Genomic DNA, 60,948 nt, shown 5'->3' with positions numbered 1-60,948 from the left:
ATGGGACTGAGATAAGGCACATGAAGGAACTTCTATGGGGGCATAGGAAGATTTTATTTCTTGACCTAAGGGGTAGTTAATAGGGGTGTTCAGAATAGGATAATTCATTATATTCCACATGTGTTTTATGGAGTTTTCTGTATCTGTTCTGTTACGTAATAAAACGGTTTTTAAATACAGGGAAATTGAGTATGAAATGACATGCAGTGCTGGCCACACTGTAAGGGGCCCCCCATGCGCCCCCACCTCCTGGTATTCCTCCCCTTCCCTAATCCCTCCCTGTTGAGTGGGCATGAGCAGGACCTGCGGCATATTTCTAACAGAATAAGGCAAAAGCCACAGGATGTATGTGAGTATGTTTGTGTGATTACATGATACAAGACCTAATATTCATTGGGGTGGAGATCTCCTCTTCCTCTTTGGCTCTGAGGATGTAAGCAGCCACGTTGCAGAGGCTCATGGGGTAAGGAACGAGGGTGGCCTGCGGCCAACAGCCAGCAAGAAACCGAGGCTGTCCGTCTGGCAGCCCACCGGGCACTGAACGCCACCAACAACCATGTGAGTTTGGAAGAAGAACCTTCCCCACTTGAGCTACAGATGCCACCATGGCCCCGGGTGACCCCTTGACTACAGCTGGTGAGGTTGGTCGTCAGACTGTGCCTGGGGCACAGGAACTGAGCTAACAGCCGCGCGCTGTGTGAAACCTCTGCATTCGTGGTAGTAGTATTCCACGGCAATGGGTAACCTGCCCCCATGTTGGGGGGTTGGTCCCCTAAAACCACTCCCAGGTTCAGTGATTCCCTAGAAGGACCCAGAGAGCTCAACAAAGCCATTGTAGTTTTGGCTACAGTTTATTACAGTAAAAGGATACAGATTAAAATCAGTGGGAGAAAAAGGCACATGGGACACAGGCCAAGAGACACCTACTCTCCTTCCCGGTGGAGTCACAAGGACAATGTGAATTCTCCTAGTGACAATGTACAAGGGGACTCCCAACCAGGGAAGCACCCCCCAGCCTTGGTGCCCAAGGCTTTTCCCGTGGGTCTGTCACAGGGGCAGGCTTTAGTCTCCAGCCCCTCCAGAGGTCAAACTGATACCTCCTGGCCCAAGGCCACGGGTAAACAACAACACTCTTATCAGCCAGGATACCCCAAGGGCTTAGGGGGTGCCTCCCAGGAGCCAGTCAAGGGCCCATGTTCTCTCAGGAACGTGCAGTCTGCCCATCCCAAGCCTGCAGTTAGCCCTTTGCGGCGCACCCATTAGCTCCGGAAGTGGGACTGTTGTCAACGGCCTGGTTTGAAAGGCCAGGACCACCAGGTTCTGACATCCAGGGAAACTTTACACATTTACTGGCCTTATAGTCAGAGCGTTTCCAGGATTTAAGCCATAGAGCCAAAAGGCGGGGTGCAGAGGAGAGGAGGCTGGGACCGGGCACTCATATATAAGCTTCTCCTGGTTAGCCACTGAATAGAAGGCAAGTTTCCCCTCCTCCAGGTCCAGCCAGATGCCCACCACTATAGGTCTGTCTGAGCTGAGGACAGTCTCCTCGACCATGTGCCATGCAGAGAGCTGGCCCGTCCCCTTCCACTCTATACAGCAGGAGTCGCTGGTCCTTCCCAGGATCTGGGTACGCTTCATCCCCCAGGAAGCCACCCCAACTGCCCAATGGCTACAACGCTGAGTGTCCACTTCCCAGTACTGTCACCCAGAAGAAAAGGCCTGGGAGCATAATGCCTGGCAGGTCACAAACCTCTAATGATTCCAGAGATGGGTCTGTGGGCAGTGAGACACAGTCACCGCCAGGCCATCCTTGGACACCGTTAGGCTGCAGGAGTGGCTGCGAAGGTCAAAGGTTGGACTGATGGCCCCTGAGGAAAAGAACAAGGATATGATGGGCTCACTTTAAAAGCAAAACGCGGCTTTGGGCTTCTGGGGGTTTTTTGTTTTGTTTTGTTTTTAAAGATTTTATTTATTTATTTGAGAGACAACCAGAGTAGGAGCAGGGGGAGAGGAAGGGGGAGGGGAGAGGAACAGAGGGAGGCAGACTCCACTCTGAACAGGGACCTTGATGTAGGGGGGCTCCATCCCAGAACCCTGGGATCCTGACCTGAGTTGGAAGCAGTCACTTAGCTGACTGAGCCACCCAGGCACCCCAGAAAAAGGCAGCTTTGTATCTTTGGGTGTGATAAAGTTTTACTCACACTGGCATTAAAACTGGTAGGTCCACTTGCAGTTTTCTGTACACATCCCTGGTGCTGTTCTCATCACAATACCCCTTTTCCATCTTAATATTTACTTCCCCATTAGGCCTCTTTCAAGAAGCTGTCTCACAATCCCACTCAGCATAGCCTGGAATTTGGGAGTCTTCAATCCCATTTGTCTTGGTAATCAGATCCCCTTGTGAAAGGAACAGGCCCAGCAGCAGGGAGGGGGACTGGCAGGCCCAGCCCAAGTGTCCGCAGTCCACATACTTACACTGAGCAAATCGGGAGGCCCTCTCGGGGGCTGGGTGGCTCTGGCCAGGCAGCGGGCATGAAGTGGAATGGGGAGTTTCCTGGAGTTCCACTAAGGGTTTCAGAAAACCAGGAAGGGGAAAAAGTGGCATCAAAAGAACAAATAAATAAATAAACAAACTAAAGGCAAATACAAGGATACCCTAACGTCATGGTCAGGGAACATGGCTTGTCTGCTTCATCAAATTTCCTCACACATTTTTTTAGGGGCAGACTTGGATCAGGCACAACTCCCAGCTCAGGTATGTGCAGACTCATGTTCTCACCATAAACTTTTTTTTTTTAACTGCCCGTTTTCCCCATAAGCCCTAACCTCCTTGCCGGTAGAGACCTTGTTCATATTTATGTTCTAAGCACCAAGCAGAGTGCCAGCTACAGAGGAAGTAAGTGTGAGGTACCTATCTATCAAATAAATTACACTTCCAGGGATCACAGCACCCTAACACCCAGAATACCCACGACCACCGCCCCTCCCCCTCCATCAGTGCTTTATTTAAACTGTTAACTTCCATAAGTAAATTCTGAATGGGCACTCAAGAAACTAATACAAACGGTTAACTGAGACAGGGCAACAGGAAAATGGGACAAGGGTGGGAAAGAGACCTTCACTGTATGCTTTTATATTGTTTTGATTTCTGAATTTAAATTTTCTTTTTTTTTTTTAAGATTTTATTTATTTATTAGTGAGAGAGAGAGAGAGAGAGAGAGAGACAAGAGCATGTGTACAAGCAGGTGGTGGGGCAGGCAGAGGGAGAAGCAGGCTTCCTGCTGAGCGAGGAGTCCAATGAGGGACCCGATCCCAAGACCCTGGGATCATGACCTGAGCCGAAGGCAGCTGCTTAACCAACTGAGCCACCCAGCCACCCCTGAATTTAAAATTTCAAATTTAACCCCAAAATCTAAAAATAATTTTATTTATTTATTTTAAAGATTTATTTATTTTAAAGATTTATTTATTTATTTATTCGACATACAGAGATCACAAGTAGGCAGAGAGAGAGAAGAGCAGAGAGCAGAGAGCCCAATGCAGGGCTTGATCCCAGGACCCCGGGATCATGACCTGAGCTAAAGGCAGAGGCTTTAACCCACTTGAGCCACCCAGGTGCCCCTTAAAGATTTTATTTCTTAGTACTCTCGGCACCCAATGTGGAGCTTAAACTCACAATCCTGGGATCAAGAGTGGCATTCTCTACTGACTGAGCCAGCTAGGCGCCCCTAAATATTGATTTTAAATTTGTTTAAGCAACTAAGATCACTAAGGAACCCAGTCTGAATTTAGGGGCGCACAGAAGCCAAGAGGGCATGTATTTCTCAGGTTTTGGGACAACTAATAAACCGTGCTCTAACTTGATTCCTTGAGAAACTTTTCCCAAGAGATAATGTTTCTCCACCTAAATAAAAAGTAACTTTTTAAGCAGAGCAACATCATTTAAACATAAAAATAGTTATAAGCAATATGTCTCTAAAGTATATAAAGCTGGCAGTGGCGAGAGGAGGAGGCAGAAAGGAGGGAGCCCAGAGCTTGTATCTGAGGGTCAGGTGTGAAGACGGTTATAATACAGAACCTCGGAAGTCAGGACAGAGAGGTTTTTCTCTGCATTGTTACTGTTACTATTAGCATACCCACCAGAGATGACATTTTAACAAAACTTATCAAGGACAATTTACAAAGTAACATGCTTTGTAAACAAAGACATTTAATAGTTAAACATAAAAAGCAGTCTGTTTCTGAATCTCCTCAGAGCAGCAAAATCAGGTCTAGGTTCTGGATATAGAGGTCTCAGAAAATGAGTTTCTACCTTTAAAAAGCCTAGGTGACATCATACCTCTAGCCATATCCAAAACATATATCCAGGCACAAAAACACCTCCGCCCACCCCATCCTCATTAACAATAGCATAGGGATAACACAGCTGGGCTCTGGGATCCTAGCCCCAAAATTCAAAGCCATTCTAAAAATAACAAGTCAGGAAATGACAGGTGTTGGAGAGGATGCAGAGAAAGGGGAACCCTCCTACACTGTTGGTGGGAATGCAAGCTGGTGCCGCCACTCTGGAAAACAGTATGGAGGTTCCTCAAAAAGTTGAAAATAGAGCTATCCTACGACCCAGCAGTCGCACTGCTGGGTATTTACCCTAAAGATACAAGTGTAGGGATCCGAAGGGGCTTATGCACCCAAATGTTTATAGCAGCAAAGTCCACAACAGCCAAACTATGGAAAGAACCTAGATGTCCATCAACAGAAGAATGAATAAAGAAGATGTGGTGTATATATATAATGGAATACTATGCAGCCATCAAAAACACCTGAAATCTTGCCATCTGCAATAACATGGTTGGAACTAGAGGGTATTATGCTAAGTGAAATAAGTCAACCAGAGAAAGACAATTATCGATCTCTCTGATATGAGGAATTTGAGAGGCAGGGCGGGGGGTTGTGGTGGGGAGGGAGGGAAAAAAATGAACCAAGATGGGATCAGGAGGGGGACAAACTATAAGAGACTCTTAATCTCAGGAAAAAAACTGAGGGTTGCTGGGGGGTGGGGGGCAGGGATAGGATGGCTGGGTTATGGACATTGGGGAGGGTATGTGCTATGGTGAGTGCTGTGAATTGTATAAGACTGATGATTCACAGACCTGTACCCCTGGGGCAAATAATACATTATAAGTTAATTTTAAAAAAAACCCACAAAGCCATTTGTCATTGTTTTGGTCATTTCCGCCAACTTCCATATTTAATCCTTTTTTTTTTTTTTAAGATTTTATTTTTTTATTTATTTGAGAGAATGAAAGAGAGAGGAAGAGAAGGCAGGTAGGGTCAGAGGGAGAAGCAGACTCCCTGTTGAACAGGGAGCCCGATGTGGTACTCGATCCTAGGACTCCAGGATCATGGCCTGAGCTGGAGACAGTTGCTTTACCAACTGAGCCACCCAGGCGCCCCAATCCTCTTTCACCCAGTAAAACCAACTCACCCTGCATCTGTTCTTCGAGGGGCTCTTTCCATGTGAAGTTTTCCCGTAATTTTTTCTGGATTTCTTCTAGGTGATGCAGAATGTCTCTTGTTTTTCTCTCAGGTGTATTGGAAGTCATTGGTTTTGAAGAAGCCAAGGAAAGGTCCATCTCACCAGAAGAAGACTATTGATCAATCATTAAAAACAAATCAAATAATTAAAGTCTCCTAAGTTGTTCATCAAATAATATATTCTAATTCTGCCATCTATAATTTTCTACCTCCTCACAGATTTTTAAAAACATAATTAGGCCCTCAAACTATATGCCTTGAAAGCAGTTTGGAAGAACACATCGTGCAGGAAAAATATTAAAGGGGTGGTAATTTGGGGCGCCTGGGTGGCTCAGTGGGTTAAAGCCTCTGCCTTCGGCTCAGGTCATGGTCCCAGGGTCCTGGGATCGAGCCCCGCGTCGGGCTCTCTGCTCAGCAGGGAGCCTGCTTCCTCCTCTCTCTCTCTGCCTGCCTCTCTGCCTACTTGTGATCTCTATCTGTCAAATAAATAAATAAAATCTTTAAAAAAAAAAAGGGGGTGGTAATTTCTGGGTGGTAGGGTTATGGAAGATGTTCCTTTGTTTTCTTTAAACTGTTATGCATTTTCTAGTATTTTTCTATAATGAATATAGATTTCTTAGGTAATATCCAAAAAAGTAGTAAAATTTGCAAGCCCATCCTCTAGGGGCTTTACAAAATAAATAATACAGACAGTCACTAAGATCAGCTACAGAGGCCAGAATAATCTTCCCCAGAAGGTTATCATTCTATTACCTCTCCTCTCAAGAGCCCGCATAGACATCTGGCTGGGCATCCAGGCTCTCCCAGCTCTCTGGGGCTGCCAGCACATGCTCCCTGACTTTCTTTAACCTCGGGTCCTGTTATTCCCCAACAGAGCCTCTCATCTGCTCCCACCTTGCCACCTTTGGCCCCTGACATTCCTTCCCAACTCTGCATACTCAATTTTCCACTCTTCTTACCAAGAGTAAAGTAGCAGGCACCACGGACAGAGTACTTCCCGTGGCTCACTTCTAATTTGTATAACAACCTTCCCAGGTAAGTTGGTTATCCCCCTCTTGCAAAAGAAGTTAGAGCTCACAAGAGTGAACTAAATCCCTACAGTGAATTTTATCATCCTGCATTTTCCCACCGCTTGAGCACTTATTCAGACCAGAGCTGCTTTAGTCCTCACATCAGACGAATGCAACGTCAAGTGTGAGAGTCAGACTCTCAGGCTTTCCTCCCCGCAACACCCTGCAGCCCTTGAAGACTCCTGGGTATTTGCTGAGCACTTACTATGTGGCAAGCCTCTTCCGAGGCCTGGAGATACAAGAGTGAACAAAAGAACGAAAGTCAGCAAGGTCTCTATCCTAATGAAGGTTAGAGTCCCAGGCAGGGGAAGAGGGAAAACAGACATGAATAAATGATGGAGCCCATCCTTATCGAGTTGCAAGCTGTGGTAACTGCTGCAGGTGGAATCGGAAGAGCCTCTAATAACAGGACTTGTTCGAGGAAATCAGTGAAGGTTTCTCCAAGAAAGTGATGATCCAGCTGGGGTCTGAAGGATGACCAGGGGTTATCTAGGTAACAGGGCGAAAGAAGAATATTCCTCGGAGTGCACCCTGTGGTGGGAAGAAGCAGGACACCCTAGAGGGGCTGACAGGGGCCAGAATGGCTGTGGCTCGAAGGGGGGGCAGACAGGGAGGGAGTCCTACAGGGCCCTGTAGGATTTGGGCCTTAATCCCACACAAGCGGATGTCACTGGAGATGTTGTAAATCAGATTTATGTTTGAGATGGTCACTCTGACAACCATGAGGAGAGCAGACCAGTGGGAATAGAGTGGAGTAATTAATTATTGCAGCAATCCAGGCAAGAAATGATCAGAGGCTTGGGACACCTGAGTGGCTCAGTCGTTCAAGCGGCTGCCTTCCGCTCAGGTCATGGTCTCAGGGTCCTGGGATGGAGCCCTGCCTCCTTGGGCTTCCTGCTCTGTGGGGGGCCTGCTTCTCCCTCTGCCTCTGCTCCTCCCACCCACGGTTTGTGTTCTCTCTCTTATTCACTCTCTCTCTCAAATAAATAAATAAAATCTTAAATTAAAAAAAAATGATGAGAGGCTTGGATCAGAGACATCTCCAAGGATCTCAAGAGTAGTAAATAGGTTCTGGGGATGTTTAGGCCGGTGAGGGAGGGGGTGACATGATTCCCAGTTTGTGCCCTTAGAAGGATCACAGGGCCAGTCACAGGAACTCCCAGAGGAGAAACAGTTTGGGAAGTGCCTTTGAGAAAGCAAGAGGGAAAGGTGAGAAGGAAGATAGCAGACCACAGCTCAGAGAGGGGTCCAGGCTGGAGCTGTGCTTGTGGATAATTAAAGCCATGGTGTGGGGAAAACGACTCAGCAGGAAAGAGAAAGGGATGTACCCCTCAGCCTTGAGGGATTTGGGCATTTTGTTGCTGAGGAGAGGAAAAGAGAGTGAGCCTGCAAGACAGATGGGGACGGAGCAGCCAGAGAAAGAGGGGAAGGTCAGAAGACCCCTGGTCCCAGAAGCTAAAGGAAAAGAAAGCTCCAGGAATGAGGATGTGGTCAAAGGCCAAGGAAAGGTCAGTGAAGATGGAGACTAGACTGTCTGCAGGATTTGCATAGATGTCCCTGGGGAATCTCAGAGCTGGTTAGATGCAGAGATAAGGATGAAAACCTGGCCCACTGTTAGCTCCCCTACCTCACCTCAAGCATCGCACTTCCGGTCATCCATGTGTGACAGTAAGAAAATGGTAAAAGATGAAGACTTATTGCATCCTTCAACTCCCAACATATTTCCGTGGCTCCAGCTGGAAGCTGTCCCTAGCCCCGTCCCCGGCACACGCCTTCCCGCTTTCCCCTCCGGGCTGAGCCTACCATGCTCATGCTCAGGGTCCTCCTGTCATTGTCTGGTCCAGATTCAGGGACGTCCCTTTGACTCTGAAGACTCTTGACAATGTTTACGAGCTGTTCTGTCAACTCTGCCAGCTCGCGCACAACTTCTATGATTCTCTTCTGTGCCGCGGCCTTTAAAAGAAGAAAGCAGAACCCAGAGCTGGACCTAGGACCCAGCTCTCGACAGAGGGGGCTATCAACACTGCATAAAGGGAGCAAGCAACAGAGTGACAAAAATGTCCTAAGGACAAGGAGGTAGATGTCCCAGAGCTTTTGCATGCCTGCTGACTGTCCGGTAGCTGTAATAGGGAACCAGAGCCCATCCCCAGGCTGGGGGCAGGGGGTGAAAATGAAGCCTAAAGGGACCTGTGGGCTCATTCTGAACAGAAGTCAGAGCAGAGATGCTGACCGGGGGTTACGTATCAGGAGTCCCACGGTCTTCCTCCGACTGAGCCAGCCAGGTGCCCCTACATCTTCCCCATCTAAAGGGACCCTCAGACTAGAGAGCTACACAACCCCACTTAAAGACCTTGATCTGCTCGGCTGCCTGGCTGGAAGTGGAAATTCTGCAGCCAACATTCTGGCAACAACTTCCAGACCTGGTGGCACTCATCAGAGGAAGGTGGGGACCAGACTTCAATGGTGAACACTGCATTCCCTCCAAAAGGGGTTCTATACAGAGTCACAGAAATACAATGTGTTCATCAACCAACTGTCAATAAACCAGAGTTTTTATAACTTTGTTTTGACATTTTACATTTTTAAAATCATGCTAGGACCTCAAAAACTGGAATTGACCCAGGACCTTCTGTATCTCTAAGAAGTCTGATGTTCCTCAAAGCAGCATGTGTTCTGGAAGCCATAATTGGGCTACTTTAGAGAGGGAGGTAGCCGACCACTGGTAACACCATTTGCTCTTAAATTTCCAGGCCCCACTCCTAAATATTCAGGTGGCTGGAACTAAAGAAAGGAGCCCTTATCCTGGCGCTGGGGCAAATTAAAAACTTAAAAGAATAAGTACATTGTTTTTTCTATTCATTAAAGGAATGCACACTCATTGTAGTGAGTTTAGATCAGAGACATCTCCAAGGAGCTCAAGAGTAGTAAATAGGTTCTGGGGATGTTTAGGCCGGTGCGAAGCATGAGGGGCACCTGAGTGGCTTAGTTGGTTAAGCATCTGATTTCAGCTCAGGTCATGATGTCAGGGTTCTGGGATCGAGCCCCGTGTCGGACTCCCCGCTGAGTGGTGGGGGGACCTGCTTGTCCCTCTCCCTCTGCTCCTCCCCCTGCTCGTTCTCTCTCTCTCAAATAAATAAATAAACTCTAAAAAAACTGCAGAGCATGAGAAAGAGGGAATGTTTTAAATCATCCAATATCCTGCCATCTAAAAACAATCGTTTTTACTTAACAGCCAATGGGAAGTATATTCAATCACCATAAGCAACATTAGCGAAGAGTTTTAAAGACCTGAGGGACGATGTTGTATTTATAATAAAAAAGAAGAAAACAATTTTAATCATTATCATAAAAAAATGGAAGTAACCGATATGTCCCATCAAAAGGTGAACGGATAGATTGTGGTACATTTGTGTAATGGAATATTTTTCAGAAATAAAAAGAAATGGGCTACCAAGCCACAAACCATAATTTTGTTTAGTGAAAGAACAGTACCCAGAAAGTCCAGAAATTGTATGATTCTAACTATATGACATTCTGGAAAACAAAACAAAACAAAACTAAAGAGACAGTAAAAAGATCAGCAGTTGCCAAGGGTGGGGGTGAAGGTACAAAGAGGTGGACCACAGGGGATTTTCAGGGCAGTAAAACTGTATGACACCGTAACTGTAGCTGCATGAGGTCACGTGTTTGTCAAAACCTATAGAACTGTAGAGGAGGGGCGCCTGGGTGGCTCAGTGGGTTAAGCCTCTGCCTTCTGCTCAGGTCATGATCTCAGGGTCCTGGGATCGAGCCCCGCATCGGGCTCTCTGCTTGGCAGGGAACCTGCTTCCGCCCTCTCTCTGCCTGTCTCTCTGCCTGCTTGTGATCTCTCTCTGTCAAATAAATAAATAAAATTTTTTAAAAAAAGTGATCAAAAAAAAAAAAAAAAAAAAGAACTGTACAACACAGAGTGAACCCTAATATCAACTGTGGGTTTTAGTTTCAATTGGCAATAATCACGCCTTGGACAAACCTCATTGGCTACAATACAGTCACTATGCAAAACTCAACTATGGATTTTGGTAAATAATGTATTAATATTGATTCATCAGTTGCAACAAATGTAACACACTAATGTAAGATGTTAATAATAGGGCAAACTGTGTGGGGCATATGGGGACTTGCCATGCTATCTGCTCAATCTTCTGTAAACTTAGAACTACTCTAAAGAATAAACTCAATTAATTAAAACAAAAAGAAAGAGGATATAACCTGGTTATTCAACGTGACCTCAACTCTCTTTAAGAATATTACAGGGCGGGGGGCCCTGGGTGGCTCAGTAGTTAAGCGTCTGCCTTCAGCTCAGGTCATGATCCCAGGCTGGAATTCAGCCCCATATCAGGCTCCCTGCTTAGCGGGAAGCCTGATTCTCCCTCTCCCACTCCCTCTGCTTCTGTTCCCTCTCTGGCTGTGCTTCTGTGTGTCAAATAAGTAAATAAAATCTTAAAAAAAAAAAAAAAAAGAATATTACGGGGGGAATGCCTGGGTGGCTCAGTCAGTTAAGTAGCTGTCTTCGACTCAAGTCATGATCCTAGGGTTCTGGTATTGAGCCCGCATCAGGCTCCTTGCTCAGGGGGGAGCCTGCTCCTCCCTCTGCCTCTGCCTGCTGCTCCCCCTGCTTGTGCCCTCTCTCTCTCTGATAAATAAATTAAAAACAAACAAATAAATAAGTAAATCTTTAAAAAAAAGAGGAATAATAAAGATCTCAAATCAATCACTGAAATTTATACCTTAAGGAACTAGGGGATAAAAGGGCAAACAAAACCCAAAGCTAACCGGAGGAAGGAAATAATAAAAATTATTGGACATAAATAAAATGGAGAATGTAAAAACAATAGAGAGAATCAATGAAGCAAAAGTTGGTTCTTTGAAAAAAATCAACAAACTCAATGAATCTTTAGCTTGACTGATAAAGAAAAAGAGAGGATAGGAATGCAAGCTGGTGCAGCCACTCTGGAAAACAGCATGGAGGTTCCTCAAAAAGTTGAAAATAGAGCTGCCCTACGACCCAGCAATCGCACTACCGGGTGAAGTTTACCCCAAAGATATAAATGTCCTGATCTGAAGGGGCACGCGCACCCGAATGTTTATAGCAGCAATGTCCACAATAGCCAAACTATGGAAGGAGCCTAGATGTACACTGACAGATAAATGGATAAAGATGTGGTGCGCGCGCGCGCGCGCACACACACACACACACACACACACACACACACACACACACTGGAATACTATGCAGCCATCAAAATTTGAAATCTTACCATTTGCAACAACATGGATGGAACTAGAGGGCATTACGCTAAGTGAAATGAGTTAATCAGAGAAAGACAATTATTATATGGTCTCACTGATATGAGGAATTTAAGAAACAAGGCAGAGGATCATGGGGGAAGGGAGGAAAAAATGAAACAGGACAAAACTGGAGAGGGAGACAAACTATAAGAGACTCTTAACCTTAGGAAACAAACTGAGGGTTGCTGGGGGGATAGGGTGACTGAGTGATAGACAATGGGGAGGTATATGTTGTGGTGAGTGCTGGGTGTTGTGTATGACTGATGAATCATAGACCTATACCCCTGAAACAAATAATATATTATATGTTAATTTTAAAAAGAAGAATAAATGGGGGGAGAAAGAGAGAGGGGAGACATGAATAACTAAAATCAGAAAGAAAGTAAACTGGAGACATCACACCTGACCTCACATAATAAAATTTAAAAGACTATTATGAACTTTGTATGCCAACACATTAGATAACTTACCTGAAATGGATAAATTTCTAGAAACACAAATTACCTAAACTGACTCAAAAAGAAATAGAAAATTGCAACAGAGGTATAACAAATAAAGAGATTGAATCAGTAACTAAAACCCCAACAAAGAAAAGTCCAGGACCAGATGGCTTCACTGGTGAATTCTACCAAACACTTAAAGAAGAATTAACACCAATCCTTCTCAAACTCTTCCATATTATTGAAGAGGATGGAACACTTCCTAACTCCTCAGTGAGGCCAGCATTACCCTGATGCCAAAGCTAGATAAACACATCACAAGAAAATTTACAGACACTATGGAGGGGAGATGGGTGGGGGGATGAGTGAGCCTGGTGGTGGGTACTAAGGAGGGCATGTATTGCATGGAGCATTGGGTGTGGTGCATAAACAATGAATCTTTGAACCCTGAAAAAATAAAAGAAAAATTTTTAAAAAAGGAAAATTACAGACCGATATCCCTTATGAATATTGATATAGAAATCCTTAACAAAATACTAGCAAGCTAAACCCAACAGCATATTAAAAGGATAACACAGCATGACGAAGTGGAATTTATCCCAAGAACGGAAGGTTAATTTAAGAAAAAACAACCAATCTGATAGACCATAATAACAGAATGAAGGAAACACACACACACATACACACACAATCATTTCAATTGATGCAGAAAAGGCATTTGACAAAATCTTACACCTTTCATGATAAACAACAACAACACACACACACTCAGAAAACCAGGAATAGAAAGGGACTTCCTCAACACAATGAAGGGAATTTATGAAAAACCCATAATTAACATCATACTTCATGGTGAAAGATTGAAAGCTTTCTGCCTAAGATAGGGAACAAAACAAGCATGCCTGATGTCAGTTCTGCTACCCAACATTGTACTGGAAATTCTAGCCAGATTAATTAAACAAGAAATAAAAGGCATCCCAATTGGAAAAGTAGTAGGATGATCTCTATTCACATAGGACATGACCTTATAAGTAAAATCCAAAAGAATCCACAAGAAAGCTACTAGAGCAAGTAAATGAATTCAGCAAAGTTGAAAGGCACAAGATCAGCACCCAAAAGGAAGTGTGTTTTTATACACCTGCAGTGAACTATCCAAAAAGGAAATTAAGGAAGCAATTCCATTTTTAGCAGCACCTAAACGAGTAAAATGTCTAGGAATAAATTAAACCAAGGAGATGAAAGGACTTTTATTTTTGGAACCTACAGAAACTTTTTGGAACTAAAAGAAAGTTAAAAAGACCTAAATACGTGCAAAGATATTTAACATTTTGGGGAAGAAGACTTAATATTGTTAAAGATGTCATGCCCAAGATGACCTATATATTCAATGCAATCCCTCTCAAAATTCCAACAGCCTTCTTTGCAGAATGGTAACATCATCTTCAAATTCATATGGAATTGCAGGGGCCCTGAAGAGCCAAAACAATCTTTTTTTTTTTTTTTTAAGATTTTATTTATTTGTTTGAGAGAGAGACAGTGAGAGAGAGCATGAGCGAGGAGAAGGTCAAAGGGAGAAGCAGACTCCCCGTGGAGCTGGGAGCCCGATGTGGGACTCGATCCCGAGACTCCCGGATCATGACCTGAGCCGAAGGCAGTTGTCCAACCAAATGAGCCACCGAACCAAAACAATCTTGAAAAAGAAGAACACAGTCAGATGGACTCAGAATTTCTGATTTCAAAATTTACTATGAAGCTATAGTAATCAAAACAATGTGGGACTGACCTAAGGATAAACCAAAAAACCAAAGGAATAGAATTAGGAGTCCAGAAATAAGCCTATTCATCTATGGCCAACCGACTTTTTTTTTTTTTTTTTTTAAGGCAGAGATCACAAGTAGGCAGAGAGGCAGGCAGAGAGAGAGAGAGAGGGAGAAAGCAGGCTTCCCGCTGAGCAGAGAGCCCGATGCAGGACTCGATCCCAAGACCCTGAGACCATGACCTAAGCCAAAGGCAGAGACTTAACCCACTGAGTCACCCAGGCACCCTGCCAACTGACTTTTTATAAGGATGCCGAATCCACTCACTGGAGAAGAACAGTCTCTTCGACAAACGGTGCTGGGACAGCTAGATTTCCACATGCAAAAGAGTAAAGTCGGACCCCTACCTCATGCCATATAGAAACATTAACCCAAAATAAATCACCAACCTAAATACAAGACTTATTACCATAAAACTCTTTTTTTTTTTTTTTAGATTTTATTTATTTGACAGAGATCACAAGTAGGCAGAGAGGCAGGCAGAGAGAGAGGAGGAAGCAGGCCCCCCGCTAAGCAGAGAGCCTGATCCCAGAACCCTGGGATCATGACCTGAGCTGAAGGCAGAGGCTTTAACCCACTGAGCCACCCAGGCGCCCCTACCATAAAACTCTTAAGAGAAAATATGGGGGAAAATCTTCATGATCTCAGAATTCGGCACTGGATTTAGATATGATGCCAGAAGCAAGAGAAATAAAAGAAGAAACAGATAAACGGGACATCAGCAGAACTTAAAATTCTTAGGCATCAAAGGACACCAAAGTAAAAGTTAACTCATAAGTAAAAGGCAACCCATAAGATGGGGGAATATATTTGCAAGCCATATATCTGATAAGGGTTTAGTATCCAGAATTTATAAAGAGTTCCTAAAACTCAACAAGAAAGGGCACCTGGGTGGCTCAGTCAGTTCAGTAGTGCCCTGGGCTCAGGTCCTGATCCCAGGGTCCTGGAATCCAGTCCCCACATTAGGCTCTGCAGGGAGTTTGCTTCTCCCTCTTCCCCTCCTCCCATTCATTTCCTCAATCTCTATCTCAAATAAATAAATAAAATGTTAAAAAAAAAAAAAACCTCAACAAGAAAAAGACAACCCCATTTTTAAAAATAGGCAAAGGACCTTAATAAACATTTCTCTCATGAAGATATAAAAATGAGCAATAAGCACATGAAAAGGTAGTCAGTCAACACCGTCAATCCTCAGGGAAATGCAGATCAAAACCGCAGTCGCAAAGCACTTCACTCCTAATGGGAAGGCTATCCTAAAAAACAAAGTGGTAGGGGTAAGGAATCAAAATAACATGAATAGTAAGTATTGGCAAGGATGTGGAAAATCGGCAACTCCAATTCTGCTGGTGGAAATGTAAAATGTCGTAGATGCTGTGGAAAATGGTTTAGCTGTGTTCCACAGTATGCTGAACATAGAACTCCTATACCACTCACCGAGTCCACTCCTAGGTTATTTCCCCGAAAGAACTGAAAAGAACTTGGTTACTTGCACACCAATGTTGACTGCATCGCTCGCAGTCACCAGAAAGGCGGAAACAATCCGAATGCCCACCAGTGTATGAATAAACCAATGTGGTACATCCATACAATGGGACAGTATTCAGCCACAAAAGGGAATAAAATTCAGGTGCATGCTACAACATGAATGAACCCTGAAAACATTACGGTAAGTGGAAGAAGGCAGACACAAAGGGACAAATATTATACGATTCCACTTATATGAAATATCTAGAGTAGGGAAATCAGGGAGACAGAAAACTAACTGGAGGTTACCAGGGGCTGCAGGGAGTTGGAATGAGAAGTTACTGCATAATCGGTAGAAAGTGAGAGCTGCACATCACTGAGAATATAACGAATGGCACTAAATTGTACACATAAAAACTGCTGAAATGGCTAATTTTGTGCTCTATCTTACCCCAGTGTAAGAACGTTCAAAGAGACAGCGATAAGACTGGAAAGGAGTGGGAACGTGCCAAGGAGCAGCCAGGCTGGTGGGATGTCAGGAAACTGCCCCCCCCCCCCCCGCTTCTTCATACTTAGGCCAACTCTCCCAAGAGCTGGAGTGCACAGAGTGACAGCGGTCCGGCGAGACAGCAGGCAAGCCGGGCCAGTAGGGCAGAGCAGGTACCGCGCGCACGCGCGGGCGCGGTGGGGCGCGAGGGCAGCGCATTGCACCTCCCTACCGGCAGCTGGGCGGTGCGACGCGGGGGCGCAGGCGCAGACGCGGGGCCAAGGGCGCGTCCCTGGGCGGGGCCGGGGGCGGGGCCGGGGTCAGGACCCGCCCCCAGCTCGCGCTGCGCCCGACTGTACTTGTCCACCAGCTGCTGCAGCAGCGTGTTCTTCCGCAGGTGCAGCGGAGCCGGGGTGCTCTCCCGGCAGGTGGGGCAGGAGCGCCGGGGGCTGGCGCTGCCCGCGGCCCACAGGCCCTTCAGGCAGTCGCGGCAGAAGCTGTGGCCGCAGGGCAGCGTGGCGGGCCTGGTAAGCAGCCCTTGACAGATGGTGCAGCCCAGGTCGTCCTCGGCCAGCCACACGGGGACGGCCGGGCCGGTGTCCATATCCGCAATAGTGGCCAGGCCGCGCCGCCGGACGCCGGGACGCGGAAGTCAGGGCCTCGTCGGGGACCGCCCGCCAGCCGCGACGTCTCCTCGGCTCCTCCCTCGGCCTTCCTCTCCCCGCCTCGGCCCACCCTTCCTGTCTCGTGTTCCTCTGTAAGCAGACTTTGAGTCTCCCCGCGCCTGGCGCGGGGCACCATAGGTGAGAGCGGGCCGGTGTCACGGCCTCCTGCACGGAGGATCAGCTCGCCCCCAAACGCTAGGAACCTGTTGATATCCCAAAGACCTTTTAGCTTGATGCCCTCCCTCCCGGCCCAGACACACATCCATCTCGGCCCATTAAAACGCAACCCCGGGGCGCCTGGGTGGCTCAGTGGGTTAAGCCGCTGCCTTCGGCTCAGGTCATGATCTCGGGGTCCTGGGATCGAGCCCCGCATCGGGCTCTCTGCTCAGCAGGGAGCCTGCTTCCTCCTCTCTCTCTACCTGCCTCTCTGCCTGCTTGTGATCTCTCTCTGTCAAATAAATAAATAAAAACTTAAAAAAAAAAAAAAAAAAAACGCAACCCCGGCAGCCCTTGAGAGCAGAAGAAAGAGAGGGTTCGGTTCAAGAGCTTTTTCATGAGAAGGTGCCCACTAGATGTCATCCAGCACTCCAACAAGTAGGAAAGGGTTAGAGAACACCCGGTGCACTTAGCTCTTTAAAAATACCGGCGTTGGGGGCTTCACTCCCAGAAAATCTGATTTCGTCGTCTGGGGTGGGAGCCCGGCGCCGGGATGCGTAAATACCTCCCCCCGAGGATTCTAACGCGCAGCCAACGTTGAGTGACCCCTAGACTTTTCAAACCGTTGTTACAATGCGGAACTGTGCCCCTGTCTTCTTACTGCTCTCTGCTGGCTAAAAGCACATTACCCAAGAGGCATCCGGACAAAAATACTAGAAAGTCTTGTTTTCTTGAGGTAGCGTGCCTTGGTTGGGCTCCCTCGCTTCCTCCTCTCCTCTTTCTCCAGTCCCAAGCTCATTACAGCAGGAAAACGCTGGCGCTGGAAGAGCATCACATCCTCCCCGGAGGGGACTTTCAGGTTTACACGGCAGTAATTGAGTGGCAGAGACCAGAATCCCCATCTCTCTGCTCCGCTGAAATGAACTAACGATAAATAAATAAATAAATAAATAAATAAATATTTAAAAACGTATTACTAACAGTCAATCAAAACAAATATAAATATATAAATAACTGGTAAACAAAAAGTCAAAATTTTTATTGGAATTACAGCTCTTAATGAGATTGATGTGCTGGTTTCTTTTACAAAATGCATTTATCTGTGGATGAACATTACTTTTTTCTCCAGCTTTGCTGAGCTACCTCAACTGACCTATATAACATTGTCTCTAAGTTTAAGATATACAATATGATGCTTTTTTTAATGCACATATGTTGCAAAATGATTATCAAATAAGGTTAATGAACACCTCCATCGTCTCACATAATTACTTTTGAGGCTGTTGAGAACATTTAAGATCTGCTCTTAGCAACTTTCAAATATACAGAAGGGTAAACAGTAGTCACCATGCCAAACGATAAATTCCCAGAATTTATTCATCCTGTAAGTGGAAATTTATACTTTGTCCTACATCTCCCCATTTTCCCCACCCCTTTCCAGTCCCTGGCAATCACCATTGTACTCTGTGGTTCTGATTCAGCTTTTTCAGATTCCACACGTGAGATCATACAGTATTTGTTTTTCTCTGATTTCATTTAGCATCATGCCCTCGAAGGGTGTGTGTGTGTGTGCATTTTCTTTATCCATTCATCTGTTAACCTAGACATAGGCTATATCTATGTCTTGGTAATTGTGTATTATGCTGCAATGAACATGGGGTGCAGATAGCTCTTTGAGACAGTGATTCATTTCCTTCAGATATATACACAGAAATGAGATTACTGGATTATATTATTTTTTGAGGAACCTCCAAAACTGTTCTCCATACTGGCTGCACCAATTAACATTCCCACCAGCAGTGCACAGGGGTTCCCTCTTCTCCACATCCTGGCTAATACTTGTTATCTCTTGTCTTTTTTGATAGCTATTCTTATAGCAAATGATATTTTGTTTTGCATTTCCCTGGTGATTATGATGTTGAGCACATTTTCACATACCCGCTGGTCATTTGTAAATCTTCTTTGAAAAAATAATCTATTCAGGTCTTCTGTCCATTTTCAAATTGTTTTATTTGGATTTTCGTATTGCATTATGTGAGAGATGAACATTACTTACCAACAGAATTAAGCAAGGTTCAGTAATAAATTATATTCCTATTTTTTTGTTTTTATACATGTTAGTGCTGAGGAACCTTGTCCACATATATAAATGACAACAGTGTCACATGGTTTGTTGAAGAGCAAAAAAGATCACATAGTGATCCATTATCAGAAATTCTTAGTAATCCCTCAGCTGACCAGATTGGTTAGATTTTCCTTCAATTTTAATTGAGAACAAAGAACATGAAACTAACTGTATTGCAAAAATCATTAGAAGTATTCACTTTCTTGGGGTGCCTGGCTGGCTCAGTTGGAAGGGCAAGCAACTCTTGATCTTGGGGTTGTGAGTCTGGAGCCCCATGTTGGGTGTAGAAATTAAATAAATAAAAACTTAGAGAAAAAAGCAAGTATTCACTTTCTCATTTTCTGGGAGGTATGCTAATAAGACTTCACCAAGGCTTATCAAATTATCAAATTACCACTCTTTTATGAGTCACTTTGTTAAACGTGATATACTCAAAAAGGGCTAGAAAAATTAGAATAATATTATTCATTTCAATACACCTTTGTCAATCTAATTTTTTTGGAAAGATACTTTTCTATGTTTGAAATACATTTTCTTTAAAATTTGGAGCTACAGATTTAGCTTGTCCAATTTATGCAAAATATTGCCACATAACCTAATTGGCAAGGCCAGTTCTCAAATCAAACCAGTCAGGCAAGTCAGACTCATATTCTGCCAAAGAATCTGACCTCACTGTTAAATTCAAATAGATGTGTTAAGGGGCGCCTGGGTGGCTCAGCTGGTTAAGCTCCGACTCGGATATTGTGGTCATGGGATCAAGCCCTGAGTCAAACTCTGTGCCCCATGGGGAGTCTGCTTGCAATTCTCTCCCTCCCTCTGATTCTGCCCACCACCACCTCCCAGCTCATGTGTGCTGTCTCTAAAATAAATAAAGTCTTAAACACACACACACTCACAAAATAGATGTGTTAATACACATCCCTGTGACACTGGGTTCTAATGTTAAGTCAGATGGGAAAGGACAAGATCCTGAATTTGTGCACTGGGTGAAATAAGGTACGACCCTCATTAACATCTACCAGTGCTTTGGTTTGCTCTTACTAGATTCCTTCAGGGATAAAGCATGTTTTGTTAGGGGCAGGAGAGGTCATTAAATAAACATCATCCTCAGTTCCACTCCACTTTTTATGAATTCAAAACATCCAAACATAAGCCAAAACACCCCAGTTTTAATGCCAAACTTTGTCACCAACCAAAATCTGCACAAAACAGGGAGTCATAAAACCTGACCTCCATGCCTTAAAAACACTTCACTGGTACTGTGAAGAGAATAAAAAGCTACAGATTGGGAGGAAATATTTGCACATCCTATGTCTGTCAAAGGACTGATATCAAGAATGTATAAAGAACTCTCAAAACTCAACAAAAGGGAGAGAAACCATAAAATTAAGAAATGAGGGGCACCTGGGTACTCACTCAGTTAAGTGTCTAACTTTGGCTCAGGTCAAGTTCCCAGAGTCCTGGGATTGAGCCCCATGTCAGGCTCCCTGCTCAGCGGCAAGTCTGCTTGTCCCTCTCCCTCTGCCCTGCTCGCATTCTCTCTCTCTCTCAAATGAATAAAGAAAATCTTTGTTCAAAAAGTAAATAAATTCTTAAAAAATGAGACATGGATACAATGTTACTTCTCCAAAGATACAAGGTTGGCAGATCAGCGCAGGAAAAGATGTTCAGCGTCACCAGCCGCTATAGGGAAATGCAAATGAAAACCACAGGGACACCCCTACAACTGGAACCGTTAAAATTAAGAATACTGAGAATAGCCAGTGCTGGTGAAGATGCAGGGTAACTAGAACTCTCACACATTGCCAGTGGGAATGTGAAAGGGTCCAGGCCCACTCTGGAAGACAGTTTGACAGGTTGTTATGAAGTTAAACATACGCCTACCACGTGACCCAGCAGCTCCACTCCTGGATACTGTTGCATGTACCAATAATTCATTCCTTTTTATTGTGGAGTTCTCTTCCACGGGATAAACAAACCATGGTATACCCATATGACGCACTACGGCTCGGCAGTGATAACTGTTGATACGCGCGATGACTTAGATGAATTGCAAAGCCATTATACTGAGTGAAAGAAGCCAATTTCAAAAATTACATTTCGAATTATTCCATTCATAGGACACCCTCAAAAATATAAATCTGGGCCGATGAAGAACAGAGCTGTGGTTGGCAGGTGGCAGGGCAAGGGGGCGAGAGGTAGCACTCAGGAGCATTTAAAGTGATGTAACCATTCTTTACTCTGATTGTGGTGGTAGTTACAGGAATGCATATATGTATTCAAATTTATAGAACAGTACAAGATAAGTCGATTTTAGTATAGAACAATGTAAAAAAATAAAATTCATAAAGGAAAATTGTCACTCCTATTTCAAATTGGCTCTCTATCTGGCATCCCAATTATTTTTAAGGTTTAAGGTGGATAAGAGGTATGGCTTTCTTTTCTGAACAGAAGGATGTTTAAGAGAGACGAGGTGGGAAGGAGAGCTGGTGTGCTGTCTCAGACGCAGGTCTGCAATTACACTTTCCTATGACGCTTGTGATTCATGCAATGCCCCCCCGCCCCACACTGCCCGCTGATATCTCTGCTTCCTTCCCACACTCTACGTTGCTGCATTGTTTTCCCAAGTCTCAAATCTGATCATGGACTCTCCTTCTTAATGCCAAGCAAGTAGCTTTGTGACTGTCTGTCTTCTTCTTTCTTCCTCTCTAGATGGAGCTCACAGGTAGTGAAAAAGGCAGATGAGTACATTAACCATTAATATACAACTCAGCAGGTGTTGAAACAAACATTTTCAAGGTGCTTTGGGGGCCAGAAGAGGAAGCACGCCCATCTCCATCTGGGCTGTCAGGAAGCCTCCGGAAAGACACTCCAATAATGTTGCTTGTCCTTTGAGGGTTCCATAGGAAAACCCCATAAAAAGCAGAGACTCTATTAAATGCCCTCCCAACTCTCTTGGTCTCCACCAAAATGAAGAGAGCATACCAAATATCTCTCTGCATGTGACCTGAAGGAGGAGGAGTCACAGAGCAGGGACCTCAGCGGTGATCTATTTCTCTAACACTTCAGCCATTCCAGATTTCTTTTAGTTCCTCTTTCCCACCTAAGGGCCTTTGAACATTTTCTTCCCTGAGACGAGTGTTTTCCTCTTCCTGTTGACTTACCTCTAAATATCTTTAAGGTTTCCACTTCAACATCACTTTCTGGAGAGGATGGAGGCCCCTCTTCCCCTCATTTTGGTGAAACCCAGCTCCCACAATTGTTTGTGCTTCCTTTCCTGAACACTTGTGGCACTGTCCTGCCCCCTGGAAGTGTGGCCTTGCAGCAGCCTGTCATCTGTGGTAAGCAGGGACCAGCTGGTTCCCACCCTGTTCCCAGGGCCTGGCACAGAGCCTGGCACCTGGGAGAACCTCAAAAGTACTTGTTGCTTCCGTGGAATTTCAATAGTCAGTACACTTTCCTCCTCCGAAAGAGAAAAACCAAGGCACGTTGGTGGGAAAGTGAGGTTTCCAACCATTTCGAGTTTGCGGAAAGGCCAGAGCTGGCTGGCAGCCTGGAGAGCTCTCTGCCCTGGGTTTCAGTGGAGCTGGCTTGCTTCTTTGCTTCCAATAATCAATCTGAACATTGTTTTGTTTTTTTGTGTTTGCCTTTGTTTGTTTGTTTTATATTCTCTGGGTTTTCATTTCTTCTAAAATCTGTACCAAGACAAGACTTCCCCAGGAACTGTTTTGATTCATGTAGAAAACACACTGCTTTTGAAGAGTGCAAATGGGTGTTTTTTTAATAATTTCCCCCAGCTTCCAAGTGTTTAATTTGAACACTTTTGAATCTCTAGAAAATGTGCACCAGTAAGACAACAAAGACCCGTCTCTGCTTCATCTAGATCCCTCAGTTGCTAGCACTTTGCACAGCGGCTCACTTTTTTTCTCTCTCTCTCCCTGTGTGTGTGTGTGTGTGTGTGTGTGTGTACTTCCTGTCTTCCATATAGACACACACACACACTATATATATGTATATACTCTCTCTATATACATGTACACACACACTTATTCTTTGTTGACCCATTTAAGAGTCAGTTGTAGACTAAAAATTATTACATTTTTACCCCTGAATACATCAGCACGTATCCATAGGCACAAGTGCAAACTCCTACACAAATACGACATAATCATCCGTCTCACTATCTGACTAGCTGATATGCATCCATATTCAGACTTCCCCCAGTATCTCAATCATGTCCTTTATAGCTGCTTTTTTAAAAAATCCGGGAACCAGGGGGCACCTGGCTGGCTCAGTCGGTGGAGCGTGGGACTCTTGATCTCGGGGTTATGAGTTTGAGCCCCACATTGGGTGTAGAGATTACTGAAAAATAAAAATCTTAAAAAAAAAAAAGGCATAAAAATCCAGGATCCATTCAAGAATCGTGAATTCCACTCTGTTGCCTCCTTCGTCTTCTTTAATGTGGAACAGTTTCCTCACTGCTTTATCTTATACCAGCCGTTTTATAGAACGTCCCTCGTATGGATTTGTCTGATTACTTCTTCATGGTTCCATCCAGAATCAAGTTTTTTTTTTCTCTTTGAGCAAACCTGCCACTTGCAGGACACAGTGGGTGGCTCTCCGATGCAGTGTTTTCATTTCAGAAGTCTGGGGCCTTGAGGACATGGGCCAGATCCCCAAGACTCCCCCGAGCTGCGTTGTGGGAAGGCCCAGGGAGCCAGCAGGTAAAGGCCAAAGCTTCAGTCTTGGCACAGTTCATGGCCAGCCATGGCTGCTAAACGGCGGGGCATGCCTGCTGGGCAACGAAGGCTGAGGTTAGAACTTGCCCTTCCTACCACGAGCTCTGAGTGGCCAGTGGCCAGTGGGTCACCTGCTGCTGTGGCCACTCTCCAATGATGCAGCTGTCAGGGGAGCAAGAAGAGAGCTCAGATGATAACCGTGCCAGTGTAGTCCTGCTGAAGAGAAGGGACAGCAAGGGGACAGGGGCACAGTGACAGAGAACCAGAATCAAAACAACAACCAACGGCGGCGAGAGACAGAAGGGACAAACGCCAGCGCAGAGAGAGAGAGAGACATGGAAACAGAGTCAGATACACAGAACCACCGGCAGGGACAAGGAAGCGCCAGCACACGGGCTTTACTAACAACTTTCAAGTCTGTTTCTCAAGCTCTTTGGCTTTCAGATTTTGGAAAGGGAAAAGCGGGTGTGTTTATGCTGATCTGACTCAAAGGACACAAGGGTTTCTCCTAAGGGGGCGCTGTGGGGTGTCCTCCTCGGTCTGTCCTTTTTCAAACACAGAACTTGTTCCTGGTGCCCGCAAACTAGGCCCCGGGGCCAGGAGTTTCCTGCTCCTGCTCAGAACATCTTCTCATTTTTCGCATGGCTGTCAGCAGACAGAAGTCTATTTGTCACACATCTGGGGGGAAGAGGAGGAGCAGGAGAGCAGCGACAGAAGGGAGGATGCAGAGAAAAGAAGGGCACCCAAAATAGCCTTTCCTCTGTGAGGGGAGAGGAACCCAAGACCCCAGGAGTTGCCCAGTGGGTGTGACCATAGCTAATAATAACAGACCAGGGTTTCTCACATGGAGAGGGACTGGTGGGCTGTGGGTAGCTAACGGGGCGGAGCTCCCCACAGAAGAGCTGTGCATGGACAGAGAGGGCTTCCTGGCAACAACGTGCACCATCTGTACTCTTCTTTGGCAGGAAGAGAAGAAAATGTTAGAAACACAGTCAGGAGCCCGGAGCGCAGTTTCAGGGCTCACAGCTGAACCCTGTGTGGCTCTGTTCTGCCCTCTGCCCTTGGCCGAAAGAACAAAGCCCAGGCTGCACATCTTACTGAGAAGGTTGAGGGGCGTCAAGGGGCGGGAGAGGACATCCTGAAAACTCTCCAGCCATTCCCTCTGCTCCTTCTCGCTGGGGCAGGTGAAGAGGAACCTCCGCTCAGGGGTGACGATGGTGAGGCCGGCTTTCCAGTGGTTCCCTCGGATGCCCTTGGGCAGGTCTTCATATACTCCATACCCCTGCTCATTGCTCCCAAGAAAAACCTGGCCCTGTTCAAAGGCATCCTGAAGACAGAGGACACCTGGTCATCAGAGGCCACACCTGGGGCAGACGGGCACCTGCAGCCCGGACATCCCCCCAAGCTCTGTTGGAGAAAGAGGTGTTTCACGTGTGTAGTGAAGGTCTCTACTGGGGATCTCTGCTTGTGGGGACCCAGAATTTGAAGGGCTACAAAACTATAAAAGAAATCACACACGTGATCTGTTAAAAGGATACTTACTTAACATTAGGGACAGCTTACTATGCACCAAGACTTCAAGAGCTTGACCTTAAGTAACTTACATAATCCTCACCGCAACCTCTGAGGAAGGCACTGTTATTAAGCCTGTTTTCCAGAGGAGGAAACTGAGGCAGAGAGAGTTAAGTGTTCTGCCCAAGGCATGCCACTAAGCAGCGGGACTGAAAGCTCTAAAGCCCACCGTCCCAACCACGAGTTTCCCCGTGAGAAGTGAGCCCTGGAGACGGGAGGACGAGGAACACCCTGTTTAACTACACTGGCAGCATTTTGGATACACAAAGGATGCCCTGAATGTGGACAAGAATAATTCTATGCACAGGAGATGACTTAGAGACAGGCAAAAGTGCAGGTGTGTCCCTCACCAGGTTTCTCCCACACTGTCGCTTGCCCATGGTCCCGGGCTAGCACAGACCCCACCTCTGTCAGGGGTCCTCTGCACCCGAGGGGGGTGCAGCTGTTCTTACCAGTGGGTTCTTGTAATAGAGCAGCCTCCGCTCCTGGGGATCCAAGACAAACCACCTTTTCTTGAAAGGTTCTCTCTGCTGCAAAAGAGGGAAGCTCATAGCGGGGCCAGCCAAAGTGGGGGGGGGGGGAGGGGGGGGGGGGTGGCGGGGAGGTAGAGGTCAGAGAGCCAGCCTGCGCTGGGCAGAGAGAGCTGGCCGGTCCCTTGGCCCTTCAGCCACCCCAGCGCGCCTCCCGGAGGCTCTGCCCACCTCCTCACCCCCTGCGGGCTGTACCCTGTGCCTCTGGGCGCTACTGTGGGTAGGAAGAGGGGCTCTTCTCTTTCTCAGGCTAAGGACAAGCAGTTTCAGAAAAAGGAAGTGGGAGAAATTAGAAGCAGTTACCGCTCAGCAGTGCTGACAGCGCTGGCCTTGAGAGGAATTTTAACCGAGGTCAGGGGAAAGGAAGCCCTTGGTGAGAACCCTTGGGGAGTGGCTGTGCCATCAACTGGTGAAGGCAGAAAACAAAATGCACAGTGCTTTGACTCATTTTTAAGCTGCCCAGAGGCTTTCTTTCTTACTGATTGCCTAACACCTTTCCCTGTAATCTTAACACCCATCCTGTCAAGATACAACACCTTTAAAAAAAAAAAAAAAAAGGGGGCAGCATTGGATTGCTGCTGTTTTTGGAGTTTTTTTTTTAGGAGGCTCCCTCTGCTTTCCCTTCCCCCCTTCCTCCCCTCACAACCGCCAAGACCCTCTCCAGTCAGACTTCTGACTTGGTGCTGCGCCCCTCTTGGGATCCAGGCTGGGCCCCCCCTCGTCCCCAGCAGGAGCCGCCACCCCTCCGGACCCTCCAAGGGAGGCCCAAGAGCAGCCAGTCCTCCCTTCCTTCCCAGATCAGTGGGAATGAGCAGCACTGGGAGTTGGGGCAGGTTTAGCAACGGAGAGCAGAGGCTGAGCTGGAGGGAGGGTGTGTGTGCTGGGAAGGGGTGTGCCCATGTGTGTGCATAGGTGTGTGTTCCCAGACCAGCCATGAGTCTGTCTCGCTTGGACAGTCCTGGTAGGCCCCCAGCACAAAGCACACGGGGGTTCTGGAAAGTGCAAAAGCTGCTGCCCCCAAAAGTCCCTTTTCAACTATGCTTTCCTAGGAGTGGGGTCAGTCAGATGGGTTTAAGAGGAAGAAAGAAGAAGGAAGCTGGGGACACCTGGGTGGCTCAGTCAGTTAAGCATCTGCCTTTGGATCAGTCATCATCCCGGGGTCCTGGGATGGAGCTGCATGGGCTCCCTGCTCAGCGGGGAGCCTGCTTCCCCTTCTTCATCTAACCCCCTCCTCCCCTCTGCTTGCTCTCTTTCTCTCAAATATATAAAATCTTAAAAAAAAAAAAAAAAAAACGGAGGAAAGAAGCTGCTGGTGATGTCATTAAAGAAGGAGGCTGCCCAAGGATCAGGAGAAGCACCTGCAGTGATCCTGGGCTCCCAGACCACACACCAGCTCACCAGTCCCCGCTTGGTCTTCTGCCCCAGGAACTCACAAACATTGGGTTACTTCCCGTCCCTCCCTCTTCCCACCCCCTTGGTTCCTCACTTCCCCACTTCCCAAATTCTGCCCTACTACCCACTGGAACCAGGGCTGTGTAAGTCCCACAGAGAGTGGTGGAAGGTACCTTTGGACCCGTCTTTTCCATGAAGCCTTGTTTGAGGTACTTCCTTGTGATGAGGGGCACGAGCTGGGGGAAGAGAGACATAACACTGAGACCCCCACTCACATGTAAAGGGTTCAAGGTTCCCCACTGAACTTGGCTACCCAGCAAAGGGGAAGTTTGGAATGGGGAAGGATGTGTGCTCATGGTTCACGGGGTTATATTTGGAATGTGTTGGAGGCAATGTTAACAATTCAACAGACGACAGCATCTCAGATGTTTGCAGAGCTCACCAGCAGAGCCGAAACATGGCTTTAAGGATCCCTTCTGCAACCCCAGGAGGCAGACAGAGGCAAGGCTCTAAGGAAATCTTCCTGGTGTCAGAGAGCATATTCTGAGGGACTACATGTGTCAGGCTCTGGGTGCAATTCTCAGTCACCTTGTGGGGTGGACATTATTATGCTCACTGGACTTTTAGAGAAACCAGGCCCCAGAGAAGTGTCTGGGAAGCTTCTCTGAGCTGTGTCGCTGTGAGGATATATAGCTCAGCTTCACACCTCGGGCTGACAGGCACAAGACAGTACCACGGTACACTAGTGGCACTCCTCCCACCCCACCATGACACTGCCCTGTAGACATGCCAAGCCCTCAGATCAGGCCCCTGGCCAAGGCCTGGCCATTGCTGGCAGTTCTGACACAGGCCCACGGGAGAAGCTAGCAGAGGGGGCATGTAGAGAAAGCTCTGGACTAGGTGTCAGGAGACCTGGATCCCAGCTGCACCTCTGACCCCGTACCAGCTGTGTCCCTTGGTAAGACCTTGTCCCTCTCTGGGCCCATTTCCCTCTGAGTAATAAGGAGATGGGTTTGTGCTCCCCAGGACCCTTCCAGCTTGCCACCCTATGCTCAGAGACATTTCCAGGAATGAACGCTGGCCTCCTGTGCTCGAGGGGTCAAACTGGCAAGTCTAGAGCTCCCAGTGACAGCTCAGGCCTCTGAGAGCAGAGGGGCTTGGTTCTCAGGAGCTCCGGGGCCCAGGGTAGGGGCAGAGGGGAAGTGAAGTCTGGGAAGTTGAAAGGAAGAAAATTGTAAGCCAAAAATGAAAATATAAACTCTACCACTCCTCTGTCCCCACAATACATTCTGTAGGCCCTCATTCCTTTTTTTGGAAGGAAGAGTCCTAAACTGCACAAGAGTCTGACCCTGAGTCAGGGCTGTGCGCTCTCAGCCTAGGGAAGCAACCGGAAGAGGGGAGATCATGTGGATGGGGTGCTGCTCGCTGTATCCCAGAAGCTGTGGCTCCCTCAAGTCTCAAGCAGCCCTGGAAAGTAGGTGTTGTCCCCACAGTGACCGATGAGTGAACCGAGGCTCAGAGAGGTAAGGTGATGTGCCCCAGGTAATACGCCAGCTTCTCTGACTTCAGAGGCCACCCCTTTCTTAGTCTGGGACCACCCCCCGACACTGGAACTCCCCGGGTGTCTAGCCTCTGGATCCCTAACCTTGAGCCAGGTCCAGGTGACTGCCCAGAACCTCAGGCCATCCCTAACCCCAGGAGGAGGAACGGCAGCAAAGAGACTGGGGTAGGGAGGAGACCCATGGTGGATAAGGGGAGGCAAGAGGACACTGAGGATTTGGCCAGAGACCAATGTTCTCTGCAGAGGTCAGCAAAGTTGGAGAGTGAGCCCAGATGACTAAGGTTGGGAGTCCATTCTCCAACCTCTCTAGTCAGCACTCGACAGGCACAGCGCCCCGCCCGTGGAACGTGTACTCGCTCAAGCTGGGTGCTGACTCCGCAGACCCAGGGGGTCCACCGCAGGTCTGGCTGTGGCCGCCATCAGTGGGGCCATCTCTGTGCACTGCCAGGCCTGGAGCAGATGCCCATTCCCAAAACTCAGCTCCCTGCAAACCTTGGAATTAAGGAGCATTTAGGCTTTCGAGGAGGGTCAAACAGTTTGGAAAAAGAAAGTCCTGGGATTAATAGGGTGTCTCCGCCCCACCATCATTTACAAAATCCTCCTGGAGCAGGGCCTGAAGCAGACCCCAAACCATAGCACCTCCGAGCTGGCAGGGACCCTGATAATGACCCAGACCCACCACTATCACACAGATGTGGAAACAGATGCTCCGAGACATGATGTGACCTGCAGCAGTCAGACAGTGAGTTAGCAACAAAGCATCCACGAGAGCCCAAGCGTCTGGGCTCGAGGCAGCAGCCTGTACCCCCCACACCTGAGAGACGTAGATGGGGGCCCCACATGTCTGAGGACAACCATAATGAAGTTCCTGGGCTCACCATTACCTTGGCCACAGAAGGTGGACTGTTCCTGTTAGAGCTGTAATGGAGAAGATCCCATTGCCTTCCCGAGACCAGAACACAAAAGGGCAAAGGGAGGACATTAGAGCGGGAGGTGTGCCCTCTGGCATTCACTTGACCTTCCTGGGACTCAGTTTCTCATCAGTAAAATGGGAATAATCACCCCACCTAACTGGCTGTTAAAGGGGATTACTAGATAAAAGATAAAATGGGCTCAAAAGCATGTTGTAAGCAGTTCATTAGGGATCATTTGTACATTTCAGTGGGAGAAGGAGTCAGAAAGACATGCCCAAATCCTGAGCCCCTTGACACTGGGGATGGTGGATATGCATCCCAAAGGGGACAGCCTGACCTACATTTCTGAAGCTGCCTTGCCATGTGTGAGGCCATAATCCCCGGAAGAAAGCCTTTGGTTTCCCTCGGAGGTATCCAACCCCAAATCTCAAGGTCTTGTCCACAAAGCTAGTCTGGCCTCTGAGTATCTCTGAGGTCAGCAGACAAGGAGAGGAGTGGCAGGAAGGAGACTTGGAAGTCGGGGTCCATGGGGCTCCTGAGTTGCTCAGTCAGTTCAGCATCCACATCTCGGCTTCTGCTTAAGTCATGATGACTTGATGAGGGTGATGAGATCGAGCCCTGCGTCAGGCTCTGCACTCAGCGGGGAGTCTGCTTCTCTCTTCCTCTTCCCCTCCCTCTGCTCACGCTTTCTCTCTCTCTCTCAAATAAGCAAATAAATCTTAAAAAAAAAAAAATAGAAGAAGTTTGTGTCCACATTTAGCTCACCTCAGACTCAGGGAGCTCAGGAAAGGCCGTTTTTAGGTAGTGCAGACGGGCTGCACGCAGGGCATTGAACCAGTCCACTATCTCCTGTGGAGGAAAAGGAGAACAAACCGCCTGTGAGATGGAGTCCTGGGGGAGCCGAGTTTGGGGGCAGGAGGCTAGCTGGGTCAGCACATCTCCCCCAGCCCCCAGTTTTGCTCAGGGACTGTGTGCTGATCACAGGCATCTAGGAGGACAATGCCAGAGCCTGGGGGGCTCACTGGAGGAGGGAAGCCACTGATAGAGAGATGTCCAGAGCCATGGGGGAAAGACGAAGGTGAACTGCACCAGAGTTCAGTAATGGCCTTGGGCCGTGCTTGGGGAGTGGTGGTGCTGAGATCCTGCATTTCTGACAAGCTCTCTGGTGATGCCATGCTCGTCAGTGGGACACAGCTGGAGGAGCAAGGGTCCTCAGATGTCAAAGACCACCTCTCAAGTGCAGGCAGGTGCACCTGCAGATTCCCCACCAATCACCTGGAGTGCAACTTGGGCCAAAGCTGGCTTGGACTTGCTTGTGTCATTCTGGGGGAGTGTGTCCTTGGTGGTGTGGGCCACTGTTATCCCTGGTGAACCACTTGTCTAGCTGGCTCAGCCTTGGCTCTACTACCCTGCAATGGGGCCTCCCGACAGCAGCCCAAGTGATCTTTTTTTTCCCCAGAGTGATTTTCTTTTTTAACTTATTATTATTATTATTTTAAATTTATTTTCTTATTATTTGTCAGAAAGAGAGAAAGAGCACAAGCAGGGGGAGTGGCAGGCAGAGGGAGAAGCAGACTCCCCACTGAGCAAGGAGCCCGATGCAGGACTCGATCCTAGGACCCTGCAATCATGACCTGAGCCGAAGGTAGTCACTTAACCGACTGAGCCACCCAGCCACCCCCCAAGAGTGATTTTTTTTTAAGATTTTATTTATTTATTTGACAGAGATCACAAGCAGGCAGAGAGGCAGGCGGTGGGGGGGGAGCAGGCTCCCCACTGAGCAGAGAGCCAGATGTGGGGCTCCATCCTAAGACCCTGGGATCATGACCTGAGCCAAAGGCAGAGGCTTAACCCACTGAGCCATCCAGGCGCCCCGCCCCAGAATGATTTTTTTTTTTTAAAGATTTTATTTATTTATTTCACAGACAGATCACAAGCGGGCAGAGAGGCAGGCAGAGAGAGAGGAGGAAGCAGGCTCCCTGCTGAGTAGAGAGCCTGATGCAGGGCTCGATCCCAGGACCCTGTGATCATGACCTGAGCTGAAGGCAGAGGCTTTAACCCACTGAGCCACCCAGGCGCCCCTGATTTCTTAATTCAAAATCTAACTAAGTCTGGCTTAGAGTCCTCTCTGCTACCCTCAGGTGAAAAGTCTAAGTTCCCTAGTATGACTACTTCACCCCCTGAGCTCCCTAGATACAAGAGCATTTGTACATCTCCCTTCAGCTCAGGTCATGGTCCAGCGCCCTGGGATTGAGTCCCTGCAACAGGCTCCCTGCTCAGTGTGGAGTCTGCTTCTCCCTCTGCCCCTCCCTCTGCTGGTTCTCTGTCTCAAAATAAATAAAATCTTTAAAAACAAAACAAAACAAAAAAACCCAAAACATTTGCAATCCTCCCAATATATTTCACTCTGCCTTGTACACTCTGCTTCTCCCACTTCTCTCCCCTCACCCCACACATAGCTTTGGCCTAGAACATTCTACTTCTTCTGAAGTTCAATTTAGTTGTGGATTTTTACTCAGCCCGAGCCTAGCTTCTATGAGAACCGCCGCAGCCTTGCTCACACACTCACCGTTCACCCACAACTGCAGCCACATTTGCTGCTAGGACCCGCCCCTTCTTGGCCACAGCAACGAGGTCAGGGCTGGACCAAAGCAGAGGCTAGACCAGGCTTCTCAGGTCCTCTCTCCCGAGAATTTGGAATCGGGAGGCCGAGAAAGAGTGGTTCGAGTGGCCGAACTGCTACCCTCTGATGTAATACGGTGATTGAGAAATTCATTTGAATATGGTTTTCCAGGAATGCAACAGAATGACCCTTTCTCTCTCACCAGCAGAGCTGCTCTGGCCCTAGTATTCCAGAGTGGCGAGCTCTCTTGTCCCAGGTGTTAATAACCTTTCCATGTCCCAGGTACTGAAGGAATGGGGCCATCCCAGAAAAGACTCACCCAGACCTTCACTTTGGTCACTCACGGGTGACGCTGGGGCCAAATCCAACCTGCATAGAGATTTGTTTGGTTCCTGAAGTTTTGTTTGTTTCAATCCTCTATACAGGTTTTCCTGCTTTAAAGCCTATAGCTGTCTACTTCACTTTTTTTTTTTTTTTTTTTTTAGAAAAAGACTGATTTATTTATTTGACAGAGAGAGAGAAAGCACAAGCAAGGGAGCAAGAGGCAGAGGGAGAGGGAGAAGCAGACTCCCTGCTGAGCAGAAAGCTTGATTTTAGGACCCTGGATCATTACCTGGCCCCTTGTCCACTTCACTTTCAAAAGAGGGATGTGGCTCCTGCAGGCATGAGTAGCCCCCACTTATGCCTACCTAACAGAGAAGCTGGAGCATTGAGGGAAAGAGAAGGGCCAGACCCTTTTTCAACACATTCACATAATTTTTAAATAGAAACTCTTCCTTGTGGCTGCTCCCTGCCACTTACACATCTCCTGTGTGTCCCCAGCATGACACACACCCCATCACACAGTACAGCAAGAGAGCATGAGGCAGCGGAGGAGGGAAAGGGTGAAGTCAGCCCCTGGCTCAGCAGGGAGCCTGACAAGGGGCTCCATCCCAAGACCCTGGGATCATGACCTGAGCCGACTGAGCTACCAATTAGCCCCTAATTAACAGAGGTTAGTTTGAAATGTACTTCACTGTAATGAAATCCTTTCACATTCATGGTTCATGGTCATTCACCCTCAAAACCCCTCAGGGCAGGAGGTGTTCTAATTCACAAACAAGCAGATGGAGGAAGGGAAGGGACTTAGCCCAGTAACACAGCTCAGAGTGGCAGAACCAGGGCTCCAGTTTCTGATTCCAAACCCTCATCCTTCAGACTCTACCACCAGGAACTCTGCCCAGACTCTGCCAGCCTCCCAGTGCTGGGACCCCTTGGGAAGATCTCGTCCTCCTCTAGGGTTCCTGGCTCCTGCCGCCAAGGAGTCTCCCTCTGCTAGAGGCACATGGGCAGAAGAGAGGAGTAAAAGGGTTGTAGGACTCAGGAACCATAGTCTGGGAGACCCTGAGCAAGTTACTTAACAGGCCTGGGGCTCAGTAACATAGGGTTAAGACATCTCCAGGACTGTTTTGAGGATTAGAAATGATGAACAACGGGATGCCTGGGTGGCTCAGTCGCTGAAGTGTCTGCCTTGATTTCAGCTCAGGTCATGACCTCAGGGTCATGGGTTCGAGCTCTGCACTGGGCTCCACACTCAGTGTGGAGTCTGTCCCTCTTCCTCTTCCTCTGCTCCTCCCCAACTCCTGTGCTCTCTATCTCAAATGAATGAATGAATGAATGAATGAATAAATAAAATCTAAAAAAAAAAAAAGGAAAGAGAAAAGAAATGATGTGATTGCCAAGAACAGTGCTTCGCACAGAATTAATAGGCACTCAAAAATGTCTACCCTCACCTCTACCCCTCCCCACCTCTACTTGGCATCTGTGTCCCTTGCTCAGTCGGGAGACTGCTCAGTTGGGAGACTGCTCCTTCTGACCTAGCTTACTCTGTTGGACCTGTACTATTGGCCTGCTCTTCTCAGCCAGAGCTGATGTCTTAAACCTCAATGTGCTGAAGGCTCACCGGGAGCTCCTGTGAAAATGCATCTCTGATTCATTAGGTTCACGTGGGCCTGAGACTGCGTTTCTAATAAGCTCCCAGGGGATGCTAATGTTGTGGGTGCAGGACCACATGGGGAGAAGCAAGGCCCTAGAGTTCAGGGTTGCGGCATCTTCCATCCACCCCTGCTCACACGTGCAGAATCTCCGCCCTACCTGGATTTGTCACTCTGGGGCTAGCCCCTCCTGCTAATGGGACTCCCTTCGTGGCTTGTGCACCGGCCACACACACCCACGTTGCCTGCCAGATTTTTCTCCTTGATCTCACTCTGCGTTGCTCCTACAGCTGTCTCGGCCCAGAAAGGGACAAGAGATGAGGCCAAGAGCAGCAGTGCTCCTCAAGTGGCTGTGGAACCAGGGAGATGGCAAGGCAGGACTGCAGAGTCCTGGGGTGCGGGCTGGGGCCAGGGTGCCAACACCGGTCATCTCACCTTCCCACTCTCGTGGTACACGAAGAGGTTCCTGACGTGGCCCTCTCTCCTGTAGGTGATCTGCAGTCCATGGGGGTTCCCTATCTTCTCTGTCTCAAAGGTGGCATTCAAGTCCTTGATGCTGATGACAGCTTTGGGGCCTTTACCCTGAAAGAGAAGATGCGGGTGAATTCTTATCACCTTCACCCAGGCCAAAGTACACCTGGATAACCACTTTGTAGCTTTCCATAGCTCTTGAATGTTCCTGCTCTAATACTCAGATGCGCCAATGTTCTACCGCTCTCCTGTGTTCTGGCCATCCTGTCATTCCCACTTGACCAGATTGGCTTCTCCGAGCTGGGAGGGGGCTTGGAAAGGCTTGAACTTAGGACTTTTCAAACTTTTTAGCCACAGAACCTTTTCAGAAGCAAATCACCTATGGAAGCAAACAAATAAAATAGATAAATAGATAAAAGCAGGTATGGGGGCCTTGGGGAGCTCCCTCCCATGCTCTACGCTGTTGGCAGGGGTCTGGAACAAGGGTTAAGCACTAACCCACACTAAGCAAGGAAGGGAAAAGAGTGTTTTCCTTTGTAATTGACAAGAGAGAAAAATGGTACAAATACTCTACACGTGGGGCAGTCATTAATCACATGTAGCTATTTAAATTAAAATTTAATAAAAATGAGAGTTCAGTTCCTTAGGGCACACCTGGCTGGCTCTTGAGCATGTGACTCCTAGTTTCAGGATCATAAGTTCAAGCCCCACAGTGGGCCCAGACCTTAGTTAAAAAAAAAAAATTATAGAAAAATAAAAAAACCTCATCTCCTTATGCTTAGTCCCATTTCAAGTGCTAGGCCACCTGGGGCTAGGGTATCAGACAAGGCAGACATAGAACATTTTTATCACTGAACAAAGTTCTATTCGATAGTCTTTTCTAGAGGGAAATTTGGTCATATTTATTAAAATGTTGAGTATTTCGCCTTAACTCAGAGTTTCACATCTGCAAATCTATTGCCAGGAAATGCATTACTGTGCAAACATGTATGTCAAAAGATGCTTGTTGCCATGTTTTTTAGAACAATAGTAGTAGTAGAAGAAGAAGAAGAAGAAAAAGGAGGAGGAGGAAAAGGAGGAGGAGCAGGAAGAGAAACTATTATATATATATATATCTATATAATAATATATAACTACTATATATATGTGTGTATATATATACACACACATCAGGGACAATGGGTTAAATAAACAAATAATGGTATATGAAATATCACAGAATTTTTATAGAATAATTTAGATCAATATTGCTTATTTTTTTTTAAGATTTTATTTATTTATTTGACAGAGAGAGAGACAGCGAGAAAGGGAACACAAGCAGGGGGAGTGGGAGAGGGAAAAGCAGGTTTCTTGCTGAGCAGGGGGCCTGATGCAGGGCTTGATCCCAGGACCCAGGGATCATGACCTGAGCCCCAGGCAGATACCCAATGCCTGAGCCTAGGCACCCCTAGGTCAATATTACTTATATGAAAAAATATCCATGATATCCATGGGTAGAAATACCAAATCCCAGAACAGGATGCATAGTAGGAACCTACTAATACAAAAAATAACACATACATATTTGCAGAAGTATATATACATATATATAAAATGTATGTCAATTTGAACATGCATAAATATATAGACATGTTAGAGGCACCTGGGTGGCTCAGTTGTTAAGTGCCTGCCTTCGGCTCAGGTCATGATCCCAGGGTTCTGGGATCAAGCCCTGCATCAGGCTCCCTGCTCGCCGGGAAACCTGCTTCTCCCTCTCCCACTTCCCCTGCTTGTGTTCCCTGTCTCGCTGTGTCTCTCTCTGTCAAATAGATAAATAAAATACTTTAAAAAATATATAGACATGTTTATACTAATACTCTTCTTGAAGGACTACTGGAAGACTTTCCTTTTTAAATACTTACTATGAGAAATACTAGAAACACAAAAGAATATCTAATTTTGCCAATATTCTTCCTAACTTTTTCTAAAAGAAATATGATTTTACTAATAAAGGCAAAATCCCTTTCGCTATTATTCATTCTATCCCATTCTCCTGTACTCCCCCCAACCAGGCAATCACTGTCTTGAGTCTGATGTTTATTCTTCTAGCTCACTTTTTATACTTCTACGCACATATACGTATCTATGAACAATATACAGTATTGATTTTTGTGGTTTCCATTTACATAAATGGTATCATACTATATGTATCATTCTAGATCTTGCTGTTGTCACTCAATGTTACATTTGTGAGTTCTGTTCCTGTTGAGATACACCAACCTGGCTGGCTCTTGTAAATGACCACACCAAAGGTTATCTCTATTTTCCTGTTCAAGATACTGAGATTATTTCGATTTTTGCAATCAGAAGTGATGCTACAGTCAGGCTGTGTCCATGGTACACATATGGGAGTGTTTCTCCAAGTCACGGTGTATATTTAGGAGTGGGATTGCTAGATCACACGGGTACACATCTTCAATGTACAGGAAACTGCCAAATTATTTCACTGAATGGCTCTCCATAGCAGCTGAACCATTATTTACTTCAATACTGAATACTGAATAATGGAAACGAGTTACACATTCAGTCACAGAGGAGATCCCCTTTCCCTATGGCCTCACCCACACCTGACTGGCAGATTTAAGTTTTTTGCCAATATGATGGGTATGAAATTGAATGTCATTCTTTTTTTTTTTTTTTTAAAGATTTTATTTATTTATTTGACAGAGAGAAATCACAAGTAAGCAGAGAGGCAGGCAGAGGGAGAGGAGGAAGCAGGCTCCCCGCTGAGCAGAAAGCCCGACGTGGGGCTCGAACCCAGGACCTGGGATCATGACCTGAGCCGAAGGCAGCGGCTTAACCCACTGAGCCACCCAGGCGCCCCTGAATGTCATTCTTAACAGTCGTTTCATCAACTTTGTTGAGGTATAATTTATAAATAATAAATGGCACTCATTTTAAGAGTACAGCATGGTTTTTAACAAATGCATACATCCATGGAAGCATCACTGCAATCACTGGGGCACGAGGGTGTCTCAGTCAGTTAAGCTTCCGACTCTTAGTTTCAGCTCAGGTCATGAACTTGGAGTCATGGGATCTAGCCCCATACTGGGCTTTGTGCTTAGTGCTGAGTCTGCTTCTCCCTCTCTCTGCTCCTGCCTCTGCTTACTCTCTCTTTCTCTCTCTCTGACAAATAAATAAATAAAATCTTAAAAAAAAAAAAAAAAGACTACTAACTCAAGAGCTTCCTCAGGCACCCTGCGAGTCATTTTCCATGTCTCCCCCCACCCTAGATAATCACTTATCTCCTTTCTGTTGATATGAAATGTTTTTTTTTAAAGATTTTATTTATTTATTTGTCAGAGAGAGTGAGCACAGGCAGACAGAGTGGCAGGCAGAGGCAGAGGGAGAAGCAGGCTCCCTGCTGAGCAAGGAGCCCGATGTGGGACTCGATCCCAGGACACTGAGCTGAAGGACACCTCGATCCCAGGACACCTGAGCCGAAGGCAGCTGCCCAACCAACTGAGCCACCCAGGCGTCTGATATGAAATGTTTTACCCTGTTTTAGAACTTTGTATAAATGGAATTATATAGTACATACTCTTGAATAAGGCTTCTTTTGCTCAGAATAATTTATTTTAGATTCATCTACATTGTTCATTTATTAGTAGTTTGTCCCTTTTTATTACTGAGTAATATTCCTTCTACGGATATACTACAATTTGTTCATTCAGCTGTGGATGGACATTGGGTTCTTTCCACATTCTGGTGTGGTTTTTTTTTTTTTAATGAATAAAGCATCTATGAACATTTGCATCAAATATTTTTGTGGACACATGTTTTTATTCCTCTTTGGTAAATGGCTAGGAGTGCAATGGCTGGGTTATACTGTTAAGTATATATCTACCTTTATTACAAACTGCCAAATGGTTTTCCCAAGTGGTTGTATCACTCTACAATCCCACCAAGCAACATAGGGGAGTTCCAGTTTCTCCACGTCCTTTACATGGAATTGTCAGACTTTTTAATTCCAGCCATTCTGGTGAGTGGGTGGTATATTCCGTAGGGCTTTAATTTGCATTTTCCTGACTGCCAGAGAGATGGAGCATCTCTTCTTCTATCTATCAGGCATTTTGGTTTCCTTTTCTGTGAACTGCCAGTCTATTTTCTTTGCCAATTTTTCCAAAAGACTGTCTTTTTCTTTTTGCTTTGTAGATTTTTTTAAGAAAACCTGTTCTGGGTATTATTATTTTATTATGTTGAGATGAGTCTTCCTTTCTTTAGCCTTACTTTTCTGTATTACCCAAAATTTTTACATAAAAATGCGTTACCTTTACAACCTAAAAAAAAAGTTCCCTCTTGGGAAAGAAATTTAAAAGTAACAGAAGCCACTCATTCTGTTTTTAGACTGGTTTAGACTGAACTGGCTTAGGACTGAGAAACAGATGGACCCTGGCGAACCAAGGATGAGACTCTCCTGGAGGCCAGCTCCTAGTGGCCACTGGGGTACTACGTCTGCTCCTAACTCTGCCGCAGCCCTTCTCTGCCGGCCTTTTGGACCTGCAACATTTTTCAGTGCTTTAAATTGAAGGCTGAGAAGAAACCCCTAATTCTCACTCGGAGGGGTAGTACTCTTCACTCCCCATCATTTTTCACTTGGTCCCAGGTTGCAGTCACACTGCAGTCACCTGTTAGCCTTGCTGTGGTCTATCTAGGGAAGCAACAGGGGGAATGTGAAATTCAGTCAGTCAGTCAGTCAGCCCACCTGTAGGAAATGGAGGCAGGTGGTGGCTAACATGCTCAGAGCTTGTCCTTTTCTGACTTTGTTGGCCGCTCCTTCACATTCTTTCCTGGAAACGTCTCATTTTTCTGCCCTCTAAACACTGGAATGTCTCAGGGTTCAGTGTGGGAAATAATCTCAAAATAAACTCCTTCCCTCCCCATATGTACATGCCATGATACCCATAAGGAGGGGAAGTCTGTATCTGCTCCCCTTGAATCAGTGCTGGCTGTTGGAGTTGCTTTGATCAACAGAAGGTAGCTCCTCTTTTTTTTTTTTTAAAGATTCTATCTATTTATTTGACAGAGAGAGAGAGCACAAGTAGCAGAGAGACAGGCAGAGAGAGAAGGGGAAGCAGGCTCCCTGCTGAGCAGAGAGCCCGATGCGGGGCTCGATCCCAGGACCCTGAGATCATGACCTGAGCCGAAGGCAGAGGCTTAACCCACTGAGCCACCCAGGTGTCTCAGAACATAGTTACTGACCTAGTGCGGAAGAAGCCTACAGCATCGCCCTTTGCTCAGGGGAGGCCAGCTGCCATGCTGCAAAGAAGCTCAAGCCAGACTCGTGAATAAGGAACAAGCACATGGAGAGACAGAGGCTCCCTAAAGGAGCCAAGGCCCCAGACTTAGGAGTGAAGGCTTCCTGGGCTTTCTTGCCCAGCCCAACCACCAGCTCAGGGCAGCAGGGTGCGTGACCTGGCTGATGCTACATGGGGTACACTGCCCAAACTCCTGGCCCCCGGGACTGAGATAAATCATAAACTGATGTTTTAAGCCACTAAGTTGTATGGTGGTTTGTCATTCAGGAACAAGTAACGAAAATACTCAGTCCTAGGATTTCTGCTTTTGCTCCTTTCCGCACGTGAAAACCTCCCCATAAGAACACACTCCTTGTGAAGGAGGACTTCCTGCACTCATCCCCAGAAGAGAAGCAGAAAAGCACAAGGAACAGCACCTGGTGCAGAGCCCCAACACCTACTGCGTGGACGTGAAGTGGCCAGGATGCTATAAAACCACCACGGTCCTTGGCTAGGCACAAACAATAGTTTTGTGTGTGGACTGCTCCACTGTCCTCTGCCAGCCCACAAGATGAAAAGCAAGGTTTGCAGAAGGATGCTCCTTCAGACAGAAGCAGCACTAAAAGCACCCTGAATCAAGATGAGTGGGAAATAGGGGCGCCTGGGTGGCTCAGTTGGAAAAGCGACTGCCTTCGGCTCAGATCATGATCCCAGGGTTCTGGGATCAGGCCTGCATAGGGCTCCTTGCTCAGCAGGGAGTCTGCTTCTCCCTTTCCCTCTGTGTGCTCTCTCTCTATCTAGATATCTAGATAAATAAATATGTCTTAAAAAAAAAAAAAGATGAGTGGGAAATTATCTTAGTAAGCACGTTTTGGATACACAAAAACATCTTGGGCACCTGGGTGGCTCAGTTGGTTAATTAAGACTGCCTTCAGCTCAGGTCATGATCCCGGAGTCCAGGGATTGAGTCCCACATAGGCTCCCAGCTCCATGGGGAGTCTGCTTCTCCCTCTGACCTTCTCCCCTCTCATGCTCTCACTCTCTCTCTCAAATAAATAAGTAAAATCTTAAAAAAAAAAAAATCTTTTCTCATCTACCCACACTCCTGCCCAGGTGATCCCAGGCAGTTCTATCGATAAACCACTCCCAATGCTGACAACTCCACCTTCAAACTCTCCCCAGACCTCCAGGCTCACGTATCCAACCTCCTTCTCCATCCACCTGGATGACTAATAAGCATCTCAAGCCAAAAAGGGCTCTTGATCATCCTCTCAGTGAGCTAAGTCTTTGTCATTTCAGTAAATGGCAAATCTCTCCTTCTAGTTGCACAGGGTAGAAATCAGGGAACTACCCTTGATCCTTCTTACTTTCACACCCTACGACCAATCCAGCAGTAAGTTCTTTTGGTTCTACTTCCAAAATCTGGCCACCTCGAACTACCTCCCTCACCACCAAACTGGTCTAATCTACCATTATTTCTCCCTTGATTATTTTTTTATTAACTGTTTTTATTTGTTTTAAGTAAACTCTATGCCCAAGGTGTGGCTCAAACTCACAACTCTGAGATCAAGAGTCACATGCTCTACTGACTGAGCCAGCCAGGTGCCCTGATTCCTCAATTACTACAATAGCTTCCTAATTGCTTTCCCTCCTTCCACTCTTGTCCCCTCTCTGCCCCATCCTGACCGCAGCAGTAGCCAGAGTGCTCCTTTAAAAAGTTGAAGTTGGGGGGCACCTGGGTAGCTCAGTGGGTTAAAGCCTCTGCTTTCGGCTTGGGTCATGATCCCAGGGTCCTGGGGTCGAGCCCCGCGTCGGGCTCTCTGCTCGGCAGGGAGCCTGCTTCCTTTCCTCTCTCTCTCTGCCTGCTTCTCTGCCTACCTGTGATCTCTGTCAAATAAATAAATAAAATCTTAAAAAAAAAAAAGTTGAAGTTGGGCACTTGGCCAGCTCAGTCAGTACAGCATGTAAGTCTTGACCTTGGATTTATGGGTTTGAGCCCCATGTTACATGTAGAGATTACTTAAGAATCTTTAAAAAATAAATAAAAATAGTCATGGTAATGGTCCTTGATGCAAGCAGGAGAAAAAGGACAGGGGAAACTGTCCCCACAAAAGGTTCATCCGTCATAAGACTTGTATTCCCCAAATGCAAAAAGCTTAAATCAAATTATATCACTTCTCTGCTTGAAACCTTCCTATGGCTTCTCATCTCAGAGTAAAATCCAAAAAGCCTCCGTATTTTTGTAAATCATGTATCCAATATGGCCTTTTGCCTAGAATACACAAAGAACTATAAAAACTCAATAACAAAAAGCCAACTAAATTAATTAAAATACGGGAAAAGGATCTAAACAGACATTTCTCCAAAGAAGATAGATAAATGGCCAATAAACACATGAAAAGATGCTCCACATCATTAGCCATCAAGGAAATGTAAATCAGAATCACAACCACATACTGCCTCTTATCCACCAAAATGGTTATAATCAAAAAGATGACAGCAAGTGTTGGTGAGGATGTGGAGCAAGAGGAACCTTCACACGTTGCTGGTGGAAACATAAGACGGTGCAGCCACTTTGGAAAACAGTGTGGCAGTTGCTCTGAAGAGTAAATAGGAGACGTGCCATCTGACCCAGCAATTCCGCTCCTAGGAATATCTCCAAGAAGAGTGGAAACATCCGCATGAAAACTGCTACACCAATGTTCATAATAGTGTTATTCGTACTTGCCCAAAAGTGGAAATAACTCAAATGTCCACCAACTAAGTGAACAGATGAAAGGTGCACACAGTGGACCAGTACTCAGCAATAAAAAGAAGTACTAATACATGCTACCTGAATGAATCTTAAACACGTATACGAAATGAAAGAGGTCTCTTACAAAAGACCACCTAGCCCATGTCCTTATTTGTCCATAATAGGCAAACCTACAGAGACAGAAAGTAGATCATTGGTGTCCTGGGGCTGGGGCTTTGGTGGGGAGAGGATAAGGACTAATGGATGTGGGATTTCTTTTTGGGTTTTTCCCCACAGAGCAGGAAGCCTGATGCAGGACTTGATCCACGGACCCAGCCAAAGGGTCCTGACCTGAGCCAAAGGCAGGTGCTTAATGACTGAGCCACCCAGGTGCCCTCATTTGGGGGTTTTGAAAATGTTCTAAAATTGATTGTGTTAACAGTCACACAACTCTGTGAATAGACTAAAAGCCATTAATTGTATGCTTTAAATGGGTGAATTGTAATGATATATGAATTTGTATCTTTCTTTTAAGATTTATCTATTTTAGAGAAAGAGAGAGAGAAAATGCAAGCAGTGAGGGAGGAGAAGGAGAGAGAGAATCCAGAGCAGACCCTCTGCTATGAGCAGAGCCCAGTGCAATGTAAGGCTGGGAGTAGGGCTTGATCCCACAACCCTGAGATCAAGACCTGAGCTGAGATCAAGAGTCCCACTCTTCACTGACTGAGCCATGCAGGCACCTCTGTGAATTTATAGCTTGATAAAACTGGTTTTTAAAAAATCTTGAGTCTTACTAGGCCTTACAAGGTCCTTACCTATGTAAGTTCATCTCCATCCTTTTCTTTGCTCCTTCTGCACAGGTCACTTTGGCTTCCTTGATCCACCAACTACCCTCCCAGCTCAGGCTGTGGTTTATGGTGGAGTAGTTTGTGCCCTACACAAAAAGTCCCTGGCTGAGAGTATAATCGAGAACTGCAATCTAGGCTTCTGCTTATCTAGACCCGGGACTCAGGGCTACACCATCTCGGAGGGGTCATTTTCTAACTGGCACGCATGTATGTGCTATCCAGGACCATGTTTATGTTCCCTCCACTTCTTCTATTCTGCCCCATGTACCCACATGACTTGCTCACTTTTTTAAAAAAAAATTTATTTATTTATTTTAGTGGGGGAGGGCAGATGGAGAAGGGAGAGAGAGAGAGAGAGAAACCTAAGCAGACTCTGCACTGAGCCCGGACCCTGATCTGGGATCATGACCTGGGCTGAAACCAAGAGCCAGTTGCTTAACCAACTGACCTATCGAGGAGCCTCTGACTTGCTCACTTTTATTGATTTCTCTGCTCCAATGTCATCAGAGGGGCCTTCCATGACCCCTGTGTGATATCAGCCCCACCATCCTCTAACTCTTCACCTGCTTTTACTTCTCTTCACAGAACCTACTACCACCTCCATATACCATATATATCATATATATGTGTGTGTGTTTTATATTATATATATCATATATATGTATGTATATATAAATATGCACATATATATATAAGATTTTATTTCTTTATTTGCTAGAGAGAGAGTGCAAAAGCGGTGGGGCGGGCAGGCTGAGGGAGAAGCAAGCTCCCCATTTAGCAAGGAGCCCAACAGAGGACTCAATCCCAGGACCCTGGGATCATGACCTGAGCCGAAAACAGACGATTAACTGACTGAGCCGCCCAGGTGCCCCTCAGATATCATATGTTGATGTACCTTTTGGTTACCACCTGTCTTCTATTAGACTGTAAGCCCCATGAGAACAGGAGCTTCATTTCATTTACTGCTATAGCCCCAGTGCTTACAGGAATGTCTAGTATATAGTAGGTGATCAATAAATAATTTCTTGAGGGGCGCCTGGGTGGCTCAGTTGGTTAAGCAGCTGCCTTGGCTCAAGTCATGATCCTGGAGTCCCAGGATCAAGCCCCACATCGGGCTCCCCACTCCGTGAAGAGTCTGCTTCTCCTTCTCCCTCCCTCCCTCTCCTTCTTGGCCCCTCCCTCCACTCCTTCTCTTTCTCCCTCTCTTTCTAATAAGTAAATAAAAATCTTTAAAATATGTAAATAAATAAATAATTTCTTGAGTGCATGAACAAATGCAGTAAGCTCAAGTGGCCATCCAAGGCCCAGTCTAAGCTAATTCTAAGGGAAGAGGGGGTGTGTTTTCTGCAGACTAGACTGATTGCCTGACTGCGGAAAAGTAACCATGCGGTGCTGAACACTCAGTGACCGAGATTATCTGGAAGATGGCACCATTGATTCCAATGTGACCTCAGTGGGGTGCGGGCCAGCGCTCAGGGAGGGACCATTGCTGGTCTGGTCTCTTACCTCCTCTTTAGTGTAGTACTTCAGGAGGCCTTCTTTTGCCAGGAGGACAAACTTCCTTCTCAGGAACTGTGCATTGTCCCTTCCCCGCTTCCACAGGAACCCTTCCCGGTTTCCTTAGCCGCCAAGGATGAGAAAGAGGGAACAGCCACATCCTTGAGATGAACAAGCAGTTTGCAAACCACGTAGGGTCTCGAGGGTAGAGAGAACGCTCCACCCCTTGCGAAAATATCTTAAATCTAACTTAGCTATGTCAGCTGCTGCACATAGGGTTCTGTCTGGGGCCAAATTTGCCAAGTCTCATGACTTCGGTTGGGTTCTCCGTAACTTCCTTCTTTGGCTCTTTCATAAGAAGACAGACTAAACCCTTAAGAAGGCTAAGTTCTGAGAAACTGGATGATTCTGAAAGATGCTGGTAATGGTGCTGTCCGGTGTCATGTTGACGCTGACCTGACCAAACCCTCCAAAGGACGGAAATGTTGAGCGACCTCTAGGTACCTGCAAGTTCAGAGTACCATGTGCTCCCCTTAGCTAGGGTTGCTGAGCTCCGGCTGTCTCCGGTCCTCGCAGTGGTTTTGTACACTTTGCTTTCTGGGTCAGCGTTCAGCTTGGGCTCAGAGCAGTGGGCAGACTCAGCCACAGGCCGAGGGCTAGCCGTGAGCTTGGGCCCCACACAAAGGTGGGAAGGGAGGCAGAAATCCCTCCCATGTACCTTACCAAGCCTTGTGCCACACGAGGGGCCACACTCCCCAACAGCAGGGGTGCCTTTTGCTAACTGTCTGGCGGGTGAGTCTTTCTGCAACTTTACACTAAGACACTGTATGCATCTGTGGCCCTGTGGTGACCGGAGATAAAATGCTTCTTGACCACTCAGACCATAAAACTCCGCCTGCTGACGATGTGTTGCTGTTTCAGAGGCAAAGGAACCCACACCTTGGCCTCTGTGGCCAGAGTGAGGCCGGCAGATAGCTCCTGACTGGGCCCTCTTCCTAATACTCGGGTGCTTTATTGACCAGAATTCATTAGAACATAGACCTCAAAAGATGAAGGAAATAACCTTACCTGGAGGTGAGGTGGTTTTCCCATCGGCCATAAATTCCTGTCTTTCATACTTAGCTCGAATCCACTGTTCCTTTAACACCCTAAGAAGAGAGAGCCTTTGGTCAACGGTGTCTGAGGCACCCCCTTTTCACAGGGTGGGGGCATCCCAGCAGCTGCCTGGTCAGACCCCCCCAGGGCCGCTCAGCTTCGGTACCATAACATTTGGGACTAAATCTCTATTGGGGGAAGGGGAAGACTCCTGTGTTCTGTCGGATGCCCAGTGGCATCACTGGTCTCTATCCTCTAGATGCCAGTAGTACCCTCTCCCCAGTTATGATACCCCAAAATGTCTTCAGATATTGCCAGTGTCTCCCGGAGGAAAAATATTCCCCCCAAGGGGCTATCTGAAAACCACTGGGTTATTCCAGCCCCAGCCCAGCTTTCTAGATCAACCAGCTCCCCTGGACCATCTATACCGCCCCCTCCCACTGCACACTCATCAGCTGAAGCCAGGAGAGTCCAGGACCCTCCTCCTGTGGTTTGCCCATAAAATCTGGGCCTGCTGCACTGGACACAGCAGTGATCTTGGGGTCCAACCACCTGGGACCTGCTCCTCCTCTCCTATTTATCCACCATGGGACCCACAGCAAGTTGCATAACTCCTCTGAACTTGGGGAATATGTCAATAATATTACACCTACCTTCCCCTTGGGGTTGTTGAGGGGTTTAAATATATATGTAAAAGGATCTGGTACCATGATCACCACATAGCGGGAGTTTAATGTTAGCCTAATCAGTCTCATGACCCCTGCAGAAAACGTATTTCAATTATTTGGTTCCCTCTTGCCTTTTCCAGGTAAACATTCTAAGGTTCACATGACCTTACCCAAGAACCACAGGGAATGACCTGGAAGTGGGCACCTGGCCCGACCTGGATAATCAGAGCTCTGCCCTGAGCTACTGGAGCAAAAGGAACAAAACCGAGGGAGGGGTGGACTGGAAGCCCTCTCTCCATCAAGCTGGTAGCTGGAGCCAAGGATCTGGAGCCAGGGACCCAAAGTGGCCTTGCTCCCAGCTACACGAAAGAAGCCTGGCCAACTGAATGGGGCAGAAATGAGAACCAGAAAGGGAATGTAAGAGGTGTTTGTGCTGCTGGCCTGTCCGTCCTGAGGGGGGCTCCACCTCTGTCCCTCCTACGGTCTGATCCCTAGAACCTACAACTCCCCTCATGCCTAAGCTGTGATTCTGTCACTTGCAACCAGAGGCCCCACTTAATGCACAGCCCTCACCCCCGGCACACTGAAGACAGTCACCAAGCCCACTGTGGCACCCTGAGCCACAGGATCAGAGCTGGGAGAGGGAGTGGAGACTGAGGCCTCAGTCCTGGTCCTGGAGGTGGGGAATTTAGAGGACTTCTAGAATTCCAGGGAGGAGGCCATTTGTGTCCCACTAATAGGGTGTAAGGTGAGGGGCTGTGGTTGGAATCGTGGAAGTAGTGTCTGGAGTGCTGGCAGAAAGCCCAACACGTAGTAGGTGTTCACCAAATGTCTGTTCCTTCCTCCCTGCAGCAAAGCAGCAGGGAGGCAAGGGGAGCCAGACCCTCTTGAGGTAAGCCTGGCACCTCCTTCAGCCGGGCTGGGGACCAGGCAGCATTCCAAAGGTGACAATGAGAAATGAATTAAAACTAGCCTATTGGGGGGCACCTGGGTGGCTCGGTGGGTTAAAGCCTCTGCCTTCGGCTCAGGTCATGGTCTCAGGGTCCTGAGATTGAGCCCCGCATCAGGCTCTCTGCTCAGCAGGGAGCCTGCATCCCCCCACTCCTTCTGCCTGCCTCTCTGCCTACTTGTGATTTCTCTCTCTGTGTCAAATAAATAAATAAAATCTTCAAAAAAATTTTTTTAAAACTAGACTGTTGGGTGGCCTGTGAGACATTTCACATAAATTATCTCATTTACTCTCTACCACCATGCCACGACGGAGGCATCATTAACTACATTTTAGAGACAAGAGAGCCATGATTCAGAGAGGTTTGGTAACTTGTCTACCTTCTCACAGCTAGAGAGTGGTAGAGTCAGGAAACAATACTGGGGTCCTCTGAGTAGAAAGTTGTGTCCCCCCCACCCCCACCCCACCACTCCATGCTGTATCAGCAGCCTCTGGGTTGTTTTAACTACTGGAAAATGGTAGGGTACTAGGTACAGTTGTATAGTTTGCACACTGTCCAAAAGCTTCCTGCTGAGGCTAAAGGACAATGGCGACTGAAATGTAGCCTATTTCCTGAAAGCCGTACCCTCACTGCCAGTGAGGCTGTACCTGCGCAGAGGGTATGTTCTTCCTATTTATTCCAGAATGGTGGCTGGGGGTGGATGAAGGGAGGGGGTCACTGTCTAGCAGCCCTGGCAGTGAGCCTGAGTCCCTGGAAGGAAAGCTAAGGTTCAGGCAGTCAGTCCTGCAGAGGCTGGGGTCACTAGGTACCAGGGTCACACTGACCCCTCACATCCAGGGGACCTGAAACCTCCTGTTGCTTCCCAGATTCCCCCCACTTATATTAGATTTCCCCAGTGCCCTGTGTCAGATGGGCTAGTTGGTCTCAGTTCTGTCTCTATGAGCCTCAGGAATGTTATCTATTTCATGGGGACTATGCCAGTGTTATCTCAGAGCTGTTGAGAGAATTAAAGACATGAATGCACACAGCATTTAGCACAGGGCCTGGTACATAGGCAGAGTTCAATAAATACTAGTGGCTACTATTATTTTTATGGTGATTACATAGGGATCTGGGGCCAGAAAGCTGCTTTGGAGCTAGGCTGAGTTCAAGTGGGACAGCCCTGGGCACATCACTTCATAGGAAATAGCTGAAACACACCTGTTCTACTAAAATACCAGTGTCCCTCTTCGTTATCAAGTTAGCTGCCACCAGTAGGCTATGAGAACATCAGAGGCAAAGGGGCGGGTCATAGAGAAAATGCCCCATATCACAGCTGTGGAAACTGAGTCCCATTGAGGGGAAGTGATAAACCAAGGAATAAGGGTAGAGGAGGAACTGAGCCAGGTCTAAGTATTTTCCATGACAGTACCAAAATGTCTTCCCAGGTCCACCAGGTACATGGAAAAGACCACCAGAGACAAAGGGAGGGGAGACCAAGAAATCACCTACTCACAGGCAGTCGTTGGCCTGGGGGACATAGTAGAAAGCAGGGACTCTGGCTTCGTACTTGGCCTTCACACGGAGGTTCCCGTTGTGGGTCATAAACTGCAAGACAACAGCAACTTGGGGTAATATTAGAACTTGAAAAAATGTGAAATGAAACCATGGTCTACCCAGAAGGCTGCTCTTCCCACTGGCTCCGAGGCTGAGTCAGGAGACACTCCTACTGGAATCTGACACTTCCCATTGGGCTAGGTTATCCATGCTGCTGGGAAGCCCCAGCCTGGGGCAATGAGGGGCTACAGCATACCTCATGTAGGCAGAACACTTTACAGTCCTTCCCCATTAGTTCATTCCATCTCCTCGACAATTTTAATATTGCCATCCTCATTTTAGAGGTGAGGAGACAGGCTCAGAGAGGTTAGGCAACTGACCCCAGATGACGCAGCTACAAAGTGAGGAGCTGGGACTTGAACCCAGACCTGTCTAACTTCAAAATTCAAATTCTTTCTCCCACCCCCTCCCCAGATGGCCAGGACCACCAGCAGCTATGTGCAGGAGACAGACATAGCTGGAGGATGGAAGAAGTCGGAACTGGCCCCCTTGAGTAGGTAGGTCAGGGTGATCACTGGGGCTCTATGAACACCTGACAGACCCAGAGGCAGATATGCTAAGAGTGGCCTCAGCCAACAGTTACCACTCAGGAACAGAGCTGGCATATCTGGGGTGAGGGCACATGTGGGAAGAAACATCCGGTTTTTAATTTACATCTCCTGAGCAGAGTGAACCCCATTCTCCCCCTCCCCCAGGGACTCTAGACTATGACTTGGGATTTGCATGGGCTTTGGATCCCAACAGAGCAAGTTTCACATCCCAGCTGTGCCACTGATTCACTGAGTGACCCTTGGGCAGTACTGAACCCCCCTAAGCTTCAGGGATTTCAACTGCAAAAATGAAGAAAGTATAATAAGGGGGTTATAAGGGACAAAGAAACAATCTTCAGGTCTGCCTGCTGGTTTACCAGCTTCCTATCTTTCTCCCGCACTAGAACATCATCTCCACGTGGACAGAGACTCTATCCTATTCACTGCTCTTTCCTAATACCCAGCACACAGTAGGCTTATAGTCACTACGTGCCCGATGAATAAAGCATCTAGCAGAGTGCCTGGCACAGAGTGGGCACTCAGGAAACACTGGCCTGCTTTTCCGGTAGTCCTTGAATTCCTCAGCCAACCAGCACAATTTCGAACAGCTTCCTCTCTGAAGGTTTTCTGGCCAAAATGGTATTATATCATCCAGGCTGATGGTGTCCTCCATCTCCATAGATGAGAGGAGCAAAAAAGGTGCTCTTCCTGGCTTGGGGTGATGGGTGGAAGGGAGACTATAGACCATGAATTAGTCTATTTCTGTTCCAGTCCAGGACTTCAGCTAATGATACATAATGCCTACAAATGTAGGCAATGAGCCTACATTTAATCCTTACATGAGCTGATTGAAAGAATAGTTGGATCCTTAAAATACAGAAGTGGAAACTGAGGGAAATAACAAGCTCAGGGCCTAGCACTCAGGGTCTCTGTCTAAGCCAGGACTCTAATAGGCTGTGCTTTCTCTTGCTAGTTACTGCTTCTCTCTGGAACTCAGTTTCCTCCCCTGTAGAGGAATGGGGCTACCCACCCACCACCTCCACCCCTGCTCTGCTGTTTCAAGGCTCTTCAGTGCCCACCCCCCCCTCACTACCTCCACAGTACTGTCATCCCAGAAGTCAAGTCTCACGGATTTAATTTTGCTGATGTCTGGGAAGTTGCGGTGGACACCAGAGCAGTTCAGGCAGATGAAAATGCCCAGCTTGTAGGAGGCCCAGTCGGGATCTAGGGGCAAGAGGGTGGAAGGGGAGTTGGATGGAGAGTTATGCACAGAAACCACGGCTGGGCTGGGGGTGCTGGAGAGGCAGGGCTAGGCCATTAGGATTCCTGGGGCCCTGCCCAGCACTGCCCATGTTAGGACGCCCTTTTCTCTCGGTCCCCCCACCTTGGGTGAGCTAAGATACCAACATTCAACCTTCTGGTCAGCCCACCGGCCAAAGCACGGAGGCTACCAGGATGATCTTGGAAGGAGTCTAGGGATGGGGTGAGGGCTGAGACGAGCGCAAAGTGGAAGTGACAAGACTCCGGGGAACCGGAAGGAAAGTGCAGAGGAAGGGGCCGGCACTGGGGCGCCCGGCTGGTGAGGTGCAGGTGGGGAAGTCGGCAAGCTGCGGAGCAGGAACTTGGGAGGACCCCAGGGGCTTCCGGCAGTTGATAAGGGAGCACTAGACCTTCGGGGATCTGGGACCCCTAGGTTTGGGAGATGTTTGGGTCCGTGGGCGTGGGAGGTGGCTGGGTCCGAAGTGACCATGTCAGGGACCGAGGTCCGGGTGGGTGGGGTGTCTGATGGGGCAGGCGAACCAGATGGTCAAGGCATCCGGGTCCCGGGTCTAGTGATTGGGTCCAAGGATATGGAAGGGTCGGTGTCCGGGTCCACAGTGGGGAGGTCAGGCGACCTGGGTTTGGATGGGCTCGGCAGCCGCTGTGGAGAGCGCGGCTGAGGGCGCCAGACAGACATTCGTGGTTTGGGTGGGCGGGGGCCTGGGTCCGAGGGTGTCAGAAGAGCCCCCGCAGGGGCCCGGGACAGGACCTGGTCTGGAAGGAGGAGAGGAGGTCTGCGGGCAGGGGTCGCGCTCCCGGCCGCCGCACCCTTACCCGCCGCCCCGCAGTCGGCGCAGTGGGCGTTGCCGGTGCCCGCCGCCTGCAGCAGCTCCAGCAGCCGCTTCTTGTTGCGCTCGCGGTCGCCCATGGCTGGCCCGGCGGGCTCAGCGGGGCTCAGCCCTGCAGCCCCCTAGCCCGCCGACCGCCCAGGGCGCTGAGCTCGCGCGGGCAGGTGAAGAGTGACGCCGCTTCACCGCCTCCCGCGCGCCCGCGCCGCCTCCCGAGCGCTCGCCCCGCCCCTCGAGCCTTCCGCCCCGCCCCCGGCGCGTGCCGGCCGCCCCCGCCCCCTGCTCGCCCCGCCCTCCTGCCCGGGCTGAGGCCCGCCCGTCTGGGAGCCACCCGAGCGCGGGCGGGAGAGCAAAGCCTGTCCTGCCGCTTGCTAGTTGCGGGACTGTGGACAACCCAGTCAGCTTCTCTGGCCTCAGTTTCCACCTCTGCTAAAGGCGAATGAGGGCAGGTCTGCGTCTCTGGGCTTCTTGGAAAATTAGACAGGATCTAACCTCCGGGAAAGCGGTCCATGGATGGAGCGCTGACATCTACTTAGACATTCCAAAGCTACCTCCCCAGGAAACCCTCCTTAATACCCGACTTTGAGCAATCTCTCCAGCTTCTGGTCCTTCTGGAACCTTGTTATAGGATCTGTCCCTCCCTGTGGCCCTGAGCACTTTCTATCTACGTCGCGTTACAGTTATTTATATATTTATGTGAATCCTTCTTCCACCTCCGACACACACAAACGCCACTCTAGATAGTTTGATGTCAGTAGCTTTATTTCCGTATCCCACGTAACTCCTGGAAACAGCACCTGCACATTTTTAGAAGCCCACTGAATTGTTGCATGACTGTGTTCACCAGGAAATTGTGGTTTCACCAACATGGACTCCACTAGGTGTTTTTATCTGTTAAGTTCCATCACTGTCAGGTGTTCGCAGGGCTTAGGTGGTCTTGAACCTGGGCTCTCCCTCCACCATTCCTATCCCTCCTTGACCCTTTTCTCTGTGGTCCGGGGGCACACACTGCAAACACTGGCCTTCACCTCTGCAGGTAAACACTCATATGTCATATGCATATAGCTTTATGCACAAAGATGTTAGATTTCCATCCTGATAACTGCAGCTGACGGTCTAGCTGACCTGCCTGTATCCCCGATTCCACATACATGTGTGCACACGTGTGAATCCATAGGGCAGCATGGTGTAATAGAATGAATCCAAGAATACAGGCGTTGAATCTTGGCTCCACCACTTCCTAGCTACATGGCCTTGGGCAAGTTCCTTCACTTCTCAGAGCCTTGTGGTCCTCACCGGTAAAAGGAGGATCTGGGAAGATCCACTGATCTTCACTGAGATGCGCCAGTACATGTGTGGCACACGAAATTCACAGAATACGGGGCACCTGGGTGGCTCAGTCAATTAAGCATCTGCCTTTGGCTCAGGTCATGATCTCAAGGTCCTGGGGTGGAGTCAGTCATCTGGCTCCCTGCTCAGTGGGGAGCTTGCTTCTGCCTCTCCCCTCTGTTCATGCTCTCCTGTTCTCTCTCTGTCAAATAAGTTAAAACAAATTTTTTTTTTTCAATCCTCGGAACACGGTGGCTCCTTTGCTTTCCCTGCTCCTCTGGTCAGCTCGTGGGACCATCCTGTGGAATGCTGTGTATCATTTCCCATCTTCCACAGCAGGGAGGAGGTCAAGCCTCTGGGCCTGGGAGGAGGGGGACATTACCAAAAATAACCAGCCAGGAGAGTCTCCACTGAGGGGACTGAAATCTAGCCCAGGGGCAGCTCCAGAGGAACCAGAGAGGGCCCAGAGAGGGTCAGAGGGCATGGGGCTGTCGACCAAACAGGCTGAAAGATGATTCATTTCCGCTGCTTTAGATGAGAAAAAAAAGACAGAAATAAATCTCCCAGGAGACACATGGGAAAGGCGAAGTGGGGGAAGTAGGGAGGCAAAGAGGGGACAGGGCAAGGACGTCATTTCTCTGCTGTGCCCCTGCCAGGGCAAGACCCTCAGCCTTCCTGGTTCATGCACCTTTGTCCCGCTCTCCTCTGGCACGACGGAGGTCCCACAAAAGCCAACCCAGCAAAATGTATCTCCTGCATGGTGAGGAATCAGAGGTTGAGAGATTGCTTTAATTTGGCCTCTTCCTGCCCTTATTTCTGGAAATTTCCATTTATAGAATTCCAAGTCTTAAGGTGGAATTTCAGGCATTCTCGGAGACTAAATGAATACATAAATATTTAAGAAATAAAAGGCACGATTGTATTTTGTTTGTAATGGGTTTCTTTCTCTGGGGCAGGTGAGGGTGATAATGCTGATTAACACTTATTGACTGTTTCACACAGAGTTTCACACCATTTGATCACATTTGAGGTCCCCGACTGTCCTCTGAGGGCAGTATGCTATCCTCAGAGGAGTGAAGTTATCCAAGGTCAAAGAGCCAAATGGGCCGAACAGGGGTCTAAACCTAGGTCTTTTGGTGTCCACCAGCCCCAGGACACCAAATCCCACAGGACAAGCCTGCCCTCCTGTTTGTCCTCCCATTCCTGAATTTTTTTCCCCCTTACTTCTTAAAAACTGTGGTAAAAGCTCTATAACACACAGTTGCCCTTTTAACCATTTTTTAAAATTTATTTATTCATTTGAGAGAGAGAGAGAGAGAGCACAATCAGGGGGAGAGGGAGAAGCAGACTCCCTACTGAGCAGGGAACCCGACCCGGGGCTCTACCCCAGGACCTAGAGATCACGATCCTGGCTGAAGGCAGGCATCCAAACATCTGAGCTGCCCAGGCATTCTGCTTTGAACCATTTTTAAGTGTACAATTCAGTGGCATTGATTACATTCACAATGTCATGCGACCATCACCACTGTCTGTTTTTATAATTTTTTCATCACCACAAACAGAAACTCAACAGCCCAGTCATGGGTATTGGACATGATCAGCGTTCCGCTCAGGTCTGTGTTCAGGAACCAGAAGCTACTCCTAAGGGAAGTAGAGCACTGGGCCAAAGACTGTAGTGACTGGGATCAGGGGACAAGCTGTGAGGGGCAGGGTGGGCTGAGGCAGCCTCCTTCATGGGTTCAGTCTGTACAGCAGCCGCAGGGGTGAGGGAGCAGTTCAGGGCCTGGGACAGAGTGTCCTCGTAAATAAAGCTCCCAGGGTTCCTCAGAGCACAAACATCCAGCCCTGCTCTCAGGGTCACTGTCTGCTGAGCTGAGCCCAGCCGCCACAGGGCTGGAAGAAAGCTTTCAACCACATTCCCAGCCCTGGACTTGGCTCAAGATCCCTGAGGAATAGATCACAACCCCTTTGAAAATTTAAATAATTATGTTTATTAGATTATTTTTAACTACAATTACAGGAAATTTGGAAGATACAATAAAGAAGGAAGAAAACAGCACCCACGAGTATAACCATCACTGATTCAGGGATTGCTGTATGTCAGCCATTATTCCATTTAATCTGAAATAGAACCCTGAAGCATAAACTATTTTATGCCCATTTTATAGATGAGACAACTGAGGGCCCCAGAGAGAGTTTTAGTACATTTGTCCCAAGTTACACAACTGAGATGATGCATCCTGGATGATACGTAGTCTGGAGCTGGGATTTGAACCCAGGTCTGCGTGGCCCCCTTTCATCAATATAGTAGGTTGATAGCATGAAGTTGACCTACAAAAATAGTAATGTCATGCAGTTCAACCTAGTATTATTCTTTTAATAGTCCTACCACCAGTTTTTTAAAAAATATTTATTTATTTTTGAGAGAGAGCTCATGTGCAAGTAAGAGTAGGGGCAGAGGGAGGAGAGAGAAAGAATCCTCACGCAGACTCCCCTCCCCCATGAATGCAAATCTTGATACAGTGCTTGATCCCAGAACACTGAGATCATGACCTGAGCCGAAATCTAGAGTCAGCTGCTTAACCCACTGAGTCACCCAGGTGCCCCTCTACCAACAGTCTTTCTTAACTTTTTCCTAAATTTTCTTCTGGCCACTTATACATATATATTTTTATATCATCAGAATCATATTTTTTCATACAATTTTATGTCCTTTTTTTAAACTTTCTTTACATAATGTTTCCTATCATATTGTTATGGGTGCTTCATGATACCATTTTAATAGTTATCTAATAGTCCGTGAGAGATGTATATTTCCTTGCTGTTGGACATAGATTGTGCCTGCTTTTTTGTTGTTATACGTAATGCTGTAATAAGTATCTTTGTGCCCAAAGCCTTTTCCTCTCTTTAATGCTAGTGTCTTCAAGCACCTGAATCGCCTGTAACCGCTCACTGGTTTCCTGGGGTCCCTTACTCACCTAAGCTTCAAGGTCATGTCTGTTGTATCATCTGTGTATCTCAGCAGCACCTGCCAGCGGTGTAGCAGGGATTCAAAAAATATTTGCAAGTTAAACAAAGAAATGACTATGGGTAAAAAAAATAATAAACAACAAAGCAGAGAGGACTTGGGATCACAAAAGTGTTTCCCTTTGGAATGGAAGTAAGAGGCAGGCGTGTGCAACAGCGGAAAATCAAGCAGCCAGGCAAAAGAATCTGATCAAGCTGACCTATTTCTTTGTATATTCACTATTAATTTGTCTTTGATAGGAAGCAGCTAAGAGCCCAGAGGGACTCCTCACTGCAGGACTACCAAAGTGTTTGCTCCTTTCACTCATTATATATTTATGGGGCATACACTACGTGCCAGACACCGTTATGGGTACTGGAGATACAGAGCTATAAACAAAGCAAAGGGTCCTGCCTTTATGCAGCTTACCTTCAAGTGGGAAAGACAGATATACCCATATACAATATGGCACCAGAGTAAAAAATGCTGTAAAGGAACACAGTAAGGGGATAGAGAAGGTTAGAAGATGCTATTTTGATAGAGAGGTCAAGGAGACCCTCTCTGAGGAGGTGACATTGAAGCAAAGATCTGAAGGAAGGGGTTGAGCCAATGAGCCACCTATGGGGGGGGAGGGTCCTAGGAAAAGAGGCCAGCAAGTGCAAAGGCCCTGAGGTGGTAACATGCTTGGGGAGTGCTTTGTCCACATCCTTTGAGCACAGAGTGGTCCAACTCCATGCTGTTGTGCCTCGCTCAAGCTGCTTCCTCTGCTGGGGCGCTGGGTGGCTCAGTTAGTTAAGTGGCTGCCTTTGGCTCAGGTTGTGATCCTGGAGTCTCAGGATGGAGTCGTGTATAGGGCTCCCTGTTCAGCGGGGAGTTTATTTCTCCCTCTGACCCTCTCCCCGCTCATTCTCTCTCTCTCTCTCTCTCTCTCTCAAATAAATAAATAAAATCTTTTACAAAATAAATAAAAATAAAAAAATTAAAAGCTCCTTCCTCTACTACCGCAGCCCCCTTCTCCTCTACCCTACCCTCCTGCCCAGCCCCCACTGTTATAGCAAACTCCTGCCTCTATGTCCAAATTCAAATCTTACTTCTTACAGTTTGTCCTATCTCCTTCACCTATTTTCTCACAATGTTCATATTTCTGCTACAATAATCATCACATTGTCCTATGATTTTTTAAAATTTATTTTGTCCCAGTTAACAGCGATCTTGTTAAAAGCAGATTGTCCCATTTGTCTTTATATTCTTGGTGACTAGCAAGTGCCAAACCCAAAAAATGTTGGTAGATCTATTTATGTGAAACGTCCAGGACAAGCAAACCCAAAGAGACAGGAAACAGATTCCTGGTTGCCAGGGGTGGGAGCTGGCTTGGAGGGTTGGGGGGTGGAGCATGGGTAGGGGGTGGGATACAGAGAATGACTGCTGAATGGGTACAAGTTTTCCTTTTAGGGTGTTGGAAATGTTCTAGAACTATTTAGTGGGGATGGTTGCACAACACTGTGAATGTACTAAATACCACTGAATCATACACTTTAAAATGGTTAAAATGGGGCTCCTGGGTGGCTCAGCCAGTTAAGCGTCTGACTCTTAGGTCTTGATCACAGGGGAATAAAATGGCTAAAATGGTGATTATTTTGTTGTGCGAATTTTGCCACATGCCCCCCCGCCCAAATGTTGGCTGAATTGGGTGGAAATGAAAGCCCCATTATTACAGGCAATCGGGCATTGTGGGGTTTGCATTCTGAACAAAATATAAGGAGTTGAAACATCCAGTTGTGAATTCTGAAGAGCCAGAAAATAAGTCAGGAACTAACACATCGTAATTAGGTGGTTACATTTTATAACATTACCTGGAGCACTGAGTGAGAAGTTAGTCACAGAGGTTTACTTGCAACTACAATTTAAGGGGTTAGGGTGACATCTGTTGGAAATGTGGTTTGAATGTTGGAGTGCTAATCCTGTTGAACTAGAGTTTTTAAAAATTAGGCTTGAAAAGCTAAAACTTCAATTTCCTTTAGCTATACCTAAATTAATCACATAGAGGAGTATTTCATTTTTTTAAAGTTTATTTGTTTATTTATTTATCTAAAGAAATCTCTATACCACAGGTGGGGCTTGAACTTATGACTTGGAGATCAAGACTCAGGTGCCCCAAGGATTATTTTGGAAAGCATCTAAGTCTTTTCCTCTTGAGGTGGTTTCTTAAACAATCACACCTCTCATCTCAATCCATATAATCAATGATCCAATTAATAATATCCTCCATTATGAAAAAAAAAAGCTTCCATTGTATAACATCTTCTATTTTCCCAGTGATTTCCATAATCTAATTTTCACAACAACCTTATAAGAATGGTACTTTGAACTTTAGTTTACAAAAGAGAAAACTGTTCTTACAAAAGTAAACTGAGGGGCTCCTGGGGGGCTCAGTCAGTTAAGTGTCTGCCTTAGGCTCAGGTCATGATCCCAGGATCCTGGGATCGAGTCTTGCATTGGGCTCCCTATTCAGTGGGGAACCTGCTTCTCCCTCTGCCAGCTGCTCCCCTGCTTGTGCTCTCCCCTCTCTCTCTGACAAATAAATACATAAAATCTTAAAAAAGAAAAAAGATGTAAACTGAGATTCATATATATTATATGAGGCAGTATTGGGGCACAAGCCCACGTATTCTGTTCTGGATTTCAAATTGCGAATGCTGCTTTCTGTTTTAATCATTTGCCTTATCATTTTAATTGTGTGTAATACTTTTTAAAAAGACAATAGGACAGTGTAACATAAAAGCAGAAAAGAAATCCAAAACTTTGGCCAGAGTAAGATTAGGAAGACCAATTATCTTTCCTCTATAAAATATCACTAGGGGAAGGGGAGCAAGGAGATATGTTGTGTGCACCTTGCCCAGAATGATCTATCCAAGAATCAACAGCCTTTTTGTAGGAATCCTGGCTATGTTTGAGGAGGTGATCGACTTTGAAGAAAAATAAAGAAGATAATATCACTAAATAAACACTTAAACCTTAAACGATGTATATCTAATTCAAATGACTTGGAGAATTACAATTCTTTTAAAGATTTTATTTATTTATTTGAGAGAGAGAGAGAGAACAGTGAGGGGGTGGGACAAAGGGAGAGGGAGAAGCAGGCTCCCTGTATGAAGTACTAATTTTTAATTTTTTTATGTTTTTTTCCCAAAAAAACCATATTTAGCAGGAAATTATCAGCTTCAAGTAATGGAATACTGATCTACAAGTGGCTGAAACCATTAGGTCAGTTTTTCTCTTACTGAACCAAAAGTCCACAGATGAGTGGTTTTAGGGATGGCCCAGCAGCTGAAGAATGTCATAAAGGCCTAGGAACTCCCCATCTTTCTGTTCTTCATGCTCCTGTCAGCATGGCCTGTCCCGCAGCGGGAGGTAGCTCCTCTCAGCTCCTCATCCCACCCTCAGGGCCTCAGGAAGAAAGGGGAGGTGGCTGCTTCTCCTCCCACTCTTTATGATGATATAAAATCTTTCCCTGATATGCCCCAAACTGAATCATACCCGTTCATTTATTTATTTATTTATTTATTTGATAGAGAGGGAGAGACACAGCAAGAGAGGGAACACAAGCAGGGAAAGTGGTAAGCTGAGGGAGAAGCAGGCTTCCCGGCTGAGGAGGGAGCCTGATGCGGGGCCTGATCCCAATCCCTGAGACCACGACTCGAGCCAAAGGTAGACGCCCAACCAACTGAGCCACCCAGGCGCCCCTGAATCACACCCATTCTTAATCTTCATCCTTAGCAGAGGGAAATGGGATTACCATAACCGGTTCGTCTTCCCTGAAGAAATGGCTCCCCATCTTCAATTAGGGATTATCAGGAGAGCGCTGTGGGTGTGGGGTGCCACAGCGGGTGCCTGGTGGTGAGCAGAGAAAGAGCTAGAAGATGGAAGTGAGGCCCCACCTCACGGCAGGAACTGGGAGATTTGGTCAACCAAATCTGTTGGCCAGGACAGGTAGGGTGTGTATGAAGGACAGGGAAGGGGTTAGGTTGATAGGCAGCTGGAAAATTGAGGGGGAGGGGGATTTTGCAAGAGCCCAGGTGAGAGACAGTGAGACCCTCACTAGGGTAGCCATAGCAAGAGAGAGTTTAAAAAGGTCATTTTAGGGGCATTTGGGTGGCTCAGTTGTTAAGTGTCTGCCTTTGGCTCAGGTCATGATCCCGGGTCCTGGGACTGAACCCTGCATCAGGCTCCCTGTTAGCAGGAAGGCAGCTATGCTCACCACTATACAACCAACACCCGCTTCCCTGCTTAGCAGGAAGCCTGCTTCTCCCTCTCCTATTCCCCCTGCTTGTGTTCACTCTCTCTCGTTGTGTCTCTCTCTGTCAAATAAATAAATAAAAACTTTAAAAAAAGAGAACATTTTATACTCCTGAAACAAACAACATGTTATATGTTAATTAACTGAA

General features: G+C 47.1%; 2 protein-coding genes and 1 pseudogene across 10 annotated transcripts; 1 reads left to right on the top strand and 2 right to left on the bottom strand.

Moving 5' to 3' along the window:
• Positions 1–849: 849 nt before the first annotated feature.
• Positions 850–16,787, bottom strand: LOC111151442 (ring finger protein 135; the record flags this gene model as incomplete). Its single annotated transcript, XM_022509445.1, is given in 5 exon segments — positions 850–1,868; positions 2,476–2,565; positions 5,486–5,648; positions 8,409–8,558; positions 16,377–16,787. Coding segments are annotated over 5 exon segments (1,344 nt in total), but the record flags the coding sequence as incomplete, so codon positions are not given.
• A 6,672-nt stretch (positions 16,788–23,459) lies between these two features.
• On the bottom strand, positions 23,460–52,312 carry LOC111151760 (ArfGAP with dual PH domains 2). 9 transcript variants are annotated; one of them, XM_022509942.1, is made up of 12 exons: positions 52,154–52,312; positions 51,153–51,283; position 50,318; positions 49,429–49,537; positions 46,289–46,368; positions 45,230–45,342; positions 34,830–34,976; positions 30,564–30,647; positions 27,497–27,559; positions 25,854–25,931; positions 24,928–25,156; positions 23,889–23,991 (listed from the first exon to the last, which is right to left on the bottom strand). In XM_022509942.1, the coding sequence occupies exons 1-12, from the start codon at positions 52,245–52,247 to the stop codon at positions 23,957–23,959; spliced, it is 1,164 nt and encodes a 387-aa protein (XP_022365650.1). In that variant the 5' UTR covers positions 52,248–52,312; the 3' UTR covers positions 23,889–23,956. The 9 variants fall into 9 exon arrangements, with proteins under 9 accessions (XP_022365653.1, XP_022365650.1, XP_022365648.1 ...); XM_022509940.1 differs by lacking the exon at position 50,318 and having other exon boundaries at positions 23,889–24,042; positions 49,429–49,520; XM_022509941.1 differs by lacking the exon at position 50,318 and having other exon boundaries at positions 49,429–49,520.
• Positions 38,851–40,764, top strand: LOC111151409 (annotated as a pseudogene).
• Positions 52,313–60,948: the final 8,636 nt, after the last annotated feature.

The sequence above is a fragment of the Enhydra lutris genome, unplaced genomic scaffold, assembly GCF_002288905.1.
Source record: "Enhydra lutris kenyoni isolate GAN:26980312 unplaced genomic scaffold, ASM228890v2 scaffoldscaffold26, whole genome shotgun sequence".
Classification (NCBI taxonomy): domain Eukaryota; kingdom Metazoa; phylum Chordata; class Mammalia; order Carnivora; family Mustelidae; genus Enhydra; species Enhydra lutris.
Note: the sequence above shows the minus strand (reverse complement) of the source record. Positions and strands in the feature narration are given on the sequence as shown.

Bases quoted from the DNA above. Each gene is read 5' to 3' on its own strand.
- LOC111151760 (XM_022509936.1), bottom strand. From the start codon at position 52,247: ATGGGCGACCGCGAGCGCAACAAGAAGCGGCTGCTGGAGCTGCTGCAG. The intron at 51,284-52,153 runs GTAAGGGTGCGG...TCTTGCCCCTAG, and splicing joins CGCCGACTGCGGGGCGGCGG to ATCCCGACTGGGCCTCCTAC. The intron at 25,932-27,496 runs GTACCTTCCACC...CCTCTTTTGCAG, and splicing joins TGGAAAAGACGGGTCCAAAG to CAGAGAGAACCTTTCAAGAA.